This window comes from Benincasa hispida, chromosome 1 (genome assembly GCF_027475165.1).
Source record: "Benincasa hispida cultivar pf3 chromosome 1, pf3_genome.v1.1, whole genome shotgun sequence".
Taxonomy (NCBI): domain Eukaryota; kingdom Viridiplantae; phylum Streptophyta; class Magnoliopsida; order Cucurbitales; family Cucurbitaceae; genus Benincasa; species Benincasa hispida.
The window spans coordinates 30965411-31037499 of NC_143478.1; the positions used below are offsets into that span (position 1 = coordinate 30965411).

General features: G+C 35.9%; 4 protein-coding genes and 1 non-coding gene across 5 annotated transcripts; 2 read left to right on the top strand and 3 right to left on the bottom strand.

Annotated features, from left to right (window-relative positions):
- The first annotated feature begins 15115 nt into the window (after positions 1-15115).
- On the top strand, positions 15116-15923 carry LOC120087730 (dehydration-responsive element-binding protein 1A-like). Its single transcript, XM_039044617.2, has one exon. The coding sequence runs from the start codon at positions 15116-15118 to the stop codon at positions 15749-15751; it is 636 nt and encodes a 211-aa protein (XP_038900545.1). The 3' UTR covers positions 15752-15923.
- A 1150-nt stretch (positions 15924-17073) lies between these two features.
- On the bottom strand, positions 17074-20414 carry LOC120070361 (uncharacterized). The gene is made up of 5 exons (XM_039022300.2): positions 19914-20414; positions 18979-19240; positions 18694-18890; positions 18346-18533; positions 17074-17707 (listed from the first exon to the last, which is right to left on the bottom strand). The coding sequence occupies exons 1-5, from the start codon at positions 20027-20029 to the stop codon at positions 17421-17423; spliced, it is 1050 nt and encodes a 349-aa protein (XP_038878228.1). The 5' UTR covers positions 20030-20414; the 3' UTR covers positions 17074-17420.
- A 2071-nt stretch (positions 20415-22485) lies between these two features.
- On the bottom strand, positions 22486-23568 carry LOC120083567 (ATP-dependent Clp protease ATP-binding subunit). Its single transcript, XM_039039387.2, has 2 exons — positions 22969-23568; positions 22486-22852 (listed from the first exon to the last, which is right to left on the bottom strand). The coding sequence occupies exons 1-2, from the start codon at positions 23419-23421 to the stop codon at positions 22586-22588; spliced, it is 720 nt and encodes a 239-aa protein (XP_038895315.1). The 5' UTR covers positions 23422-23568; the 3' UTR covers positions 22486-22585.
- A 1018-nt stretch (positions 23569-24586) lies between these two features.
- On the bottom strand, positions 24587-27643 carry LOC120083558 (GroES-like zinc-binding alcohol dehydrogenase family protein). Its single transcript, XM_039039374.2, has 6 exons — positions 27214-27643; positions 26960-27027; positions 26425-26661; positions 25546-25836; positions 25115-25302; positions 24587-25039 (listed from the first exon to the last, which is right to left on the bottom strand). Exons 1-6 carry the CDS (start codon positions 27332-27334, stop codon positions 24847-24849), a joined length of 1098 nt encoding a protein of 365 aa, XP_038895302.1. The 5' UTR covers positions 27335-27643; the 3' UTR covers positions 24587-24846.
- Positions 27644-52929: 25286 nt separating this feature from the next.
- Positions 52930-53036, top strand: LOC120070457 (small nucleolar RNA R71). Its single transcript, XR_005479953.1, has one exon. It is a non-coding gene; the product is annotated as a small nucleolar RNA R71 (small nucleolar RNA).
- The last annotated feature ends 19053 nt before the right edge of the window (positions 53037-72089 follow it).

Genomic DNA, 72089 nt, shown 5'->3' on the forward strand with positions numbered 1-72089 from the left:
GGATTTGATCCTTATAGGATACACAGACTCTGACTTTCAGACTGATCGAGATTCTCAGAAATCCACATCAGATTTAGTGTTTACTCTGAATGGAGGAGCTATAGTTTTGTGGAGCATCAAACAAGAATACATCGCAAATTGCACTATGGAAGTCGAATACGTAGCTGCTTGTGAAGCTGCTAAAGAGATTATTTGACTTAAGAAGTTTCTTATTGATTTAGAAGTTATTCCAAATATGTCTTTGCCCATCACACTTTATTGTGATAAGAGTGGTGTTGTGGCAAATTCTAAGGAACCTAGGAGTCATCGAAGAGGCAAACACATTGAGTGAAAATATCACTTGATTCGGGAGATTGTGCATCAAGGTGACATGATTGTCATGAAGATTACTTTGGAGCACAACGTTGCTGAACCATTTACAAAGGATTTCACGGCAAAAGTGTTCGAGAGTCATCTAAAAAGTCTAGGTCTACAGGGTATGCAACATGTTGTCTAGGGCAAGTGGGAAATGTTACTTAGGTATAATGTATGGCCTAGTTTATTGTATTTTCTACTTTATTTGTATTATACATTTGGCTCCCTAAGCTTTAGGACAAGTGGGAGATTGTTAGGATCGGTGTCTTAAATCTCTCTTGTATTCTCGTAGTTTGTAAACTCTATATAAACAAATTATGATTATTAAAGAATTGTTATTTTATAGGCATTCACTCAATCCAATAAACAAAGATCCTAGGTTATTTTATGTAATTTAAACATGTATGTAGAGACATATAGGTGGATAATGTTTAAATGATAGCCTAAATGGTATGTAGTAGATGGATAAGGCTGGGTACCTTATCTAATACCTTATCCTGGTGAACTATGAATACGACCCGCTTTGTAGATGTTATAAGTATTGTAAATTGCTACAAATGATCTGATCCTAATCATTCATGTGGAGACATGTGAGTTAGGGTATCTTATACAAAGAGTTTGTATAAAACCGAAAAATGAAATGAATAGTCTCATTATATAACGCCCGTTAATAGTAGAGACTTACATTTCACCAGGATGACCATAGGTGACATGATCTGAATCCTGAGTGAGTTGTGAACTCCTGTCTATGAAGGCGTGTTGGAATTGATGTCCTAAATCTCTCTTCTATTCTTGTATTTGTAAACTTTGTGTAAACAAATTGTTATTATTAAAACAATATTATTTTATGAGCTTACACTCAATCCAATAAACAAAGATCCTAGGTTACTTTATGTAATTTAAACATATATGTAGAGAAATACAGGTGGATCATGTATAAATGATAAATTAAATGGTTTGCAGTAGATGGATAAGGCCAGGTACCTTATCCTGGTGGCACTACGGATACGACCTGCTTTATAGATGTTACAAGTATTGTAAAGTGCTACAAATTATATGATCTTGATCATTCATGTGGAGACATATGATCGGAGTATCCTATACAAAGAGTTTGTATAAAACCGAGACCACGAAATGAATAGTCTCATTATGTAATGTTGTTAATAGTAGAGACTTATATTTCACCAGGATGACCAGAGGTGACATGACCTGAATCCCGATTGAGTTGTGAACTCCTGCCTATGAAGGCGTGTTGGGATTGATGTCCTAAATCTCTTTTGTATTCTTGTAGTTTGTAAACTTTGTATAAACAAATTGTTATTATTAAAATAATTGTTATTTTATGAGCATACACTTAATCCAATAAACAAAGATCCTAGGTTATTTTATGTAGTTTCAACATGTATGTAGAGACATATAGGTGGATTATGTATAAATGATAATCTAAATGGTCTTTAGTTGATGACAGGAAATTAGATGTCAATTACTTAACAACTAAAATTCCGTGGACGCAATATGCGATGCATGTTCTTGAAATATGTGTTGATTGTCATGCGTCGATGGTCATGCGTTGGAATGACTATGCGTTAACAAATGTATGTGATGACCATGTGTTCTGTCACAAGTTTTCTTGCGCTCACGCCAAGTATAACGCGAATGCAAGTTTCTCGGGTGATCCAAGGTCGAACTTAGGAACTTGTAGCTAGATGAATGCGGTAATGTGCATGTGGCAGTTGAATAAAAGAATGGATGAGAGGTTTCTAAGCTAACACTACTCCTACTCCTAACTAACAGACAACGCAATGAGAATATGAAAGAGAGGTAGATACACGACAACTCATGACATGAAACAAATGAATGGGAAAATAGATAAAATGTGGAGATGATTTCATTGCAGCCCTTAAGAGTGATCGTAAGGGCAACCTCAGTCAATGCAAGCCATGCGATCATGCTACACACACTAAAAGCCTAAATCTAGGACGTATGCGGTGGGTATGCATAAGTGCCGAGATGACCGCATACAACCACCATATCCTCCTTCTTGGATGCATGCAATATCCTATCCATCGGGTGCATACGCTATGTGAAAGCAAACTGAGCTTATCTCTAAGTTCCCTATTCTTGCCTATGTGTTCCTTACTCTCTCGAGTCTTAGATTTTGATTTTAGACTACTCTCTCAAGTAAGCCTAAATGATGAATGATGCACTCATAGGACAAGGTAACCGCATAAACTTTGCTGACATAAGATTATTCCTATCTCTAATGAACAATAGCTTACATTGCTTAATGCGACCAACCACTTACCCTCTCGAGCAGTTAGTTGTTGCTGACTTTACTTATAGACAAGCGTTGCGTCCGCCTATAGACAGATGGTTCTACAGCTTCACACTAAGCAAATAAAGTTTTCTCACACACTCACGCAATGCACACCTCTTGGTGGTTTGCTACATGCTTCATATCTCTAATCCACATGACTAAGTATGCGATACTCAAGCAATCTCACTAAGTGATGCAATGAAAGTTAAAGATGCGAAGTAAAGAAGATGGAGATGGATTTGAAGGAAACAAAGAAATGCATTGAACACATCATGTATTAATTCCTTAATCACAAAATGTAATACAATACAATATAAGAAAAGAAGAGAAAATGATATGACCAGCTGGAAGCAATGACTTTCTTCCAGCGGATGTGCGTCAAGGCTGCCGATGGTGCCATGGATGGGCGAAGGAGTTGACTCTCTCGAGATCTAGCTCCGGTCGTCACTCGAAATGGATGAAGGAGGTGAAGAACTCTCAAGTTTCTTCTCACCCATTTCTCGGGATCGCAGGGATAAACTCTGGGTTGTAGGGGTAATCCTCGGACAAGTTGAAATTCTGCTTATCGGCTTCTTTATATAGAGCCTGTATCACCGACAACATTAATGAACTGCTTTGATTCTGACATTCGCGGCGCATTTAGTCCTTTCTGAATCTCTGCCGCTAACGGCGTGGTAGGTGAAATGTTAACATCAGCTTTTGATTTTCTCGAGAGATGCGTTGATGCGTTCATTCCACCAGTCTTGCGTTGATCCCTTTATCATGCGTTATCATGTAGCCGCAATCATGTAGTGACCACATTCACTTAATATCGCAACTCTACACGATGACCGCAATCGCTTGACGAGCGCAACTCCTATGCGATGGACGCATGCGGCTGATTATCGGAACACCCATGTGTTGATCGAACGCGTTCGAGTTTGTGATGGAGAGTTTCTCTGTATGCGGTCGTCTATGTGGTGGTCTGGCTTCCGTGGTTGCATTTACTTCCTGTGTTACCTATAAAAATAGAACATTGAACGCAAAATAATAGGTTAGCCGAGATTCTTAATGCTAAACAACGCAAGCTTATTTTCTCATGAATTCCAAACATAATTGCTACATATTCTGCTTATCAACCCTCATAATTCTAAATAAAAGACCTAAGATGACATGCATTTCTGCATGTCATCAGTAGTATATGGATAAGGCCAGGTACCTTATCCTGGTGACACTACAGATATGACCTGCTTTATAGATGTTACAAGTGTTGTAAAGTGTTACAAATGATCTGATCCTGATCATTCATGTGGAGACATATGAGCAGGGGTATTCTATACGAAGAGTTTATATAAGACCGGACCACGAAATGAATAGTCTCATTATATAATGTCATTAATAGTAGAGACTTACATTTCATTAGGATGACTAAAGGTGACATGACCTGAATCCTGAGTGAGTTATGAGCTCTTACCTATGAAGGCGATCTTTTTATTTACATGGGTGAGAGTGGCCAGATCACCGACTCAATATGCCTACCATTTGAGGATCCGTATGATTGGGGAGTTAGGAGCACAACTATATTGGGATTGGTGTCCTAATTCTCCCGAAGTCTCGTAGTTTATAAATTGTACGCGTTGTTATGAATAAAATAAGAGTTATTTTATTTTGCATTTAATTATATCCAATAAACAAAGCTCCATGGTTATTACGGACCCTTACAAACTAATTTGTAAATTAAAGTAGTAAATACTAAATGGCCGATCCTAATACATCCAACAATTATAAACATTCAACAATAACATTCATCGCATGAATAAATTGTACAAAATGCAAGTCCACCAATTCACTATAATTAAGATTATGGAAAAATAAGAAAAAATATGGGACCAAAACCTGGCTCTGATACTAATTAAAGGCACCTGTAAAAGTCCTGAGCGAAAACGTAAGGATCGATCCCAATTTTCATTTTTTACAGAAACCCAATTTTATAGAACAAAACAAAATTATGCATTATAGCGATTTAATTTACAGCATGCTTAATTCACGGAAGAATTAAGGGAGAAAAAGACATACCCTTTTAGCCAAAAAAAAATCTTCACGTATTCCCTCGATTCGGTTCACGAGCCCTTCGTTCTGGATCTCAATTTCCAAAAAAAAAATTCCAGCAAATATAAATGGCCATCACTAAAAGGTCAACCTCTGTATTCTCGTAGTAATGAGAATCCAGGAGTTGTGGGCTCTGTAATTTTGGAAGAGAGTGAAAGATTTGAGAGGATGAAGAAGAATCATTTTTCTTCTTTGTTCTTGGAGAATTTTTCCAGAGATGTCTCACTTACTCTCAAAGTGAAGATGAAGAAGATGATCAGTAAAAAATTGAACCCTCTCTCATGTTCTAGTTGAGAGGGAATTAAGGAAACGGAGTTGTAACTCCCTCCCTTTAATTAAATTCAAATTCAAATTAATTTAATTTAATTAATAATTTTATATATATATACACACACTATATATTATATCAAATATAACAGATAACCTATAATTTTTATATTGTATCAAATACAATATAACCTCTAGTTTTATTTTCTCACAACAATGCACGGTATTTAACATAAATCATATTTATATAAAATTTAATTATATGAAATTCATCCATATAATTAGTATTTGAATCATATTCAAATATTTAATTTCTCTCATAGTAACCTTTATGTTATAATGTATCGAATTTCATTATATTAATTATATCACATATAATTAATTTAATTAATTATATCACATATAATTAATTTCCTCAATTAATTTAAACAATTCAAATGAATAAAAAAATTAATTCTCAATAATCCTTGTCGAGCTACAGAGATGACCTTATGAACCTATAGTTTGAAGCTCCAATGGTACTAGGATAATTAATTAAACTCTTTAATTAAATTATGCAACATCCATTAATTACTGGTCATTCCACTAAAGACCGACAACTACACTCTTTGCACTACAAATATATTTCTGTGTACATTGGATATAATCAGTCAACAGCACAATGACCCTTCATAAATTGCTCGTAAGTACAGCTGGATCAAAATTACCGTTTTGCCCTTATAGTTACATCTAACTCCTTAAGTACCACTAATCCATCTAATGAATAATAAATTATAGTCCAACTATGATAAAATCCCTCTCAGGCCAAGAGAAGGTGTGACCACATTGTTTAAACCCCGGAATCAGCCCTTAAGAGAGCAATTTATCTATTTACCTCGACATTAAGGAATGAGTGAATTTTGTCTTGTGTAGTTATGTTCCCAGCTCCCCAATCAGACGAATCCTCAAAATGATTGGCATTTTGAGTCAGGGATCTGACCACTCTCGCCTATACAAATCAAATAACCGCCTTCATATGCAAAAGTTCACAACTCACTTAGGATTCAGGTCATGTCACCTATGGTCATTTTGTGGTCCGGTCTTATATAAACTCTTTATATAGGATACCCCTGCTCACACATTTCCACATGAACGATCAGAATCAAATCATTTGTAGAACTTTACAATACTTGTAACATTTACAAGCGGGTCGTATCCGTAGTGTCATCAGATGAGGTACCCAGCCTTATCCATCTACTATAAACCGTTTAGGTTATCATTTAAACATGATCCACTTGTATGTCTCTACATACATGTTTAAATTACATAAAATAACCTAGGATCTTAGTTTATTGGATTGAGCAAATGCTCATAAAATAACAAATATTTTATTAATAACAATTTGTTTGTATAATGTTTACAAACTACGATAATACAAGAGAGATTTAAGACACCAATCCCACTATCTTTTCCTTCAGAGAAAATTCCTCTCTTCCAAAAATCCTCTCCTCCTTCTACCAAAATATAGCAAAGCCCACACCTCCTACTAATTCTCAATCCCTAAGGAGAATATTGGAGGTTCATTTATGGTGGTGGCCAGTTGATTTTGTTATGTTTTGGATTTTAGTACGAGCCGAGTTCGTGATCGAATCGAGGAATTATGTGAAGACCTTTTGGCTTCAAGGGTAAGTGTTCTTTGCTGAGCATGCTGTAAAATTGGATAATGCATAATTTGTATGTTCTGTAATTTTAATTCTGTGAAATCTGTAAATTGGGATGATCCTGCTTCCACTGCAGACCTCATGGTTCCCTTAAGAAAGGTTAACCCCTTCTCCAAAAATTTTCCTTTATATCCTTAGTGCTGATTAATTAAATAACCCTTATTTAATTAATTGGCACAGTAATAAATAACCATATATTAAATTCTATTTAATATACATCTATTTAATTATCGTAAATATCATATATCTATACTAACTTCCAATCTCCATTATTTCTTAATCAATTAATTAACCATCAATTAATCAATTAAATAACTATATTAAATCATTTTTAATATGGAGTTAATTAACATATAAATATCAGATATTTATATGTATACATCTCTTTATGAATCCAATTCATTCAAATATATCTCTCTTACATAATTTGAATTATAGATCGATCATATCTATAATTAACCATTATATATTAATCTCATTAATATAAAATTTCCTAATTTGGTTTGAACAATTTAAATTATTTCTCATTACTATCCTTTAGTGAGCTAACAAAGGGACCTTATGGACCTACAGATTAGAAGCTCCAATGATATGAAATTAATTGATTAAATTTCTTTAATCTAATTAATCAATATTCATTAACTATCGATCATTTCACTAAAGACCAATAGCTGCACTCTTCGCACTGTAGATATATTTCTGTGTCCATGGATATAACCAATCAATAGAGTGATGACCTTTCATAAATGCTCATAATTACAGTTGGGTCAAAATATCATTTTACCCTTACAGTTACATCTAACTCCTTAAGTACCACTGATTCTTCTAATAATAAACAAACAGTTTATAGTCTAATTATAAGCTAATACTTCTTGGCCCAGTGAGAGATTGGGGCCTCATTGTTCAAGACCCGGAACCAGCTATTAAGGGAGCAATTTATCTACTTCCCCAAGGAATGGAAGGAGTGAATTTCATCTCATGTAACTGTGTTCCCAGTGCCCTAATCAGACAAATTCTCAAAATGGTAAGTTTATCGGGTCGACTATCTGGGCCACTTTCACCCATACAGATGAAAGGATTGTCTTCATAAATCGGAGTTCATAACTCACTTGAGATTAAGGTCAAGTCTTCTATGGTTATCCTAGTAAAATATTAGTTTCTTGAAGTTTCGATGTTATAAAGAGAAACTAATTATTTTGTGGTCTGGTCTATATATAAACTCCTTTGTACAAGATACCCCAACTCACATGTCTTTACACGAACAATATGGTTCATATTGTTTGTAACACTTACATCTCATGTAACAATTACAAAGTGGGTCGCATCCACAGTGTTACCAAGATAAGACACCTAACCTTTATCCATTTACTGCAAACCTTTTAGGTTATTACTTGAACATGAACCACTTGTATGTCAGCCATACACTGTTCAAGTGACATCATATAACCTTAGATCTTAGTTTATTAAATCGATTTAGTGTTATCTAAATGTCAAATAAAATACCTCTGATTTTATTAGATAAATAATTTGTGTTAACAAAACTACAAACCACGAGATACACTAGCTTTAGGACATCAATCTCAACAAGTACACCACTAGCAACTCACTTTAAGCTAAGTAAGAGAGCTTGCCCTACAACAGAGAAAGAGAAACATTCTTTACTCTTCTATTGTTGGTTCTTTGATGTATGCTATAGTGTGTACTAGACTTGATATTACACATGCAGTCAGTCTAATGAGTCATTTTATATCCAACCCAAGTAAGATTCATTAGGAAGTAGTGAAGTGGATCTTCAGATACTTGCGAGACACCTCCAAATTGAGTTTATGTATGGAGGTGGCAAACATATGATTAACGGCTATACTGATGCAGACATGGCAGGTGATCTTGATAACAGAAAGTCTACCTCAGGTTATGTGTGTACATTTTCAGGGGGAGCCATCTCATGGCAATCTAAGCTACAAAACTTCATAGTATTGTATACAACTGAGGCAAAATATATTGCAGTAGTGGAAGCAAGCAAGGAGATGCCATGGCTTAAAAGGTTTCTTTAAGAGTTGGGTTTGAAGCAAGGTGAGTATGTTATAGTTTGTGATAGTTAGTATGCTATGGATTTGAGCAAGAATCCAATGTATCATGCTCGTACTAAACACATTGACATTAGATATCATTGGCTACAAGATGTAATTGAAGAGAAGAGATCGAATCTGAAGAAAGTCCACACTGACAAGAATAGTGCATATATGTTAACTAAAGTAGTTCCTGGAAGCAAGATTGAGCTTTGTAGTAAGCTTGTCAGGGTAAGATTCAAGTGATCATGGATGTGAGTGAGTCTTCCTTGTATTAGGCTGGAAGGGGGAATTGTTGTGGTTGTTCAATCCACTTGTTACACAATCAAGACTTTATTCTAAACTTGTGTTTTGTGAGCCCAATTGGGGCTAATTTTTTTGGGTTGACCCATCTTGAAAGCTCTAGGATTTCTTTTATATGATATGAGGATGATCTAAGGGAAAAAAAAAGTGAAAAATCGGAGAGGAAGACAATAGTTCGGTCTTTTTAGTGACAACTTTCACAAAGTTGTCGATTGCCAAAGTTTGAATTGTTGGATCATGCTAAAATTTGGTCAACCTGTTCATGATACATAGAGTCTTGTTTTGAACGATTAGATCGTTGTTTGGATCTTTGGTTTTTCTGTAATCGCTGTAGAACATAACCTGTAAAACTTGGTGATTTTCATTATTTTTATGTCTCAAGTGGTGATCTTTTTATGTATGATAGTATTGGTGAGTAGTAAATCTTTATATGACTGGTTTGAGCTTTTTATCCTCAATTTTATCATAATAAGAGAAGTTAACAAAGGTGGACTCTTCACAAGTCCCGTGACTTTTACATTTCACATTGAAGAGATTTTTCACATATAATCCGTGTGTGCTCTTTGCTTTTAGTCTTCTAGAATTTTGTGGTTTATTGCTATCCATTGTTGGTTGATTGCTTGGTGATTATTTTGGTGATATATTTGTGGTGTTTTAGTGAACAATTATTTGGTTGAATGTTTTGAAGGAGATCCTAGTGAGTTGTTGTTATATTGTTTGGGTCTCATCACCATTTACATAAGTATAATACAGAAACCATGGCTCAAATTAAAAGGAGAGAGAGTTTAGTTGAAACCATTCTTGGTGTTTTTTTTGTTTCTTCTTTCTGTAGTTTTGTTTAAAATAAGAGCAAATTTCAGATGAGAACAGATTTTATGATACAAAAAAGAGAAAAAGAAGAAATATGGATAATGTTGGGGAAAAAGTAGCAAGGATAAAAAATTTAAAGATAGAATGACAGATTAACCCTCCAAAAATGTCATTATTTGAAATAGTCAACAAAAATATCATGAATCGAAAATATTTTTTAACAAAAGGTTCAACATTTATTTTTGAAAAAAATAATCATTTTGGTGAATTAGAAAAAAGACATAAATATGTAGGAAAGAGGCATACGAAACTGGATATGATTTTGGATGGAAAAACTATTAGGTTGAAATTCAATGGTGAGAAGTTTCATTTTCATATATTATACATAAAAAAAAAAAAAGAATATAAATAATTAAAAAAATAAAGGTAAAAGTCGCAATCAAATAAGACGGGTAAATAATTATAAAATGATGTGATATATAAAAAAGAAAAGAAAAGAAAAAGCCAAGTGGGAGGGTGTGGGTTAAGGAGTGGACCTGGTAATGTCACCTGCTTAATAGGCACGTGGTTGGTTGACGCGTTTCCGCGGGAAAACCACCGGTCGTACTAATCCCTAATTCTCTGTCACCCACTCTCAGTCACAGTCAGTAACCGTATCGGTGTCGGAAATTCAGTTTCCCATTCATTAACTGTCCATAAAAAAAAAACCGTGTCTTCTTTTGGAGTTTTCTGCCACGTCATCGAAAGTTTTTCTTTTGTCTGCGTTTGCCACGTCGCTTTGCATGCTGTCCCCTTCCCTGTCACTCACTTCCGAGCCCCCCCACGAACCTTCTCCTTCCTTCTCTCCCCTAATCCTTTTCTTTTTCTTTTTCTTTTTCTTTTTCTTTTTCTTTTTTCTCCTTTTAGTGTATTTCCGACACCTCTTTTTTTTTCTTTTCTTTTCTTTTTTCTATTCTTAGATATTTTATGGTACTTATTAACGGACAAATCCAAAACTTTATATCAAGGACACAAATTTATGTGAACTAAACAGAAAAAGTATGAGGTTTAGAATTTATTAGACACAATTTTAATAATTTAGAAACTAAGTTTGTAATTTTAATTTTTTTTAAGAAAATTTGTAATTTATCATTTAAATATATGTAATCTCAGAAGGAATAATAAATAATATCTCGATTAAGTAATATTAATTACAATTTTTTTTCTTTATATAATTACCCACAAACTGGATAATTTAACCACAATCTAAATATGTATATTACAAGTATATATATTGCTATCCAAGTTTTTAAACATGGAATTAACTTTATTCTTGGTAAATTTAACTTTCCTAAAATAATTTACTTAAATTGAAAATTATTGGTGGACATATACGTTTATACATGTGAGAAAATTCAAAATAAAATAATCTTTTAATTAGTTTCAAGTGTAGTAAAAATTAAAAAAATGTACAAATATGTGTGTTTGGAAATTAGAAAGTAAATGAGATTAAAAGAATAATATCTATTCGAAAATTTGGATGGGTTGGATTGACCTTACCTTTCTTGAATCCACCCTTATAATCAGGTTTGGTTGAGTTAAGAGATTTGATTTGATATTTTTCTTTATCCATTCAAAACTTTAGATAGGTTGGATTGGCTATAAGACCCAAACATGCTTTCCAACTCAACCATTAAAATTCGAATTGGGTTGGGTCACTATTATTATTATAAGCTTGAACTCTAAATGTGAGAGATCACAAATTAAAATATGGGATTAAAAAAAAAACAATCGGAGAAAGATGTGAGAAATCAATCACTGGAAAATCAAAGAAGGGAGATCATGTACTCAATGCCACTAGAAATCGGCACCAACGAAGGAAGATTGCTTACGGTTGATTTTTAAGAAAAATTTCTATACTTTTAGTGGTTCAGTTTTAATCCCTATACTTTTAATAAATCTTAAATTTACTTGCTTTTTCTTGATTTTTAAGAAATCTTTATGTTTTATTTTAGCATTTTTACTCTAAATTTTAAAACATTTTCACATATTGTATTTTCTTATATGAAAATTGTTATTTATTATTTAATAAATTTTGATTAAATAAAAAAAATTAAAGGACTAGATTTAAGATTCGTTAAAAGTATATAGACTAAAATCAAACAACTGAAATTATATAAACTAAAATTGAACAAACTTCAAAGTTCGGGGACTAAAATGATATTTTAATCTAAATAAAACTAACCCATTCGAACTCTTACCATTTGAGTTAGATAATCTAGATTGTTTAGATTGTCACTCCTTCGAACATCCTTGATCCTCTGTGAACACATAAAAGAATTGGCTAATTATAATGTACATGGTAGAAATTTGTTTTAAATGTTGAGAGTTGTTATATATGAATGATGTATAAAGACGTGCAAAAAATGTTGGAGAAAGGTATTATATGACGTTGAAAGGTGTCACAAGACAAGATGTATATGTGATGCTTTCTTGGAACTAGAGTTTTAATCTTGAACGAAATGGTTAGGAGAGATATTATGACCATAACCAAAAATTGTAGATGAAATGTGTTAGGATTCATTCACATGCAACCTTAGTACATACATCAATTGCATTAAGTTTTTGTGAGTGTTTGACTTGTCACTCTCTCGTCATGTTAGGTTGTGTGTTGGTTGTGCATGATTTGATTAATTACTACATTAATCTTATTAAGTTTTCAAGTTTGCTAGCTAATTTAAATAAGATAGGTCAATAATAGACCAACAACTATACATCAAATTGCTTAATGATTACAGTTGATATGACTAGATACACGACCATGATGATATATATATATGCTAGTTGTTAGTATAAATTGTATAAATTTTGATATACCACACACTACCAATCGACTAATGGATGATTTTGATTGATATTCGATGTGATTTCCCTTAAGCACTTCAAAAGAGGGTAATTTTGTGCATTTGACCATTTTTTTTGGAGCTTTCGTCTCTTTGCTAAAATATATTTGCTACGTTGACTTTTATGAAAGATTACTACTTGATAAGGTGGTGTTTGAGTTATTAGATTTAGAATTGTTTAGTCGGAAGAGTTAGAGTTAAATAATCTAAGTTTGAATTTATGAAATATGTGTTTGAAGTATTATTGTTTTAAAGTTAGAATTTTGATTTATAAGGTGTCTAAATTTATATCTATATATATTTTTCTTCTTCTATTATTTAAATTATGTCTATAGTTATATGCAGTAGTTGATTTGGAATTTTTCAACATTATTTGTTATACATTTTAATGTTCAATTTTATTCAAATTTGATTTAAAATCGAATATGAATATAAATTTTTTTTTAATTTGAATCGCTTGAATTTGAATTTGAATTTTATATTTTTTAAAATTTGAAATTGATCCATTTTATGTTTTAATTTAAGTTTGACAAATTTTGGATTATTATTTGTATGCAAATTTCTAATTTAGGATGTTTCAAAAAATTTCTAATTTAGGATAAGATTTTAAATTGGTAAGTTTGTCTAAAATAATTTTTTGTATTTAAATTAATCTTCTCTTTGCTTTTATTATTTTTATTATTTTTTTGGGTAGAGTTATTGGATATGTTGCAGGGAGGAAGAGAGAGGAAAATGAAGATGTTAGTTTTTTTTTTTCTTTTTTGGAGAAATACAAAAAGCGAAAAAAGAAATGGAACATCTATCTACGAGCAAAGTGGGGTGATTTGTCCACCAACAAAGAGAACTAACTTTTGTCATTGCACATTAGACAACGTATTTGCAACTATATGTTTATGTTCAAGTGATGTCACAAAAATATTGCACATTCCTTGAAGAACCTAACTATAAGAGGCAAAAATCTAGACTTTACAATGAATCTTAACCTAATACCCTTAAAGTTAGGAAAGAGAGGTTGAAGGATATGGCTTGACTCACGTTGCAAACAATAGCATTTAGACAAGGTAAATGATAGCTCAATCAAGTAGACGATAGATAGCAAATGATAGTGGCAAGCCAAATTTTCCTTTATAATTTCTTGTATTTGAAATATACATAGGTGAGGTATTTATACAATATGGAATCCCTAATTTGGGAATGAAAAAATAACTCAACAAATACAAATGGTTAGAGATTTGTTTGTAACCAACCTATTCCTTTGGTAAGTCATATTCCTTTGGTAGATAGACAAGACTTTATGTGTTGGCATCCTTAATATCCTTAACACTTAATCCACTACATGGACCTAATATCTTTAACCATCAACATTCAGTTACAAAAATATCTAAAAAAACAGTTAACAAAAAAAATGCCCATACATATATATCTCACTTTTTACTTTTTCATAACCTAACCTTTGGAAATTTTATGAAGAAAATAGACCATACATAAATCCCTACAAAATACATTACTTAAAATATTCAATTGTACGTTACGAATTAAAATATAGAAACTAAATGATAAGAATTCTATAGACTAAATTTTAATTATAAATTAAATTTACCATTTCACCCTTGAGTTAATAAATCAAAATTTTCACCCATTCCACGTATATATATATATATATATATATATTTATTTATTTATTTATTGAATGATCCCCCAGGCAATAAGTTAAAAGTTTCTAAATACATTAATAGAAAGTTTATATGGGTGACAATTGACATTAACTAGTTTATATGTATTTATATATATATTTCACCTATTTTTAGAAGTTAATGGAAGTGGAGATTGAGGGATGACGAATCTAAGAGTGATAATAATGAAGTTAAATAGTTTTGGGGTAATATTTAAAACCAAGGCCCAATGGTTGAAGAACAAGTAGAATGATACTAAAAGGAAAAAATAGAATCTTCCGTAGTGAAGAACAAGTCAAATTGACACATGTCAGTTCCTGAAGTTGACTCATTACCTTTCAATCTTCATTTTCCATATATATTTTTTAAAAACTCTCTTTTTAATATTTTATGAATTTAAGAAATGAAAAGGGACAAGAAAAAAATCCAAAACTGTTGATGGCGTGGGCAGCCAGCACAGGCTGGCTCCTTATCAGTTAACTCCGTGTTTCAGTGTTTAATTGCTTTCAATTCCAACTCTCAATCCAAATTCACCAAACACTATAAAAATCATGATCTCTCTTTCTTTATCCATCAAACCCATCTCTAATTCCTTCAATTTCACTCCTAATTCGGATAATTTCAATTTAAATCACTTAACCCACTTCCAAAAATGGATTCTTTTTCAACTTTTTATGAAGACTACTTTTCCAGTTCCGAGAGTAGTAATTGCCGCCGCCCCTTTTATTTGGATGAGGAGATTATGCTGGCGGAGAGTAATCCCAAGAAGAGGGCTGGCAGGAAGAAGTTTAAGGAGACAAGGCATCCGGTTTACAGAGGAGTCAGGAGGAGGAACTCCGGCAAGTGGGTCTGTGAAGTGAGAGAGCCCAATAAGAAGTCAAGGATTTGGCTTGGCACTTTTCCCACCGCGGAGATGGCGGCTCGGGCTCACGACGTCGCTGCCCTCGCGCTTAGAGGTCTCACTGCTTGTCTCAATTTCGCCGATTCTGCCTGGCGGCTTCCTGTGCCGGCGTCTGCTGACGCCAGAGATATCCAGAAGGCGGCAGCGGAGGCGGCGGAGGCATTCCGGCCGGTTGAGTCAGATAGGTCTTCGGTTGATGACTCAAGGACGGAAAATTGGATGACGGCGGAGACGACGCCGGAAAACGTGTTTTACATGGATGAGGAAGCAGTTTTTGGAATGCCGGGACTGTTGGAGGATATGGCTGCGGGGATGATGTTGCCTCCACCTCAGCATTTTCGTGATGACATGGATTTTTATTCTGACGTGTCATTATGGAGTTATTAACGATCATTATTAGTCTTTACATTTACATTCAATTTATGTACATGTACATAGAAATTATAACATAAAAAGAGTGTTTTTAAGGTATTGATTTTCACATAGTTAGTAGCTTAGAATGTGCGGTTGATTGTAGCAAAAGTGATACAGTGAAAACCGAGTATTTTCCCCCACTTAACTTCTGTTGTTATCTTCTTCTTTCTTTCTCTCTCTTTCGGTGTTATTGCTTTTCTTGAGGTCTTTTCTCTACGAAAGCGATATATGTTTTCAAAAGATGCAAATTATTCAAATTTAGAAAACTCATTCTCTTCCTTATTTAAGCAAGTTCTTTGCTTCCAATCACGAAGAACAAAGCAGAAAGAAGAAAGAAGAATATGAAGTAGTTGAAAAGACAAATGAAAAACTTTGACAGGAGGTGTGAAGAAACAGTGAAAGGAAGTGAAAAGACAAGTGTTGGAATGTGTGATTCATATCATTATTCAATATTATTAACCAATTTCATTTTTAAAGTATTAACTCTTTTTTTAAAAAACAAAAATTAATAGTTTAATAAATTCTTCTTGTTCTATCATGGGGTTAATTGGAATTGTAGTGTGACTCTTCGTTTCCTTCCATCCTAACCATTAGTTAAAATTTTATTCTTTCAAAGAAGTTATATTGTTTTTAAACTTCAAAGTTTCATACTTATTTTGAAGTTGATTGATGTTTTTTTGATTGGGTGTTTAAAACTTTGGAGTTAGATATTCTTGGCTGATTATTTCTCATCGTTGGACTTTGTTATTTATATTTATATTCAAATGTTATTCATCAAATTAAAACTTACGATACATTTTGATATACGGTATCTTAAAATTCCATTTCGATACATGTTCCGTTTCACGATTTAACCTCGACTAAAAATAAAATATAGCTTCAATTTAGAGCTATATGTCCCGATATATATCCAGTTTCTATATCTTCAATATCTGTATTGTTTACTTCAGGAAACTGGGTTTTTGTTCATTCAAACTTTTTATATAGTTTGCATATCTTTCAAAACAAGACATTTTTGTGTCCTTAGCCATAATTAGAGGACACTGGCGGATCTTCGAATCTTTAATATGCAACTCATTTTTGATGAATTAAAGATTGTTGTCCTGTAATCAAATGAAACCACTTATCATAAATGTAATAAAAGGGAAATGAAGATTCATTCATCTGAAGACGGAAGAAAGAAAATTGGATTTCAAAATGATATTGAAAAGCAAGAAGATTGTAGAAGGATATCCAGCCAAGTGTTGGAAACAAACATGAAGCAGCCACAAGTGAAATACTTGTAGCAAATTGGATTTGAGCAAGCAAACTGCATAAATCAGAACTTGGCTAACATAAACTGCTGATATCAGCAAAATATTTGCATGTTTACATTGTAAATAACTAACTACCCTGGTGTTGTGGGACCTTTTTTTATCTGTTGACCAACAAATATCTCAGGACCAAAAAGTCAAAAACAAATTGAGAAGAAAAGAAAACTTATTGGTCCTGATATTCAAATATCATTATACAAAGAACATTTCAGGGTAACATTTTGGTATTCACCAAGCAACACCAGAAAAACAAGGGAACCTACCAGAGTGTTGTTGAATTAAAAATGAAATGAAAGTGCTTCGAGAAATTCCTGATGATTTCGGATCTGCTACTTCACTTTCTTGAGAAGAGTAGAAGTTCTAAATTCAGCATCATCTCTCACAAAACTCCACCAAATATATGAAAGAGGAATTGAAGTTGCATGCCAGAGTGCATGAGCATCGACATATCCTCCGTAGGGAGGGAAATCAAATGCCTCTAAAAGGATCGCAACCGCCCCTCCCAAGACTAATATCCACAACTTACATTGCGACGGATGGCGAGAAAGAACTGCCCAAACTGCCCAAACAACAAGTTGAGTAATGCCCATCACCACGCAGACCTTAGCATTTAGTCCTGAAAGGTAGTCAATTTTCTCAAGTCATACTTCTGATATCAAGGAAATATTTTATTCTTCAATCCCAATGAGAGATGGAGTCCAGTAATTCATTAATCTATTTGAACATATGACCTAGAAGCCTGATCTATTGGACATCAGAAGTTCAGACCTTTAAATTTTCTCTTGCAAGGATTCAAAGGATATTGACGATAAAATAGCAGATAGAGAAGATATTGAGAGAGTTGATAACATACAAGGAAGGGAAGGGACAGAGAAGTAATTTGTCTAATTAAGAAAAAACAATATAAGTGAGAAAAATATGTAAAGTATAGAAATGGTGAACTTAAGCACCAGATGGGAACCACCAAATCTCACCATCATATTCCCTGATAAAATTGTTAAGAGAATTAACGGTAAAAGAAAGCACAGAACAGAAAAATTGTTTAGTCAGTTTCACTTAGCTGATTCACAGTTCTACTTCTACATATGTCCAGGAAATGTAATATTGAAAAGATGGAAAATCTGAGAACCATAAAAGATGCTTAGGGATATATCTACAGCTAATTGAAAAATGAATAGGAAAATTGCTTCCAACCGAAAGAGCTAAAATTACATTTACATTCAAGAAATAGGGTCTAAAGGATTGATAGATTACCATAATCAAGTTTATAGAAGTTCAGATACAAGATGTGTGTTGTCACGAACGAGATTATAGGAGCAGATACCATAACTTTAGCAGCCTCGTCTCTCACATTAAGGGCTCGCAGTATTGCTACAATTAGGGAAAATCCAATAAATGCCACAGCTGAAGAATAATCCAGCTTCTCAGTCAACTCCACATCTCTACAAGCAATTTAAATCCAAGCACCATAGCAACGCAGGTAGTAAGTTAGAAATGTGAAAAATTTCCTTGTATATAAGTAGAGCATACAGTATGGTAGATCATGTAGCCTGATAACCTCACTGTTTGCCATGTCGAAGATTAAATTATATAATGCCTTACCTACAATGAAATGCAGCATTCCAAAACCAAGAATTCATGGCTAAGATTCCATAGATATGCCACAATCCTGTATACTCATAGTAGGTCTTCTTATTGGGCTTCATTGGAAGCTTGTAGTAAAGAAGAATGAAAAATGATATCCAGCCATGAAATTGCACGGCAAGATTGAGGGTAGCAAGAGCAACTGCAACTGGTTCCTATCATATTAATGGAAAAGTTATAGATGAGCTGAAGAAGAGCAGGATGGGAAAGGACTTAGATATGAAACGAAGTGATTGGGCAAACCTGAATGCCATAAACTCGTCTAAATGGCCATTTGCCATGGTATTTGACGGGCTTATCACCAAGATTAGTTCTTTCTTCCTCCCTAGCAAGCATACAGTGGTACCTGCAATCGGTCTGGCAGTCCCACTGTTTCCAGCGTAAATACAAAGGTTCCTGCAGATACCATGGACCATCTACAGGCTTCCCATCAGATGAGAATTTGCAATGTTGGAAACATTTGTCACCAGCACACCCAGATTTCTCACACTGCACCACACAATCCCTGACATATAATAGCCAATGAAATCAATGAACTACCACATTTTCTCTCAAAACAAAGAACGAAAAATTAAATCACCTTGTTCCCACTCTATCCAAAGTCCAAACCAATGTTTAAGGTAAAGATTCAATGACTTAATAACTTAATACCAATCCACTGAAGCTGAAACTAGTGCCTAAATAAGCAATGTTCACAAATCACAAGCGCTTAATCATCGTGGAACTTCTAATAATAAGCTTGATGGATGCTCAAATAGTGAACTAAAACGATTGTTTTCACAATTCAAGGCAGTAGCAAAGAGCCCTCTTTGTATTTGGGAATTTCCCCCAACAAACAAATAGTAGAATGAACAGGTTAAAAATAAAATTTAAAAGAAAAAAACCAGAGAATTACAAAACATTGCATTCGTTGATTCACACACCAGCACAGTACAAACCCCCACATATTAAAAAGAAAATCAAAGTTTCCCATGATGGAGACCAACCCCATTCAATAACCACAAGCAAACAATAAATTAAACACAGACTCGGAAGGATAACGCATTAAATCAAAATCCCATTTACAAGACAAGTGTAGAAATAGCTAAAGAGGGGAAAATCAAAATGAGGTGTCCAATAAAAAGCCGAAGGAAAGCAACGGGGAAGAGTTTCAGAGGGTAGAGAGAAAAAGAAATTACTTGTAAATAGGATCAGAGTCACCGGGGCTGGCGTAAAGGGGATGGAGGAAGAAGAAGAAGAAGAAGAAGAAGAAGAAGAAGAAAGCAAGAAGAGGGCAATGAGGAAAGGCGGCCATGAGATATGGGTGGAAAGTCAAAGGGAGGTTCAGAGAGAATTGAAGGGAATTAAGGGGTGAGAGTGAAGAATCGAATAGAAAGGTTCCATGAATCAGAGAAAAGAGATTGTTCTGAAACAGAAACAGAAACAGAAACAGAAACAGAGGCGAGCAGTGGAGTGGAGGCGAAGAGGATGAAGAACAGAACAGAACAGAAGAGAAATAGAAAGAAAGGATTTTTTTTTTTTTTTTTTTAATATAATTTAATGGGAATTTTCAATTTGGTGTTTATGGAAATTGGTTGGGCAAACGGGAAAGAAGAAAGAGGAGATCGGAATCCTGGTGAGGTGATGATCTTTGGACTTTGTAGTGATTGACTTTTTGACACGTGGACGCATTGATGCTCTCCTCCATTCTTCTCAATACTCCCCATTTCTTTTGTCGTCTTCCTTTCTTTATTATTATTATCATTACTATTTTTTTCCCTTTTCATAATTATATCACACACTTTAATTTCAAGTACTTATTCGTTATTAACGTTCAATGTGGAATTTCATAAAGAAAATTAATGCAATTTACCTAATTACCTTTCTTTTTCTTGTTCTTTTCAATGTATGTCCTTTTAAACAGATTGTTTGTCATTTACTCTCTTTTTCTCCAGATTAATATTTTCTTTTCGAAAAAAAATGCATATTTACTTTAAAATAGTTCCAAAAAAGTTAATATGGAAACTTGTTTCTTGTATAAACACTACAAGACATGGTCAGTCTCATCTTTTATACTTATCCTCTATTTTTTAAATTATTTTTAAAAATGAAATTATGAAAATTATTTTATTCTCTTTTTAAGTTCAAATATTGCGATGTGATAGATCGAACCACCGCCTTTTGAGAAGATAATTAATATTTCTTCTATTTAATTATTTACTTAGATTGACATAACTAAAACTAATTTGTGAACGGTAATATTTAATGAATCAAGTTCAATAGCTAACCAAGTAAACATAATACAATTGACATGTATTTACTTCCCTTCAGGTTGAAGGTTTAAATTTCTATACTCTTCTTTATACTAACAAAATTAAACTTAAGTTAGATATCAATAGCTTTTTCTACGGACTTAAAGTTGAATCTTAATTCTCACATTCACAATAGGAGAATAAGAAATTTTAATGTATTTATCATTAATAAAAATGTTAAATATGACTCCGTACTAGTTTAAAAGGAGGTTTGATTCATTTATCATTTATTAATGTAAGAAAATTTTTTAACATATTTTATTTGCTTAGAATGTAACACTATAAATATGAGGGAATAGAATTCTTGACTTCAAACTTGTTAAAAATTTACAAATATTTTAATCCACTCAACCATATGGTGCAATGGTTTACGAAAATTTTTTTTCAACATCATGTTGAATGGTGCTCTAGGTAGTTGGTTTTAAATATCTAACAATTAATAATATTAATGAATTGATTTAAATCATCTAAAATACTGTATTTGCTCCAATGTTAATGTCACAAACTGAACAGGACTTACGCATCCGACCTTCACATGGAATTGACAGTAAACTTGTGTTTTTGAGTTTTTTTTAATTGTATTTTGGAGAATTAAACAATTTGTAAGGCACAAAAAGATCTATACACCAATGTGTTGTTTGTCACAAACGCCCTAATGCTTAAATTAATGAATCAATCTATGTAATAGATTTAGGGTTTCAAGGCGAAGAGTCAATTAACTTGTTTTTTCTCGTACCTGTAATGATGCTAGTGATTGACTTAAGTTGTCTTGTTAAGGTTTCAAAATTGCTTTAGGATATATCTTCATTTCTCCTAGCTAAGGGACATGCCCCATTTCATATTATGCTAGGGTCGATCACGTTCTTGATTGAGGTTGAGCACCATCCCTAAGCCCATTTTGATCTTGGGGTGATACTTTAGGCTGGAGAATGGGTAGAACATGCCCATTTACTATTTTGCTCAGCTAGGCCTCAACCTTGGTTGTGGTTAAACACGTTCATTTTAGCCTTGACCCAAGCTAACCCTCTCCCTTGCGCTAAAAACGGACCTTTGATGCTCTACTTTTTCATGAACTTTGTTATTTTCTAGATCTTGTTCTTTCTTTATTTTGTGTCCATTATATGTCTAGAGTCGCTCATAACAATCTCTATAAAACATTCAACACGGTTTAGTTTCGAAGCTTTGTATCAAAATAAAAAATAATTTCACTCATGATCGCATCAATTTTTTTAATTAATTAATCAAACCTAAGCACGTCTTGTGAGGACAGATACAATTGATAAAAGTGTAGAATATCGAAACAGATTCTAAATCTTATTAAATAATGAATGGAAAACCAACCACTAAAAGAAATATTAGCTATAGAAAAACTACAGAAAGATATTGTTTTCTTTTGCTCTCCACCAGACAAAAGGGTTATAAAAAAATGCAATGTCAAAATTCAAACACAAATCATGGATGACCAGAACAACTACCTATGCATTTAATTATTTGTTTTCAAATATGTGTCTGGTTTTATCCCAAACAATTACATCATTACATTCATAAATTTTCTCTCTCTAAGAGAATGTGATTATAGCATTGAGGTTTGCAATACATTCAGTGGGGAGAGAGAGGAAAGAATTGAGAAACAAATCATCAATGGGGTCAACAGTAGCCACCCCCACCAATCTGCACTTTCCTTTATCATCCAATCTTTCTCCTTGTCCACTTCTTATGCTTCCTTTTGATTCTTCAGAACTCAGCACTGTCTTTACTAGCAATGGAGGAGCTTTATACAAACTCCCAATTGAGAACATGAACTTTGCCTCGAATTCAAGCTCAACCTGCTTGCACATATAACAATCAAATCTTTGTCATTAATCTTTATAATTAAATAAACCAGTTTTTAAAGATTTTGTTGGGCTAGGACTGTTATCAAACACCTTATGGGCATGAGTACCTTGCCAGACTCTTGATTGATGTTCCCATGGAATAATTCAGGAAGAATATCAATCTTCAGAAACGGTGGCAATGGCAGACCCAGAAACTTGGTGGTTTGAGTTGTCAATGGTGGGATATAGAGAGTGTCAACATCGAAAGAAACTGAAACATGGTTGCTGCTGCTGTCACCACAGACCTTAGCAGATCCAGTTCCTGTTCCTCCTTCAGCATCGTATTGGAAATCAGGGTATCTGGAGATGCCAAGCTTGCAGGCTGTGAGAGATTTGAAATGAACGGTGGAAATATCAAATTTTGGGATCTTTGTGTCGGTGGGAATGGTGGATGTTTCTTGGTTTTGACTGTTGAGACAAAAAGTAGGACAAAAATTGATGCTTTTACCTCCAAGTTTGGGTATTTTTGAGGCAAATTTGAAGAGAATTGGGGTATTGGGGGAGTTTAGCTTACACCCCATATGGGGAACTCTCTATTGTTAGGTCGTGTTAAGAGAAAGAGAGAGAGTGATGATAAAGCAAGAATATCCAAAATATCCCTGAAATCAAAGCATAGTGTTTTTATGAGGCTGTCTTTAATTTGTGTGATTCTTAATGACTTATCCTTTATCCTTTTATCTCTAAAGCTTGGGCTTCCACACGCTTATTCTACTTCTTTTCAATCCCAACCAAACATAAAAAGGGAGAGAATAAAAAGTTTGTGGTTCATACTTTTTATGCCATCACTTTTTAATCATTAGTACTCAAAGGCTAACCTTGGTTCTTTTTTCCATTTTATTTTCTTTTTCCGCTTCTGTTTCCATAATGATAAGATTTCCATCTGTCAATCTCTTCAACGACTTCCATAATCTCTGATGAATTCCTCAAATAAAACCTTTTTTATTATTGGAAGAAGAAAGAGGCTTATGAATTTGTTTATGTACAAGTTATTGTGAACTGCTTTTCAAAGACCTCACAAAGAAATCCAACAGTTGACTATGTAAATTGAATGATACAATAATTGATGTCTTATCTATTGTTTTAGATCGAACATGTTATTGTTTCTTTTACCTCTCTTAGTATGATGACAACCCTAAAAGCACACCTACTATTTAGGGCCCAACTAGAAATTGCTGTACAGTACTATCATTTAGGATATTCTTCTTTGGGCAGAGGTTTTTTAAGACCAAGACTGCAGAAACAAACAACAAAAGCATCACCCATCCCCAACTACTCCCTTAATTATTCACTAAAAAGGAAAGAAACCAAGGAAGATAATACTATCTGAAAAAACATCCTTCCAAATCAAAGAATAGCTTTAAGAGGATGCCAAAACTAGTGACAAAAATGAAAAATATTAAACGCAACCCCACGTAAATAATGTCTTCAATTAGAAGATAGAATCTTGAAAAGTGAGACTAGTCCCCATTAAGGAGCTTAATAGGCAAGCAAAGACACCAATCCTTGGTCTCTTGATTCATATATTTTCTTAATATCTTATTTCTATAATCATCTATAAAATATTAATTAAAATTTTAACTAGAAACTAAAAATTATTCCAAAATATAGATAACAGTGTCATCATATATATGTACTTATTTTGAAACATGCATAAACATTTCATTGTTTGAAAGGGAAAAAAAGAGAGAACAGAAACATTTCTAAGTCATTGATAGGTACAAAGAGAAAAGTTCGGTAACTTAAGACAACCACTAATAAGACATGAATACAAACAAAGAGAAGCTAAACGTATAAGGTATAACTATGACCCAGATCTTAAAGAAATATAAGATTCACTTTATAAACAGATTTTATTTTATTTTTATTATTATTTTTTTCTCTAGAGGACAATTGTCTAAGACTTGCACGACACAGTATTTTGGGTCCGTCTCTCAAAGAATGATAGTTCACAAGTTGAACATGACCTTAATAGCATTACCACCACGCGCACTGGTTTCAAAAGCATCTTCCACCTCCTTTTGTGTGAAACCAAATCTGTGTGTTATAAGCGGCTTCACATTGATCTTACCACTTCTTATAAACTCCAAGCAGAGAGGCCACGTGTTTTTGTACCGAAACACGCCAACCACGTCGACTTCCCTGCCATATAAAGCTTATTATACTCTGTAAAATGGAAAAAGAACTTGTGTATGCAGAAAGCAGTTATCAAGTTACCTTGCTGCAGCTGCAATTAGTGGAACAGTCATCTTGTTGTGACCCATTCCAACGAGACAAACTTTACCACCAGCTCGGGTGGCACTTAAAGCTGTTGACATTGTCTTGTTAAAGCCAGCACAGTCGAAGCTCACATCTACCTCAGTTTTCATGGCTTTTTGTATCTGAGCAACATCTTCATCTACATCCTGCAACATTAGATGCATTAGTTATGTAGTAATCGACAGTAAAACTATGTACTTTGACAAGTCTGGAGCTTTGTAAGAGTCGAAAACACTGGTATTTCTTGAGTGTGAATTTGAGCTTTGCCCAAGTTTTACTAACCTCTCTAGACAGATCATAAAAATTGGACAGTTGAACGTAAATAAATGAAGGTGGTTGTGTTATGAAAGGATGGAAAGTTTTAATGGATTTCTTAAAGACAGGGAAACCTGAATGTCAATTGAAACTTTAACAACTTCATCTGCTCCAAGCTCCTTTGCAACAGATAATCGATAGTCATCCACATCGACAATGACAATCCGTGGGGCACCAAATGCACGTGCAGCCATCATAGTGACAAGCCCAATTGGTCCAGCTCCCATGACCAAAACATTTGTTTCTGGACCAATGTTAGCTCGTCGACAAGCATGAACACCAACACTTAAGGGCTCACACATGGCTCCTTCCTCTAAGCTGACATTTTCTGGCAATTTAAAACACAGGTCTGCTGGATGAACCACCTGTTGGAAAGAAAAGCATAAACTTGATATACACCACACATTTCTTATCATTCAGATTTCCAGAAATCCTATCATAGAAATTCAATCAGAATTAACCAACTCAATCAGAATGAAGTCAAAATGACAGTTCTTACAACATACTTTCGACAACATTACCGGGTAAAATTTCAAGTTCAAGGGCATCGGACAAGGGGTATCCACACCAAATGTATGCATCAATGAATGTAATAGTTCATTTAAAACTACCTCTTCTTCTGAAAGGCAAAGATATAAGAATATCTTGATGGGGCAGCAATAGTAAATTTGCCACATTAATTAAACCTTGCTTCTTCCCTTATCTATAAGAATCGCTAGAGTTTAAAAAGACTACAAATCAAGTCCTTGAAGTCATAACTTAAGCGATCCACTGCACTGATTTGTGCAAGAAGATGAAAAGACTAGCAGAGGATAGCAGTGAATACGACATAACCAAGAAAAACACATCGGAAACAGCACCAACGTATTCATAAGCAGAATAATTGTTTCCCTCTCGTAAAATTTTTCATTCTTAAATCACATGGAGTCTCAAGAAGCATAGAGGTCGGTTACCTCATTTGCAAGAGAACCGTGAACAGGGGGAGTGGCAAAGAACTTCATCTCTGGGCATAGATTGTAGCGGCCTTCTTTGCAGAGACTACATCTCCAGCAACTAATTCCAGGCTCCAGCGCAACCTGATCCCCCGGCACCAAATGCTTAACATCAGCCCCAACTTCTGCGATAATCCCAGCACATTCATGCCCAATGATCATTGGCTCTCTAACGACGAAATGTGCACATCTCAGTGTCTGAAAATATGCAGACAGAGCATAAGTCCAAAATGAAAGATAATATTGATTGATAGACCCTTCCTACCATCACTTTCTCCTCTCAGACTCAAATAAACACAGGTTTTATGAGTAAGTAAACTAAACCAAGTATATGAACTTTTCAGGATCTGCATCTCATATTCTTCTCTCGTCAATTTCCAGATCAGAATTAATAAAAAAAAGGGCATGGATTTAACATGGGAATGAACAAAACAGAAAAACCCACGATTCCAAAGTTTGAAAAAATAACGAAAACAGCTGAGGGAGGAAAAGCTACCTTGAGGTAGTGAACATCACTGCCGCAGATACCAACAGCCTTCATCTTAACTCTAACATCATGGGGTCCTAAATTCGACATCAAGAAAGCGTTCACTGATATTACTAAGATGGAAAAAGTTAAAGAAGATGAAGAAGAATCTAGATAAGAAAGCGGATGATTCATCAGGAACAAGCATACTGAGCAGGAGTGCAGTGACGGAAGTACATGAGAAATAATTAATACGGTGCACAGCAATAAGAATAGTTGCATACCAAGAGGAGGAAGGTGGAAAGGTTGAATCTTCAGGTTATTGACACCCAAAAGCCAAGCAGCCATATTCTCTTCAACTCCATCTTCCCCACTGCCGCCCTGAGACATTTCTACTTTTCCCATGATTTCTCTCTGTTTCTTTCTCTAGTCCCTGCGTGGACCGAAATTCGAAAGGGTCGTTTTATGGGCTTGAAAATTTGAGGCACAGGTGTGGCCGTAGGTGGTTGTGGATGAGATCCAACCCTCACTTGTTTACTATTATTAAAATAGATTTGAAAAGAAAAAAGAAAAACCAATCGTATCTCTGTCTCAATCTCAATCTCAATGAATTTCACTCTTCAGTATCTGTAATTCTAATCAATACCAACTTGATTTTGATTTTGATTTTGATTTAAGCAGATGCAGAGTGAAATAAAAAGGACATCAGAAGATAAAAAATTCAAAAGAAAGCGTTTATATATTTATGGTAATTTTCGTGTGTGTGGGGCCACCTCTCTGAGATATTTGGCCGATTTGAGAATTCTTATCCAAATCCGTTGCATCAACAATATTAAATTTAAACAATTTTTTTTTTGGGTGTTTTCAAATTTTCTAAATTTGATAAACTATTTATAAACCTAACAAAATACACCATTCATCAGACATGGACGGTAATCAAATCGTCTATCTCTAATAGATAAATACTTAAAAATATTTTTAATAGTTTTTTCGTTTTAAATAAAGAATAATAATTATTATTATTTGGCTGATATATAGGATGGATTGGATATTGATGATCCAGAACTGAGAGTCAAAAACCAAGAATAATAAGATAAAAGATCCCTTCCCTCTCTTCAAATTCATTGCGTGAATCAAATGGTTAAGGCTTCTAATTTCTGCAGTTCCACTATTCTCCTGGTGAGAGGCTTCGGTGCTGATATGATTTCTAAAAGAAAATCATATTTTGAATCTAAACGGTGCATATAATATGGAAAAATATCAAATTAAAAGATAATGTGAAAAAGAAGTACACACAATCAAAATAACTGAAGTATTGATGAACACTATGATGCTAACAAAGTGACCCACACATAGATAAGAGAGAGAAATAATACACAATATGTCAACTCAATTCGATATAACTTTACCTACATATGAGGGGCTTAGGACTCAATTGAAAAGAAGATAATAATATTCACAAGGTTTACATGAAAGCTTACTTATCCGATAGAACTAGTATCAAGTAAGATAGTAGTTTGAAATCCCCCTAAACTCAATATCACCTATCTCAAGATCTTCCAACTACTTAGGCACCCTCTGAGTCAAAAGCTTTTAGCTTGTTCAATCTTGTACGTTTAGGTTCCCCTAAACTCAATGCTTCTTTTCAAGAATCTCACCGTCTAAAAAAAAAAATTGGTTGTGTTTCTTTCTTTTTCTTTCTGCAACCGCTGTACACACCCGTTGTTAATTTGTCAATCAAAAACCTACTATACATCTATTTTTTAAAACTTCCTTTTATATCAACTTCTCGTTCTTAATTCGTCAATCAAAAACCTATTATTCATCTATATTTAAAACTTCCTTTTATATCAACTTCTAAAAGGAAGAGACAGACAAGGTAGCCAACATTAATACCAAAAAGGTTAGTAGACAAAACATTCCAAACATGAAATCAAACAGTCTAACCCGTCAACCAGAAAGGATCATGTGCCAATAACAAGCCCCTCTTTGGCAGAAACATTTTTTTTTATTGGCAATCATGTGCTGACAAGAGGAGCAAGAAGCCAAACAAAAAGAACTGCAAACCAACCAACAACACAACAATTTGCAAATCAACCAACAAAACAAACCAAACCTAAACCAAACAGCTGAGTCAACCAAAACAAACCAATATAACAGTATATCCACACACAAACCAAACCCCAGTACAACACCACTCCCCTTTGATTTCCATAAGACGAAAATTAAACGTGTGGAGATGAAGGAGGATGTGAAGTAGATGGAGCATCATCCAGAGGCAAAAGCAAACTCAGCAACTAAATTAGAGTATCCACAGACGCTCGATGATCAGTAAGAGAACGAATGATGCTACTCAAGGTTCATGATTAAGAGGCCAGCACTTATAAAATACAAGTTCCAAGATCTATGGGAATCAAGAGACCACCTTCAGAAGCACAAAGATCATCAAGCACATGTATGTCATCAGACTTGGGTAGACAAATGTTATGCATAGTATCAAGCACATGGGAGCCTTGAAACAGTTTGTAGCTTAAGTTGATACACTTGGCAGTAGGACCAGAAGCATCAGATGAAGTAAGAATGGTGGGGCACTGAGTAAGCATTATACCACACCAAAAACGTGGGAAACAAATAGGTAGTTTGATAGCGAAGGATTCAACATGATGCAACACTTGATTGTGGGTAAAAACACCGAAAGTAAATCAGGAACTTGTTCCAATCTGATAAAGTAGGCTGGCAAGAGAGAAGATACCCCAGAACCATGTATGGACTGACACCAATTATACAGATTTTATGAATAATATCATATTTGACACTCAATGTGGTAACAGAAAGTTGACTAGACGAAGGCCAAGAAATGTAGGTTCCTCCGGTTAACTCAAACACCAAGGTTTCAATCGAAGGGTGTGGAGCACCAAGAGTGGGACTATCATCACGATTAAGAAAATCATTGATAACTTCAGGAGATATAATAAAGCAGACACCTCTAACATGTACTTTTCTATAGTCAGAACTACTAGGATCATCAAACGAATTTAGAAGATTAATGAAGAACTCATGAATAAGCTGAGGATAAAGTGGCCCAAGTTGGTTAACCGTCTTTATTAAACTAGCTTGATTGATAAGTTCCATAATGTCCATACAGGGCTGAGTCTTGTTAGATATAGTTTGTTAATCAATTCTTCTTCCCACAACATACTTCCATTTTCAAACATTCTCTTCATAGTGGAAGGAAACACCATCGATGGGAATGAAGTAACATTTAGAGGAATCTTTCTCCGATCGGTTCTGGTAGTCACTCTTTTAGGGGCCATAGTAACATCCACATCTGAAGATGAGCGAGAGTGAACACTAGATACATGATCAGAAGGTTTCTCTGAAGAAGGAGGAAGTCTCGAGTGAGTTCTAGATGAGGGACCAGGATTCTATGACGACAAATGTTTATATCAAAAATAAAAGAAATTGGACTATTTTATTAAGTAAAGAATTTAAACAAAATTTCACCTCAAAATTCCATACCATTTAAGTCGAGGTACCCCTAAAATATAAATTTTAAATTAAGAAAAATTAACCAAAAATGAAAATTCCTAACACCTAAATTCTTTCAAAACAAGTTCATGACAAAAAAGGGGAAGCATTTTCTTGTCCCTTTGGTGCTATTACGAATTCCTCTTGTCAGTTATTCGAGTATCCTTGTGTCACACCCCCTCTCGACTATAGATAGCTATTATATATAAATCTTAATTAATTTTTAAGAACAGTTACAAGGTTCATATTATTACACAATATTAGCTTTAACAATCCATGACTTCCAAAGATAACCCAAGTCGAGTCTCGCTCTATGAGAGAGTAACAGTTCCAGACCATGGGTGGCTTTTCCCAGAATGTTCCGCTTTCGCTATCTGGGGGGAGGGGGAAATAAAACATTGAAAAACGTGAGCTAAATAGCCCAGTGAGTGGTAACTTTTAAATAAGACAAGTTTTTTGTTTTAAGGAAATATTTTTGGGAAACCAATTCTACATTCAAGCAATCATCACACATAAAAATGCAACCCTCCCAACCTGATAACTGGATATCCCTGGCATGATCATGTATTTCCCTGGATATTCTTGCGAATTCTCGATATGAATGATGTGGAAACAATCCCAGTACTCTTATTGAAGGAACTCTTATCAAAGAGGACCTATGAGCGGAAGCAAGATTGTTCCAAATTCATTGTGATAGAAATACCGCATTCACAAACATACAACAAGTTATGCATTTATTAACAAATTACGACATGCTTTTAATAATAAATAACAAAGGAACAAGTGACTTACCTTTGAAAAACTTTTCTTCTCTATATCTCTTGCTCTCTACAATACCAACAACTTCGTTGTTGTTATGATTGCCAAGTCTATATCGTCCACCAAATCTCGTTGTCGCTTACTATCGCATGGTCTTCTATACGAACAAGCAGCAAGGAGGACACAACCACTCAGTAACATCGGTATTCTTAGAGTGAGAATCCAGGAGGTGTGAACTCTGTTGGATTTGACAGAAGGGAGGAGGAAACTACAATCATATTCAATGACCAAGCAAGTAGGAGAGATTTTGTGTCTATCGTATAGATGGGTGCTTGATCGTTTAGAAATAGATGCACAATCATTTGGTAAACGGGGCTGATCGTTTAGACGATCGTTTAGGTAAAATTGTTGTCGCATGTGATTGCTTAGTAAAAGTTATATGATCGTTTAGGTCGACTGTGCGTGTACACAATTGCTTAGGAAAACTTGAGCTATCATGTAGGCTTTCGTTTGCTATACGATGGGCAGTGTACAATTCGTGAAGCGATTGTCCGATCTCACTTTGGAAAATGAAAACTATTTTTATTTTATCCTCAGTTACAAAAATTGAATACTACCCCCACTATCATGTACTGTTATGGAGAAAAAACCACCAACAATTATCTCATAATTGTTTAATTATAAATAAATATAATCATATTATATTTATAATCTATAGTTTTAATATCACATCATATGCAACATATAAACCATAGTCCTTTTCTCCTCCACTAGATATAAATCATATTTATAACATTTTCCTCCAATTAATGTATCTCATACATTATGTCAACTATATCATATATAATTGACCAGTTTAATCATATCATGTATAATCAAACTTCTTCTTGTCAATTTGAACACTTCAAACTGACCCAAAACCTGATTCTCAACTTGAATCCATTGAGCTACCAAGGGGACCTTATGGACCTATGACTCGAAGCTTCAACGGTACGTGAATAGCTGATTAAACTCTTTAGCCACGAGATCCACCATTCGTTAACTGTCAGGCACTCCACTAAAGACCAACAGCTGCACTCTTCTCACCACAGATATATTTATGTGTCCATCGGATATAACCAATCAACAGTACTATAACCTTTCACAGATGCTCGTAAGTACGGCTGGGCCAATTTACCATTTTGCACTTGTAGTTATATCTAACTCCTTAAGTACCACTAGTTCCTCTAATGAACAATACAACATAGTCCTACTATGTGTGGACACTTCTCGGGCCATGAGAAGGTGCATAGCGCCACATCGTTAAGCCCCAGAATCAGCCCTTAAGGGAGCAATCTATCTACTTACCCTTGCTTCGGGGAATGAGTGAATTCCATCTTGTGTAGCTGAGTTCCCAGCTCTCAAATCAGACGAATCCTCAAAGTGGTAGGTTTGAATCGGCAATCTGGCCACTCACACCTATGCAAATCAAATGACCACCCTCAAAGGCAGGAGTTCCTAACTCACTCAGGATTGAGGTCATGTTACTTATGGTCATAGTGAAGTGTCTCTGGTCACGAATGACGTTATATAATGAGACTATAATACTTTGTAGTTCGGTCTTATACAAACTCCTTTGTATAGGACACCTCCACTCGCATGTATCCACATAAATGATCAGGACCAGACCATTTGTAGCAAGTCACAACACTTGTAACTATTCTACAAAGTGGGCCACATCCATAGTGTCACCAGGATAAGGTTTCCCTCCTATATCCATATACTTCCGATCACTTTAGTTACCACTTAAGGCATGATCCACCTGTATGTCTTCACATATATGCTTAAGTTACAACGACAACCAAGGATCTTAGTTTATTGTTTTTGGTAAAGCAAATAAAACATCCCATATTTCATAGACAATAGTGAAAAAAAAATATCATATATTATTACGTCACAAACGTTTGTTCAATACAGCGTTTACAAACTACAGGACCCAATAAGAGTTTAGGGCATCATCCCCAACACTTGTAGCCCGCCAAATGTGCATATGTCGACAATATCCCGTTAGACGTACTATAGCACGTTAATAATTTTCCAAGGTGCAATCCCAGTTTCCAATGCAAATCACAACAAGCAAAATAACAAGAATCTCATCAACCAATTAAAATAAAAAAAATACATTTCCTGATCATGCCAATTTTTCGAACCTTACACATATATATAATAACATCAATATTTAATTCAAACATACGAAAATAATAAAAAGCCACTCATAGTCCTCTTTGTTATTTCCTCGGGAATTCTCCTAGAACAACTTCTGACTTGGATTCCTTGAATTCCATTTCTTTTCAAAGAAATCCTAAATTAGTCCAAAGCTCCTCCAATAATTCCATTTTAATCTTAAAAATAGGCTTAAAGTAAAATAATCAACTACCCCCTTCAAAATACCCAAAAATAAGCTTAACTTTCCAAAACACAGCTTATGGAGGTTATTTTGTAGGCTGACAGACGCTGTGGCCGCAGGGCTGGGCATTGCAGCGTGCGGATGGGCATTGCTAGGCTCAGGCCTCGCACATGTTAGGTGTGACACGACATTGGGTGATCGCGCGCACGAGGGGTGGGTGATGTGACATACGCAAGCATGCATTGAGGCATTCAGCCGCACGGTCGTGCATGCTAATGGGTGTCCGCACGCCTGGCGATGGGTATCTGTGCGCGCTTGGCGATGGGTTTCTGTGTGCGCCTGACATTGGGCCTCTGCGTGCTGTGCGACAGAAGTAGGGCGCGCACATATGCACTGGGCGTCAGGTCAATGGCGTTGGTGTCTACCCCATGCATTCGGCTGGCCTTCTGTCTTCCAATGCAGATTCCTCTTTCTTCACAACTCCAAATGTAATGGCAGCCTAGGGTCATCAACTACACTCTTTTCTAGACATTTTCACACTAATCTAACTTATTTTGCATGAGTGAATTGTGAGAACTTACTCTCTTAAGTTGTCCTATTTATAGGCATACAAACTTGCCCAAGTCTTGACACCTTAGCCTCTTTGCATGTCGGGTGCTTCTTCTTTGTGTTGCCAACGTTTCCCCTTGACACCTTTGCCCTGAAGTGTCCGCATCTCCCTTGGCCAACGCAAAAATTTCACTTTTCATGTCCTCTTGTGCATCTGCATCACCTTTGTCCAAGCCCAAATCACCATTAGTTAGCCACTTGTCCGAATTAGCTATTAATCTAATCTTGTTCTCCAAGTCACTCTTGTCAATGCATAACACACCCTATGGCCACATACCTCTCTTGATCGCATGACATTGTCCAACGCTTGTCTCCTCTTACACCCACATTAATCTCAAGACCATCGTATGCTCCCCCTTGGCCGCACACTTCTTCCCACGCATGGCTCTCCTTGGTGCATACTCTTTTCGGCCAACGCATCCCCTTTATGTGCTCATCATCCACACCTAAGTCATCACATGGTCTCTTCATCGCATGTTAATCCAATCCAACACCAAGTATCCTCGCCTAGGCCATCCTTGTTGCATGGGTCCATAAGGCTTTCCTATCCTCAAGATGGCTTTGCCATCACATGACTTCAATGTAAGGAACTTGCCTCAACCCACTCATATGTTCAATTAACCTTGAATCACTTGGTTGCTGCACATCCTATCATTTCTAGTTCTTGGCAAGGGCTCAACCACATAACCTCAAAGAATCCTTGGCGGTCGCATACCTCATGCGTCCACTAACCTCCACGCCTTCCTCTTCCACCTTTAACCGACAACTTAACTCCCCTATTGACAAGGTCAATGCCTAAACTCACATTGACAGTCATTGTTTTTTAAGTCCTCACCCAACGCATGGCATCAACACATGGTTCCCACACTTAGCCAAATTTTTGTCCTCTTTACTCCACTTACCTACGACTTATGTTTTAGCCCTTAAAGTCTTGTTTCAACACTTAAGACATTTTCCTCCTCTTTTATTACTCTTCAAATGTCCTTACTATCCAAGTTCTAACCTAATTTACTCAAGAGTGAAATTTTGAGGGTTTACACCTTGCCCATACTTGAAAAACATGAAACATAAAGGATGAGTATAAAATACTCAGTAAGTGACCCCATTACTGGGATCAGGCTACGCATTTACTTGTAGTGAATGCCTGGACTAGTGGGACATACTTACTATAACTGTTCCTGAAAGACTTACTAAAAGGATAACCTGTCTCGCCTTAATTCACATGTTTAGTGGCCTGATGGCACACTGTGGGAAAAGAAACATGAACATGAACCTGTCAACTCACGCATTCTAGTGGCCTGATCGCACACCGTCAAAACATGAAACTGGTGTTGGGGTTGATGCCCTAGATCTCGTAGGGTCCTGTAGCTTGTAAACACTTGTATGAACAAATTTTTTGTGATGTAATAATATGAGATATTTTATTCACAGTCTATGAAATATGAAATATTTTAGTTGCATTAAATACAAACCAATAAACTAAGATCCATGGTTATCGTTGTAACTTAAGCATGTATGTGGAGACAAACAAGTGGATCGTGCTTTAAGTGATAATCAAAATGGTATGTAGTATATGGATAAAAGAAGAAAACCTTATCCTGGTGACGCTACGAGTATGGCCCACTTTGTAGATGTTACAAGTGTTGTAAAGTGCTACAAATGGTCTAATCTTGACCATTCTTGTATTAGACATGCAAGCAGGGATGCTCTATACAAAGGAGTTTGTATAAGACCGAACCAAGAAATGTTTAGTCTTGTTATATAACGTCGTTCATGACAGAGACTTTCATTTCATTAGGATGACCATAGGTAACATGACCTTAATCCTGAGTGAGTTGGGAACTCCTACCTATGAGGGCAGTCCTTGGATTTGCACGGGTGCGAGTGGCCAGATCGCCGACTCAAACCTACCACTTTGGAGTTTCGTCTGATTAGGGAGCTAGAAACTAAGCTACACAAGATGGAATTCACTTCTTCCCAAAAGTAGGGGTAAGTAGATAAATTTCTCCCTTAAGGACTGATTTCGGAGCTTGAACGATGTGGCGCCACACCTTCTCTTGGCCTAAGAAGGGTTTACTCATAGTAAGACTATTATGTATTGTTCATTAGAGAAATTAGTGGTACTTAAGGAGTTAGATGTAACTATAGGGACAAAACGGTAAATTGGCCCGACTATACTTACGAGTGATTTGTGAAGGGTCATCGTATTGTTGATTGGTTATATCCAATGGATGCAAAAATATATCTGTAATGTGAAAAGTGTAACTGTCGGTCTTTAGTGGAATGCCCGACAATTAATGGATGGTGTGATTAAAGAGTTTAGTCAGTTATTCATGTACTGTCGGAGCTTCAAGCTACGAGTCCATAAGGTCCCCTTGATAACTCAATGGATTCATCTTAACAATCAGTTTTGGGTTAGTTTGAAGTGTTCAAATTAACAAAAGTGAATTTGATTATATATGATATAATTAAATTGATTCAATTATATGGGATAAAGTTGATTTCACGTATTAGATACATTAATTGGAGGAATTAATAAAGGAGAAAAAGTACTATGGTTTCTATATTGCATGAAATGTGATATTAAAGCTATAAGTTATAGTTATTATATTTATTTATAATAAAATCAATTATGAGATAATTGATTTCAGTTTTTTCTCTTAATAATCAACTTAGTGGGAAGTTATAATCAGTTATAGTAATTGATGGATAAAATGAAAATCGGTTTCATTTTTTTCATAATCAAACGATAATCGAACGTGCATTAACCAAAAGCTATACGATAGCTTGAGAGTGTAAACGATCGTGCATCGAGCTTTTCTATACGATAGTCGCTCACTTCTAAATGATCAAGTACCCAAGACTACACGATAGTCTCCTGTATTCTCTCACTTACTCGATTGTCTACAAATCATTCAATTCCTCCTTCCCTCTACCAAATCCATACAGAGCCCACAACTTCTGGATTCTCACACCGAGAATACCAAGGTAGTCTTGTGGTGGTGTCTGCTTGCTATTCGAGAGTTGAGAGTTGAGTGTTACTCGTTGCTGATCGAGGATATTGTAGCTATCGGTCTTTAGTGAAATGCCCGACAATTAATGGATGGTGGATCTCATGATTAAAGAGTTTAGTCAGTTATTCACGTATTGTCGGAGCTTCAAGCTACAGGTCTATAAGGTCCCCTTGGTAGCTCAATGGATTCATCTTGACAATCAATTTTTGGGCTAGTTTGAAGTGTTCAAATTAACAAGAGTGAATTTGATTGTATATGATATAATTAAATTGATTGAACTATATGGGATATAATTGATTTCATGTATTAGATACATTAATTGGAGGAATTAATAAAGGAGAAAAAGTACTATAGTTTATATATTGCTTGAGATGTGATATTAAAACTATAGGTTATAGTTATTATATTTATTTATAATTAAATCAATTATGAGATAATTGGTTTCAATTTCTTCTCTTAATATCCAACTTAGTGGGAAGTTATAATCAGTTATGGTAACTGATGTATAAAATGAAAATCGGTTTCATTTTTTCATAATCGAACGATAATCGAATGCACATTAATCAAAAGCTATACGATAGCTTGAGAGTGTAAACTATCGTGCATTGAGCTTTTCTATACGATAGTCGCTCACTTCTATCAAGTACCCAAGACTGCATGATAGTCTCCTGTATTGTCCCACTTACTTGATTGTCTACACGATCATTCAATTCCTCCTTCCCTCTACCAAATCCATACAGAGCCCACAACTCTTGGATTCTCACACCGAGAATACAAAGGTAGCCTTGTGGTGGTGTCTGCTTACTGTTCGAGAGTTGAAGGTCGAGTGTTGCTCGTTGTTGATCGAGGATATTGCTGAGGCGTTGCATTCGTGCTATTAGATCGAGAGAAACGAGAAGAAAAGTTCTTTAGGAAGCATGCTGTAATTTCAAGTTTATGCATAACTGTTGCTGTGTGATTGTAAATGTGTTTGTTCTTTCACAATAGGGTTTGGAACGATCTGCATTCGCTCACTGGTTCTCTTTGTCAAGAGTTCCTACAATTGGTATCAGAGCCAGGTTGTTCTAATATTCCAAATTCCATTGATGTATTGAATTACTTTTACAGTCTTGGTGGGTTTTATGTTTCTGCAATGCGTTTAAATGTTAGATGTAGTTATGGCTGTGAATTAATGAATGTTTCGGGATGATTGCCTCTGTTTGTTAAAGCTTTCTTTACTTTTCAAGTCAATTTGAAAAGGCCCCTGTGTTTTTCGACATAATGACTTCGCCATAGAGTCTATATTCAAAGTGTTTGAGTCTGTTAGAGTCATTCGTGGTGAAGCTTCTACGCATGGAGATGTCGTTCTCATCGAGGAAGAAGACCAAGGGTTGGTCACATCGTGTATCCCAGGCTAAACGACCGTTTAGATTTGGCTATGTGATCATGTAGAAAAGTTCTACTCGATCGTGTAGTATTTGTTAAACGATCGCATGGCTGATGCTATGCGATCGGGTAAAGAGTTTACTCAATCGTGTTGCGTTGGCTACTCGATCGTGTAGACGTTGAGGTAAACGATCATTGAGTATATATTACTCGATGCATGATAGACGCGTGCATTAAACGATTGAGTAGGCCAACATGCTTCATCGCACAGTCACTAGCTACTCGATCACTTCGTATACGATACCTGACACTTGCTCCAAGATCATTTAGACAATCATGCTTCATTGCATAGTTTTTGTCTACTTGATCGTTTAGGCATTCATTACACGATCGCCTGGCCTTCATGCTTCATCGCATAGTCATAGGCACTTGATCCATGCTACACGATCGTTTATACTTGTTTACTTGACGATCAGAAGGAGCTGTTATACGATCAATAGAACGAGGCTTCGCCCGAGTGGTTTAAGACTCGGTTTGCTTGTTTGAACCAGTTGGCTTGACGTACTTTGTAATAGATGGTTTTATTTTTGGTTTTTGAGGCTAATCATCTCGGTTCATTGACTTTTTATGAATGTACATATGATGTATGTTTATTTATATGTCATAAAGTATGTCATATAGTTTTAAAACCCACCATAGGTTATGCATTTGTCATGCATCGTCTTTATATTATAATAGTTATAATATAGTAGTTTGCATGATTAAATTACTTTAAAGCATGCTCAAGCATCATATAATACAAGAGTTATAATATATGCATGCATTAAGCATATCCATGCATCATCTTTATATTATAAGTGTTATAGTATATGGGTATATGAAAGCATGTATGCTTTGTTCATTACAAGTTATATAAGTGTTATATATAGTAATGAATGAACATTGCATGAAGCATGACACTTAGTTTAATTTATAAAAGTTATAAATACCTATTCTAGCTTAGCAATGTGGATGGTTTTAGTTGTTTCTTTTTATAAGTGTTATAATAGAAATTAGAACTAAAATCAATAAGAAAGACATGCATGCAAACTTAGGTTTAATCATGTTTTAAATGAGTTTTAAAATTTGATTGAGATAGACCTAAGACCACGATTCTAATAAGATTAGAAAAGTAAGTTTAATCATTTAATCGGTTTAATAAGATTAAATTGACTAATAAAAGATTAAATATGTACCAAATCTATCTATGAGGGACCTTTTGTCTAAGGCGAGTTCTAGCAAGGCTGGGGTTTTTAAGCTGACGGAAACGAAACACCCCTACCTGGGAACCTACTAGGAAAGATGAATTAGATAGATTTGCTACATGCATGCAAATTTGATGATAGTCTGTTAAAATATTTAATAAAAATTTATTCGAACTTGTTTAATTATCAAAAGCAAGAGTTGTTTTTTAGCAAATTAAACTCACACTTAGATAAAATCAGTAGCCAGATTGTCTAAGTTAATGAATCCCTAGGTAAAACATTCAGTGGGAGGTACTTGGGGTATATGATACTTCACTTAAACCTCTACACGTTTCTCCCTAAAAGTTCACACCGTGAGATCTATCCTCGGCCTCGTGGTACCCTGAAAGTGTCCTTCTAAAGAATGATGTTTGGGTAAGTCAATACCAAGGTGAATGGAGAGAATGTTCATAGTAAGTGAGAACGGGACGTGTGGCAACATATCCCACGGTCTCTCTCATTAGGTTGGATAATGTTTTTGTATATCGCCTCGAGGCACCCTAAGAGTGTCCCCCTAAAGGATGGTAGTATTTGCACAACTCTTTATCTGATGTCCTGAAAAGGATAAGATTGCTTTAGTATCTTGTCCTAATTTGCTTTTTCCCTACGGTGGGGTATTAGGGTAGGACTCTAGGGCCTAAATGAGGGGTTACACTTACGTGGAATTGTTAAGGTTGTTAACGAATTCTGGACCGAAAAATGATGATTGTTAAAGTCAATTACAAGAGTTGTTTCTATCTAATGGTTGAGAATATCTCATCCCAGTGAAGAAGCAATTGATTACCCCAACGGTGACTTTTGTCCTACCTCGCCGGGGCATCATCGCAAAATAGATGTCATTTCACTTAGGGTATATTAGAATTATTTTGCTAAAACCTAAAATTGGTGATAAAAGTGGTAATGCAAGTAGACTTATTAAGTTTGTTCTTGTTTTCATCAACTTTTAAATTATCACAACCGCTACTTTAGCTCTTTTAGCCGTCGATAAACTAACCGGCGACAACTACGCTAGTTGGAAGAACTCAATAAACACAATACTAAATCATCGATGACCTTCGATTCGTCTTATGGAGGAGTGTCCTCCTATTCCACCTCCTACTACTGCTTGAAATGTTTGAGACGCATATAAGTGATAACAGGCAGAAATGCACGTTATTATAGTGCTAAATTATTAAACAATGAAGGTTTGCATTGATAAAATATGTTAGATTGCATCCAAAAAGCATTAAATTCATAACATTGCGATGGCATGTGTTCATCGGATAGAAACGGTTAATTTTTGTATTTTTATGTAGAATATGCATTGACACAAGGCAGAAAGAGTGATCACAAGAAATCAATGGTCGAGTACAGCATTACCGTAAGGTTTTGCGGTGATTTATGCTCGCAAACATCTACTCAAGAAGGACTGCCACATAGAGCCGACGCAACTTGGTGGGCGCATCTGGGTGAAAAGCATAATTAATCATGATGGGACAGAAAGCTAATGACGGTCGAATCCAAATTAAGTTGACAAGCCGCTAACGATAACAAGTACACTAAGATTTTCGGTGACAAATATTCGGTGCATCAGTCAGAGAATTAAAACCATCCCATCTGTGCAATCATAAGAAAGAGGTCGTCGTTCACCCCGAAGCTCTATAAATACCGAAGGCATCCTTCAGAAAAGGGGTTCAGCAAGTTCAGAGAGTTAGAGAATTTTTCCTTAGATAGATTAGCTTTATTATTAGATTTTCCTTTATTTTAAGGCGGAAGCGAGAGAAGGAGATTGTGCAGATAGATCGGTCCGATGAACTCGGGAGAGTGCTGGAAGCTTCAAGATCAGAGAGAGGGCCAGCTCCTGCGGAAGCAGGGATATCTTTTGAATAGAATAGAGTTGACAATGTAAAGGTCTTGGGAAGCAAGGGATTGCTACCAGGCTATCTATCCTTCTCTTCCATTGTTATTTTGTACTCAAACTCATCTATAGAAATGGAATTTACTTCTTTATACCTGTTCTCTCTCTGTTTATCACGCATGAGTAGCTAAATCTGTTGAATGGGTTGAGAAGTACTTAACTAGCCTAACTAGGGATATTCACTCTATGCAATTATCTTGTATTATGTATGCTTGATTCGTCCATTAGAGATACTCGGGAGGGTAGTCTAAGGGTAGGATCTAGGCCTGGAAAAGTCAGGTTAGAATCTAGGCTTGGGAGAGTTAGATTAGAACGCATAATCAAGAGATAAGAGCTTAGGATAAGCACTTTCTGCTATTAACGCATCGTATGCATCCTAGAGATAGGATATGATTGTGTGCAGTCACCTTGTCTTTGTATGCATCTTGCATCATCGCATAGGAAAAGAGTAGAAACTTAGGAATAAGCTCTATGGACATTTTTGCATTCAACACATGCGTCCTGGACTTAGGAGCACCGCATTTGCATTGGAAAATGATTTTTTGTTGTATGAGTGTAGCATGATCGCATAGTCTGACGCATTCCAAGGTAACACTAGTTAAAGACCTTTTCAACCCGTTCCTCCACATACTTAGTGCATCTATCACATAATCAAACTTTTCTCAAATCTGCCGCATTTATTTATTTTATTACCGCAACCAACAACACCAACAACTATTTGAGTTACCGGTCACCGCAAAGTCTTCTTGAAAATTACCACCGCAAACTATTTTCCCAAGTCCCTGAGTTCGACCCTAAACTTACCAGGAAACTCAGTGGGGTTTATACTTGGATTCCACTGAGAAAGCTTGTTGCTCAACGCAATTCCATCACCGCATTTCATTCCACATTTTCACCTCATAAAATAACGCATCAATAAGCCATGGACACTGACAAACGAGAAGGATCGAGCGTACATCTTGGCCAGCCTAAACGACATCTTAGCCAAGAAGCATGAGTCCATGGTCACTGTATGTAAGATCATGGAGTCCTTGAAGGGAATGTTCGGACAACCGTCCGAGCAGCTCAAGCATGACGCTCTTAAATGCATCTTTAATCCAAAATAAAGGAGGGTATATCTGTTCGAGAACATGTTCTGAACATGATGGTCCACTTTAACGTGGCGGAGATGAACGGGTCTCACATCGATGAGGGCAGCCAGGTTAGCATTATTCTGGAGACGTTGCTAGAAAGCTTCCTGTACTTTGTAAGCAACTCTATTATGAATAGGGTTGATTACACCCTTACAACTCTCCTGAATGAGTTGCAGACGTTCCAATCGTTGCTGAAAAGCAAGAAGAAGATAGTTGGTGAGGTAAATGTTGCTTCATCATCTAAAAAGTTCCTCCGAGGTTCGACCTCAGGAACTAAATCTACACCTTTTTCTTCTGACACTAATAAATGGAAAAAGAAGATGGGTAGTAAGAGGAAGGGGAAGACGCCGGCTAACCCACAACCTGCCGCACAGTGGGATAGGTGACCAGTGCTAGTTGAAAAAGAAAAATGTTTCCATTGCAACCAGGATGAGCATTGGAAGCAGAACTACCCACGCTGGTTAAAGGAGAGGAAGAAGTCTAAGGCTAAGACCAAACAAGATAAATATGATTTACTAGTTTTTGGAGACTTGTTTAGTGAAGAATGATGATTCTGCCTAGATTATAGACTCTTGGGCCACTAATCATGTTTGTTCTTCTTTTCAGGGGATTAGATCCTAGCGGTAGCTTAAGGCTGGTGAGTCGACGATGTGAGTAGGCACCGGACACGTTGTCTCAGCTGTGGCAGTGGGAGCCTCCGGTTGACTTTACAGAATAGGTTTATCATTTTGAATGATGTATATGTTGTTCCCAAGTTAAATAGGAACTTAGTTTCTGTAAAGTCCTTGCTTGAATGTAAATACACTCTTAATTTTTCAGTTAATAAAGTATTTATTATGAAAGATGGTGTTGAGATATGTTCAGCTTTACTGGAAAATAATTTGTATGTGCTAAGACCGTTAGCAACAAATTCCCTCCATAACACAGAGATGTTTAAAACTACTGTAACTTAAACTAAACGACTTAAGGTATCTCGTAAAGAAAATGCCCAACTTTGGCACCTTCGATTAGGACACATCAATCTCAATAAGATTATGAGGTTGGTGAAGAATGGACTTCTAAGCGAGTTAGAGGAAAATTCTTTACCTGTGTACGAGTCATGCTTGAAGGCACGATGACTAAAAGACCTTTTACTGAAAAATGCTATCGAGCCAAAGAGCCTATAGAGTTAGTGATTTAGACCTTTGTGGTCCAATGAATGTGCGAGCTAGGGGAGGCTACGAGTATTTCATCACTTTTACTGATGATTATTCAGGTATGTTTATTTGAAGCAACATAAGTCAGAATCCTTTGAAATGTTCAAGGAGTTCAAGGCTGAAGTTGAAAACGCATTAGATTAATGGATTAAAACACTTCGATTTGATCAGGGTAGAGAGTTTTTGGATTCTAAGTTCCAGAACTATTTGATAGAACATTGAATTGTTTCCCAACTCTCAGTACCTGGTATACCTCAGCAGAATGGTGTATCGAAGAGGAGAAACAAAATCCTATTGGACATGGTTCGATCGATGATGAGTTACGCTTCCTTATCGAACTCATTTTGAGGTTTTGCAGTAGAGACTGTAACTTATATCCTCAACTGTGTTCCTTCTAAGAGTGTTGCCAGAACATCTTTGGAGTTGTGGAACGGGCGTAAAGCTAGTTTGCGTCACTTCCACATCTGGGGTTGCCTAGCACATGTGCTAGAGGTTAATCATAAGAAACTGGAATCACGTTCGAGATTGTGCCTATTTGTAGGCTACCCAAAAGGACATGAGGTAGTTACTTTTATGATCCTAAGGAAAACAAGGTGTTTGTGTCAACAAACGCTACCTTCCTTGAGGAAGATCATATAAGGAAGCACAGTCCAAGAAGTAAAATTGTGTTGTGTGAATTTCCAAAGAAACTATTGAAACTTCAACAAGGGTTGTTGAAGAGCCTGCTACATCAACAAGAGTTATTGATGGAAGTTCATCTAGTAGGTCAAATCCACCTCAAGATTTGAGGGAAGCTCAATGTAATGGGAGGGTTACACACCCACTTATTCGCTATACAGGTTTAACTAAAATCTTGGCTATGGTAGCCGATGATGAGGTTGAGGATCTGTTGTCTTACCATAAGGCAATGGAGGATGTTGACAGAGATGAATGGGTCAAAGCCATGGATCTCGAGATGGAGTCTATGTACTTCAACTCAGTATGGGATCTTGTAGATCAACCTGATGGGGTTACAACTATAGGTTATAAATGGATCTACAAGAGGAAACGAGGTGTTGATGGGAAGATACAAACCTTCAAGGCTAGACTTGTGGCAAAGAGTTATACCCAGGTGGAGGGAGTTGACTATGAGGAGACTTTCTCGCATGTTGTCATGCTTAAGTCTATCCGCATCCTTCTGTCCATTGCCTCATATTATGACTATGAAATATGACAAATGGATGTCAAGACTGCCTTTCTGAATGATAATCTTAAGGAGACCATTTATATGGTGCAACCCGAGGGATTCATAGCCCAAGGTCAGGAGAAAAAGGTTTGCAAATTGACTTGGTCCATTTATGGACTGAAACAGGCATTTTGATCTTGGAACATAAGGTGTGATACTACGATCAAATCTTATGGCTTTGACCAAAACATTGATGAGTCTCGTGTCTACAAGAAAATCATCAACAGTTCAGTAGTTTTTCTAGTGTTATATAGACGATATCCTATACATTGGGAATGACGTAGGTTTACTAACTTCAGTTAAGAACGACTAGCGACCTAATTCCAAATGAAAGATTTGGGAGAGGCTTAGTTTGTTCTTGGGATTCAGATCTTTTGGGATCGAAAGAACAAAGTGCTTGCACTGTCTCAAGCATTGTTGATGCGTTGGTTTATCATGCGATGATCATACAAGTTTTCCTAACAAAGCCCAAGTATAAGCCTTCTTAGGGTTCTGGCAAGTCCAGGGTCGAACACAAGGATTACTAAATAGATATGCGACGGACTCTCTGATTCTATTGCAGTGATGATAAAGAAGTAGATGGTGTTTTAGTTTAGACTTTCCAATGCGATGGAGTTAAACGTGGAGCGATGAAAGGGTAGTTTTGTAACAAGTATGCGATGAAGGGGTTAAGAAGAGATTTAGCTAACATTTCTCAAGATTTTGTACAAGTCATGCGATCATACTATACACAAATATTAAGTACTACATTTCTCAATACATAATGCCACATTTCCTATTTCTAGGACGCATGCGATGTGTATGGAATGTAGCAAATAGAACTTATTTCTAAGTCTTTACTCTTGCTTATGCGATCTAATCCGACTCTCTCAAGCCTAGATTCTATCTTTAGACTACTTTCTTAAGTACTCAATATGATGAATGACGCATACATAAGACAATATGATCGCATAAAATGCATAGCTTAAGTCATGCTAGCTAAGTACTTCTCAACCTATTCACAAATTTAGTTACTCATGCATGGTGTGGAGAGACTGAACATAAATTGAAATGAAGTTTCCATTTTTGCAAATAAAGTGTTGAGTACAAAACAATTTCTTTCCAAGGATTCCTTTCCCTCGGCTTCGCCTCGCTTCCTTGCTCTCCCTCTTTTTTTTTTTTCTTCCTTTTGTTGGGTAGCATTGGGTATTTATAGATTTCAAGGTGAAGCAGCTCTTCTTACTAATGATTGCAAAGATGGGCAGCATTAATTTCCATACTCTTTTGTGCCGTCTGAAAGTCACTAGAAGTTCAATGTATTTGCAACGGTATGGTCTTTAACGGCTGTCAACTGTATTTCAAAATTAACGGTTATCAACTTTACGTCCCATCACGATTTATTATGTTGTCGCCTTTATGTAAGGTCTTTATGCGATCTCTTTTGAGATACTTCTTGTGATCGCAAACTCAAGTGCACCATCGCATTGTATCCTTGGATCGCAATTTCATGTGCGCCATCGCATTGTACCTGCACAGAAATAGGCAAATTAACTGCTTTTATGCGATGAGCATTAGTGATCACAATTTCTTTTAGTTTAGCGCATTCAAACATAATATTGCCTATTTTACCATCGCTTTCTCCCATTGTTTTAATAATTTGATCTTTAATAACTTGTATTTCTACCAATTATCACACCCCCAAATTTAAAATAATGCTTGTCTTCAAGCATAAACTAGAGATTTCTTTAAAATTTCAATCGCCTTCACACTACCTAGGCTTCTCAAGGTGCCTTATTCAAATTGCTGAACCAATGCCTTCTTAATTTCTATCCTAATCTCTTTCTAAAATTTTTTTAATCTTTAGGAACCGCGAGCTCAATCTGCAAAAAAATCTTTACACATTTCCAAGACATTGCATGATTTATTTCAAACTTTATCAAACCGGGGTGTTCAAGTGATTTTGACCCTCGCATGATTTAGATATTGTTTTGTGATCTTGCACTGATCCGAGTGCCCAACCTTCATTTTGGCTTGCCCCCACGGGTGTCATGCGGACATCCAACTACGAGCAAGGTACTCTTTTTTAGTCAAAACTCATGCATATCTCTTTATTTGGCAGCGGAGTTGCGATCACTTGGTTTCTGCGTTGATCACGATTCCCACCTTCATTCTGGCTTGCATCTACAGGTGTCATGTGGACATCCAACTACGAGCAGGATCCGATCTCAATGTTATATAATTTTTTTTTAAAATCGAAATGAAGTTTCTAAAAATAACAAGGCTGAAAATAACATTACTACCCCCAAGTTTAACACGCATCAATGTCCTCATTGCTGAAAGACGTAATAATTCATGTGATGGACTCAAATTTCGTAAAAATAGTTTTGAAGGAAAGATGGTAGACCACTAAATTTTAGAAATGTTTCGTGAATTGATTATCCTGAAATTAATCTGATGCTAGTGCATGCGGTAAGAAAAGAAGCATAAATTTCATCATTGAAGTCATAATGGGCAAGGGGTGAATGTGGCGGCCAAATAAAACAATAAAAAATTCAGAATTGAGTCAAACGAAAGAGGATGCGATAGTAGAATTCAGCAACATTAAATTAAAAATGAGAAGTACAAAAATTGAAATAAGATGAGGCAAAGAAGGACACAACCCTCAAATTTAATTTTTTGCCTGCATGATTTTGATCGCATCCCTTCCTGTGATGGGCTGATTCTTTGATTGCAATGGGCTGATTGAACCGATCGCGTGTTTTGAGCTCATTGCATTGCTTCATCGCAATCGTTTACTACGATCAGTGTAATGAATATCAAGAAGATTAAAAGTATGAAAGAAAGAGTTGGCAATCATAAAGAGTAGTAACCATGCAAAGATTAAGATAGATTCTTGAAAGAAAAACAAGAAAGATACTAAAAAGGGATATACTTCGTCCCTAGTGAATGTGCGTCGCTTATCATCGCAGGGACTGAGTGTTTCTTCTTTATTCTGGCTTACCCAAGTCAGTGGAGTTTTCTCGCATTGGAAATCTCCTCCATGATACATCTTTACTCTTTGTCCATTCACCTTAAATGCATTGGTTCCATCTTCGTTGGTCAATTATACCACTCCATGCGGGAATACTTCCTTAATTATGAAAGGCCTGGACCAACCAACTTCAATTTTCCAGGAAAGAGACGCAACCTAGAATTGAACAGTAATACCCTCTGACCAGCTTTGAGATTTTTCTCAAACAGACGCTTATCATGCCATCGTTTGGTATGTTCTTTGTAAATTTTGGAATTCTCATATGTCTGTAATCTCCATTCGTCCAGCTCTAGTAGCTAAAGTTTTATCTCCTCTCCTGCAGCCTTAATATCAAAGTTAAGTTTTTTAACTACCCACATCGCCTTATACTCCAGTTCCAATGGTAGATGACAAGTCTTTCCAAACACCAACGCATAAGGTGACATGCCTATGGATGTCTTATAAGTAGTCTGATATGCCCACAAGGCATCTTCCAGTTTCATGGCCCAATCCTTCCGCGATGGGTTCACCACCTTCTCTAAGATTGACTTGATTTCCCTGTTAGAAACCTCTGCTTGTTCGTTTGTTTGGGGGTGATATGCGGTGGCGATCTTATGGTGGACATTATATTTGATCAACAGTTTGCTAACAATGCGATTCACAAAGTGGGTCCCTTCATCACTTATTATGGCATGTGGAGTGCCAAAACAAGTGAAGATATTCCTTTGTAAGGACTTAGAGACTGTTGTCGCATCATTTGCAACGCATGAAACAACTTCAATCCATTTGGAAACATAGTCAACGACTAATATAACGTATTTATGACCATTTGATGATGGAAATGATCCTATGAAATCTACACCCTAGACGTCGAATAGCTCCATCTCCAATATGATGTTCATTGGCATTGCATTTTTTCTGAAATGCTTTCAGTGCGTTGGCACTTATCCCATTTCATGGAATATTCTCGTACGTCCTTAAATAGAGTGGGCCAGTAATACCCACATTGCAAAACTTTTGCCGCTATGCCCTATCCACCGAAATGCCCTCCATAGGGTGATTCATGACATTGAAACAGTATGCGCTGGAAAGCAATCTCTGGAACACAGAGTCTCAATATCTGGTCTGGTCCCCTTTTGTAGAGATTTGGCTTATCTCGGTAGTAAAATTTGCATTCAAGAATGATAGGATGTGTAATTTTCAGAAAATTTTTTGCAAACTAAGAAGTGGACAATATCTGCATACCAGGGTAGTTCTTCAATCTTAAGCAACTGCTCATCAGGAAATGAGGCGTTCATCTTCGATTGGATGCGATACACTTCAGGATTTTCTAACCACGATAAATGGTCAGCGACCTAGTTCTCTGTTCCTTTTCGGTCGATTATTTCCATATTAAATTCTTGGAGTAAGAGAACCCATCAGATTAGTCTAGACTTCGCATCTTTTTTTGTCATTAAATATCTTATCGCCGAGTGGTCTGTGTAGACTATAACTTTTGATCCTAACAAGTAAGTTTTCAATTTTTCAATCGCAAAAATTATCGCTAAAAGTTCCTTCCCGGTGGTGGTGTAATTCATCTGCATGGAGTTTAATGTTCTGCTAGCATATGCGATGGGGTGTAACATTGTCTTTAATTTTTGTGCCAAGACTGCCCCCATCGCATATCCGCTGGCATCGCACATCAGCTCGAATGGCTTTGTCCAATCGGGTGCGATCAGAATTGGTGTTGTAGTCAAAGCGTCCTTTAGTGTTTTGAATGCTATGAGGCCATGTGGATCAAAGTCAAAAGGTCTATCAACTTCCAACAACGCATTCAACGGTCGAGCTATTTTGGAGAAGTCCTTCACAAATCTTTTGTAAAACCCCATGTGTCCTAAGAAACTCCTCAAAGCTTTCACATTTGCTGGAGGTGGAAGTTTTTCTATAGCTTCAATTTTTTCTTTATCCACCTCTAGCTCATTCTTTGAAACCTTGTGCCCAAGCACAATTCCTTCTTTAACCATGAAATGACACTTTTCCCATTTCAGCACCAGATTAGTTTCTTCACATCTTTTTAGTATTCTTTCCAAGTTTTTCAGATAGATTTCATATGTTTGCCATAGACTGAAAAATCGTCCATAAATATTTCAACTGAGTCTTCAAAGTACTCGGAGAAGATTGCCATCATACACCTTTGAAACGTACTAGGTGCATTACATAGTCCAAAAGGCATGCGATGAAAGGCGAACGTTCCATATGGACATGTGAACGTGGTCTTTTCTTGATCCTCTGGTGCAATCATAATTTGGTTATAGCCTACGTACCCATCAAGGAAGAAGAAATAGTCATTCCCTGCTATTCGGTCGAGTATTTGATCAATAAAAGGTAAGGGGAAATGATCTTTCTTTGTCGCCGCGTTGAGTTTTCTGTAGTCCATACAAATTCGCCAACCTATGAAAATCCTCATGGGGATCAACTTGTTGTTTGTATTAGAAACTACTGTCATCCCACCCTTTTTGGGAACACATTGCATGAGGTTGACCCACGTGCTATCTGCGATAGGGTATATAATACCGGCATCTAACCATTTGATGATTTCTTTTTTAACAAACTCTTTCATCACAGGGTTTAGTCTGCGTTGAGGTTCTATCGAGCCTTTCTGGTTTTCTTCAAGCCGAATTTGATGCATGCAATACGTCGGGCTAATACCTCTGATGTCTGCGAGCGCCCATCCGATTGCTTTAATATATTTCTTTAGAACACCGAGCAGTGCAGTTTCTTTTTCTTCAGGTAATGCAGAGGATATGATGACTGATAAGGTTTCATTCTGGCCAAGGAAAACGTACTTCAAGTGGGTTGGTAGAGTTTTTAGTTCCAGTGTAGGTGGTTGCTCTAGGGAAGGCTTCTGTTCTTTTCTTTCTTCATCCAAATTCAGAATTTCTTCATTATTCACTTTCTCTGTTATTGCATGGCAGGTCTTTATGGATGCTGTCACATCCTTTCTTTCTTCATTTTCTTCCTTGGACTCCCAATCTTCAACGCAAGTGTGTTCATCATCGGAATCTGATAAGCCTTCCTCATCTGGGAACTTCATTGCCTTGATAATATTAAACCTAAGCTTCTTTCCATTGATGCTCATTATGATTTCTCCCTTGTGCACATCTATTTGAGCATGACCAATAGACAAGAGTGGTCGTCCCAATATGATTGAAACATCTTTATCTGCCTCATAATCTAGGATAATGAAGTTTGTAGGTAGAATGAATTTGTCTATTGTTACCAAGACATCCTTCAATTTTTCTTCAGGGTGCACCAAGGACCTATCTGCGATTTGGAGAGTCACCGTTGTGGGTGTTAGCTATCCTACATTCAATTGTTTGACGATTGAAAGGGGAATTAAGTTTATGCTTGCCCCAAGATTGCATAATGCTTTATCAATGTAGATCCCTTCTATTGAACAGGGTATTGTGAAACTGTCTGGGTCGCGTATCTTTGGTCTGATTATAGTATTTGATTCTTATGTCAATGCCACCATGGCGAATTTTCCCATGCTTCTCTTCTTCGAGACAATGTCCTTCAAAAACTTGGCATACACCGGCATATGCTCTATCGCTTCTATAAATGGAATATTAATGTGTAATTATTTCAATATTTCCAGGAAGCGATGATACTGACCTTCATCATTTTGTTTTTTTCTTTTGCAGTCTTTGAGGAAATGGAGGTAGTTGTACTTTCAATGTTTTATGGTCTGGGGGCTTAGAGATGATCGCATCTTCAGGTTCCATAGTCTTGGACTCCTTTGACTTAGTTTGTGACAGAGGTTTCTTTGATTCAATCGCAGGTTGCTCCTTTGACTCGGTCTTGCTAGGCTTCTTCCTGATTTTTACCGCCGCCTTTCCACTTCTTAGGGTGACTGCTTGGCAGTGTTCTTTCCCTGTATTCCCCGGATTGCATGGAAGCTCAGTTGAGCTAGGCAATGTCCCTTAGGGTCTATTTTTTAGCTCTCTCGCAATTTTTCCTATTTGAATTTCCAAATTGTGGATGGATTTAGCTTGGTTTTGAAGGATTGTTTCATTCTTTTCAATGTATTGCTTCAACAAGTTTTCCAGGGATGATGATGATGGTGTTTAAGAGCTGCTAGCTTGCTGTTGCTGTTGTCCATTAGTTCTATGGAAAAACCTTAGCAGTCCCTCTCTCTGGGCCATAGACTGACTACATAAGTTTTTGAAAAAGGATTGTTTTTAACGAAGTAGATTGATTGAGGATTTCGTGGACATTCCTCAACAAAATGCGATTCTTCACATGCAGTACAACTGGTGCTTGTTTGCTCTATCGCATTAACTTGTCCACTTCGAGTTCCTGAAATGTTTATTGTTATGCCTTGCAACAAATTTATCATCACATTCATCTGATTTTGCAATGATTCGATGGCACCATTACTTGCATTACCTTCTCTGGATTTTGTTCTTTGATCGCTTTCTTGCCAATCTTCGTGGTTTTTCGATATGCGAACAAGAATGTTCTTTGCTTCATCATATGTTTTGTTCAGCAGACCTTCTACTGCTGTCGCATTGGCAGCTGCCTACGATGCAGAATTGAGTTCATGATAGAAAATCTCCATTTGGAGACAATCCGACAATCCATTGTGTGGGCAGTCGCATACTAGTCAATTGAATCTCGCCCATGCGTCACTGAGTGATTCATCTTCTTCTTGTTCAAAATTGGTGATCAACTTCCTCATTCTGGCATTCTCTGTGGGAGGGAAATACTTCTTCATAAACTTTTCCACAACTTGCTCCTATGAAGTTATCTCTCCTGGTTCGAGAGAGTAAGCCCATTTTTTTGCTTTATTGCATAATGAAAATGGAAATAATGTGAGTCGAACCTCTTCTGGGGAAATATTAGGGAACACAAAAGTGTTACAAATTTCAATGAAGCTTCATAGATGGGCGTGCGGATCTTTACCACGCCGTCCTCCGAACTGTCCTACTATTTGTATCGTTTGTAAAGTTACTGGCTTCATCTCGAACCTTGATCCATCCAATGCTGGTCTCATGATTCCTGGGGAGAAATCATAAAAGTTTAGTGAGCATAGTCCCGGATGGGTCTATTGCGATCATTTTCCAGTAGGATAGGATTTACCATTATGTTGTTTTCATTTGCTACTCGTTCCTCAGGTTGTTCAGCCATTCTGTGAACTCTTCCTTGACGTTTACATCTGTTTCTTTATCTTTTGCTAAAGGTTCTTTTAATCTCTGGGTCGTATTTGAGCTCAGGAGTATGTCATTCGCTCATGCGACGCTTGCTTCTTCCTTTTATAGATGGAATGACAATGCAACAAAGGTTGAAAGCTACAAAGATCAAAGAGGTTTGATGTTAGCGCAATCCATACCATAATCCCCCGCAACGACGCCAAAAATTTGATGCATTGGTTTATCATGCAATGATATGTGGATGCCATGATCATACAAGTTTTCCTAACAAAGCCCAAGTATAAGCCTTCTTAGGGTCCTAGTAAGTCCAGGGTCGAATACAGGGATTACTAAATAGATATGTGACGGACTCTCTGATTCTATTACGGTAGTGATAAAAAAGTAGATGGTGTTTTAATTTAGACTTTCCAATGCATGGAGTTAAACGTGGAGCGATGAAAGGGTAGTGTTGTAACAAGTATGCGATGAAGGGGTTGAGAAAATATTTAGCTAACATTTCTCAAGATTTTGTACAAGTCATGCAATCATGCTATACACAAATATTAAGTACTACATTTCTCAATGCATAATGCAACATTTCCTATTTCTATGACGCATGCGATGTGTATGGAATGTAGCAGATAGAACTTATTTCTAAGTCTCTACTCTTGCTTATGCGATCTAATCTGACTTTCTTAAGCCTAGATTCTATCTTTAGACTACTCTCTCAAGTACTCCAAATGATGAATGACACATACATAAGACATTATGATCGCATAAAATGCATAGCTTAAGTCATGCTAGCTAAGTACTTCTCAACCCATTCACAAATTTAGTTACTCATGCATGGTGTGGAGAGACTGAACATAAATCGAAGTGAAGTTTCCATTTTTGCAAATAAAGTGTTGAGTACAAAACAACAAATGGAGTGAGAAATATTAAGCTAGGTAAGCAATGTCTTGCTTTCCGTGACCTTTTACACTGCTCTTTATCACTTCAACTCTGTTCCGATTTGTGGACTCTTGCTCTCGCAAGAGTTTGACGTCTCTCCTTCGTATTATTTTCCATTAGTCTCTCGACCTCTCCGAAAATCGATTTCTTTCCAAGGATTCCTTTCCCTCGGCTTCGCCTCGCCTCCATGCTCTCCCTCATTTTTTTTTCTTTTTCTTTTGTTTGGTAGCATTGGGTGTTTATAGATTTCAAGGTGAAGCAACTCTTCTTACTAATGATTGCAAAGATGGGCAGCATTAATTTCCATACTCTATTGCGCCGTCTGAAAGTCACCGAAAGTTCAAAGTATTTGCAACAGTATGGTCTTTAACGATTGTCAACTGTATTTCGAAATTGACCGTTATTAGCTTTACGTCCCATCACGAATTATGTCGTCGCCTTTATGTAAGGTCTTTATGCGATCGCTTTTGAGGTACTTCTTGCGATCGCAAACTCAAGTGCGCCATCGCATTGTATCCTTGGATCGCAATTTCATATGCGCCCTCACATTGTACCTACACAGAAATAGGTAAATTAACTGCTTTTATGCGATGGGCATTAGCGATCACAATTTCTTTTAGTTTGGCGCATTCAAATAGAATATTGCCTATTTTACCATCGCTTTCTCCATTGTTTTAATAATTTGAGCTTTAATAACTTGTATTTCTACCAGTAATCAATTGTGCATTGACAAGAGGTTGCTCAAGTACTCGATGCAGAACTCCAAAAGGGGCTTTTTGCCTTTTCGTCATGGAGTTACATTGTCAAAGGAGCAATGTCCTAAGACACCTCAAGAGGTTGGGAAAATGAGACAGGTCCTCTATGCATCTACCGTTGGCAGTTTGATGTACGCGTTGTTATGTACTAGACCTAACATCTGCTACGTTGTGGGGATAGTCAGCAGATATCAGTCTAATCCATAACAGGGTCACTGGACAACCGTCAAGAACATCCTCAAGTATCTTTAGAGAACAGGGGACTACATACTTGTATATGGATATAAAAATTTGATCCTTACAGGATACACAGACTTTAATTTTAAGACTGATAGGGATGTATTCCAGAGGGTCAGTAGGAACTTAAGAAACGAGATGTATTCACAAGAGTAAAACGGTGATCTTGACCCAACTGTGATTACGAACAACCTGTGAAGGATCAACTTACTGATCATGGTTATATCAAGTGGACATAATATACTACAGTGACGGGATGGATTAGCATTCGAGTAACATGATAAGTTAATTTGAAACATTCAAATTAGAATTAAACGAAATAAGAGAATTTATATTTAAATATGGTTTAAATGTATGAAGGTGGATTTGTGTAAAATTAATTTAATATTTGATATTAAATTAATTAGAATTAATTGAATTATTTAAATGATTAATTAAATAATTATATATTAATTTTATTTATAAAATTAATTTATGAAATTAATTTTAAAAACTAATAATATTTTCAATTTTAAAATCAAATTGATTTTATTAGATCATTTGATTGAAAAATAAGAAAATTTACATAAAATGGAAAAATGGGTTTTTTCATTATCATCTTCTACTAGCTCATACAAAACCCATTTTCACTTTTGCTTCAATAACTCCAAGCATGAGTTTCATCTCATGCAGTCATCTTCTTTGCATGTTAACCTGCAATAAACAAAAGAAGATTGGAGTGGAATTGAGGCATGCATTCAAAAAGTTTTTTCAGAAAAATTCGAGCTGAAGAATTGTTCTTCAAAGTGGGTTATAGTAGTGAGCTACTCTCCTAGTTTCCTTTCGTTCAAGCTATTCTTGAGTCTCACAACTCATTCTAAAGCTCCAAGAGGATAGTGGGAAAGATCTTAAGGTAGTTCACAGTAGGTTTCAAAGAAGACAACAGCTGAGAATCAAGATCTTGAAGAGTTCTACAAAGGTATGACTTCAAACCCTCTTATATTAGATGATTATGCTTTAGTTTCTGCCAAAATTAATGAATTAGAGTACTTATTGATCCTTGTTACTTCTGCTGCATGCTGATATGCTCTTAAAATTGGTATTAGAGCATCATATAAGCATTCAATTCGGTTTAATTTTTGTGTGGTGGGTGTTTTTCATGAGTTATATGAAACTGGTGCACTGATATGGTTTTTTGAGTTTTGGCATTTTATTAGAGTTGGAGTGAAGAAGCCATTAAAGTTAGAGTGCTTATTATCTGTAATTTATTTGGAGCCATTAGATGTTGAAATTAAGATGTAATTGAAGAAACAAGTGAAGAAGGTCAAGTTGCAGATTCCATTTTTTTCAGCTTCTGCTCAAATATTGTCGTCGAGGTTTAAATGCAGGTTTAAATGTTAGACGATCGTCTAGCTACGAGCGCTAAACGATGTGAAGAAAAGCTAGACGATTGTGTAGCTACGGGCGTTGATCGTTGTAGTGTTGTGCACTAGACGATCGTATACCTACGGGAGCTAAATGATGTGTAGAGGCGCTATGCGATAGTGCTACACGATCGTGTAGATTTGCGTGGTAGCTAAACAATGTGTTGAGGTGCTATGAAATAGCACTACACGATTGTGTAGCTTTATGCACACACTAAACGATCAAGAAGAGACGCTATGTGATGGTGCTAAGCGAGAATATCAAGGTAACCTCGTGGTGGTGTCTGCTTAATGTTCGAGAGTTGAGGGTCGAGTATTACTCATTGTTGTTCGAGGATATTGCTGAGGTCTTGCGTTCGTGCAGTTGAACTTTTGTGCTGTTAGATTGAGGGAAACGAGAAGAAAAGTTCTTTAAAGGTATGCTCACTCAATCTTTAGTATTGAGAAGAAAAGTTCTTTAAGGGTATGTTCACTCGATCTTTAGTATTTTCCTTTGGAAGCATGCTGTAATTTCAGGTTTATGCATAACTGTTATGTGATTGTAAATGTGTTTGTTCTTTCACAATAGGGTTTTGAACGATCTGCTTCCGCTTATTGGTTCTCTTTGTCAAGAGTTTCTACAACTGGACACGTTGGTCCTTGAAATAAAACATGCATCGAAACGAGACGATGAATCGCCCCGACTGGTCTAATCATGCATCACATACATAAATAAATTTCAAGAGTAATCCCACAGCACAAATCATAACATATTATATAGATTCAATCATGCTTATAATTCTCTTAACTTCTATGCAACAAATAGTGTATCACATATCCCAAATGATGCTTCTAGAATCCATTAGATAACTTGATATATCTAAACTTAGGGTGCTTGGCATGAAGACACCGGGAATAATACCACTCACCTTAAGGCTTAAACTCGAATAACATCCCCTACCCAAATCTTACCAAAAACATCCTTAACCGTGTTGGACAGCCTGCAAAAAAAAGAAACGCCTTAAAATCTCAACTCCCACCTCCAAGAATGCGCCAAAATGCTTCAATTTGATGGGTTGCAATCTTAAACACCTTGAAATTTCAATCTAACCTCCAAAACATTGTGGGTAACATCAAAATTCAGGCCAAAACTGGATAGACATTCAAAACTAACCAAGATCTCAAGAGAAAATCATGAGATTTTGAAGTAAAGAGGATTTACTCAACAAATTCAACAATCTAGTGAGCAAAGGAGCTGACGGCGCACAGGCCGACGGCGGCTAGACGGCACGGACAATGCATGACCGGTGCGGAATGGACCCCATGATCGACACTGCTGGAACCCACGAACAACGCGACTGGAACTCACAACCGATGCAACTGGAACGGCGAGGACAAGCGATGTTCGACGGCGAGGTGAGCGGCGTTCGACGGTGAAGGTGAGCGGCATTCGATGGAGGGTGAGCGGCTGGCTTTGAATCCGATCGGGAGAAGGCTTGCTCGTGCGTCAAAAAGAAGAAGGATAATTTTTTATTTATTCTCTTTTTTTTTATCTCTTCTTTCACACCTAATGAGGTGATTTAATATATATATATATATATATATATATATATATTTCCACTTACCTAATTCCCCACATATGTATATATATATATATAAATAAATATAACCCTTTTTCCTCCTTCATACATTTTAATTCGGATATTCCTCTCCTTTTTCTTCTTAAACAACAAATTAATCAAACAAGCAAACCAAACTAAGATATCAATTCAATCCAAAATAATTTTATTATCCCCAAAATCAGAAAAAGATAATTAATAAAATTCTTAATAAATTAAATTCAAGTAACCAATGAGGCTTTACAATTATCTCAATTTGATTCCAAGTTTCTAAAATTAAAAGAAATTGAATTTCAATACTTCGAGATAATTATCTTAAATTTTCTGGAAACTCAGGATGTCACAAGTCCTCTGAAGTGGGAGAATGGGGAGGACTCGAACAACTCCATTTGGAGACAGAGGAAGTAGGACCCTTCATTCGAACGCCAAAAGCCTTAACCCCTGAAGTCGAACCATCATACTTGACATTGTGAGAACGCTTAGTCAACTTACAAGGGTTTACCATAGACGTGTGAGTATTATGAGCATGACTCCTTGTATCCACCATGATGAAGGTACTAAGAAATTGAAAACCCAACACAAAATAACTATACTTGGGGTTCAAACGAGAAAACCAATCGAAACGAAGACGACAATCGAGAAAGACAAGTTTAAGTCTCTGTGAGGACTCAACATGGTTTATATAGAGATGAGCAGACGTTTTAAAACCCACAATAAATGGGACATCAATCAAAGGTTATGAAATCCAACTATCGGCCCACATATCCAAATACGTCACAATTGACATTAATGGCTATAATGGCAATTTGCACAATCCAAGAGCCGCCCTCAAAAATTCAAATGTAACGACATCCAATAGTTTGGTGAAAATGTCTGCAATCTTCTTATTTGTTCTAATATGCTCAAAAGAAATGATTTTGTTTTCAACAAATTTGTGGATAAATTGATGTCTAATGTTGATATGCTTTGTTCGACTATGTTGCACTGGGTTTTTTAAAATGTTTATGGCGCTCATGTTGTCGCAATACAAGGTCATAACATCTTGGAAAACATTATACTTAGCAAGCAAACTAATTGAGCAACTACTACTCATTGCAACATATTCTGCTTCGGTAGTAGATAGAGATACACAATTCTTCTTCTTACTAAACAATGAGATAAGATTATTCCAAAAATAAAAAAACATCCATATGATTACTTTTTCTATCTTCAGTACACTCAGCCCGATCAACATCAAAATACCCCACTAGAATAGAATTTGTATCAAAAGTGTACAAAAGATCATAGTCAGGCGTACCATGCACATATTTTAGGATACTCTTCACTCAGGTCAAATGACTGGTTTTTAGGTTGGATAGATATTGAGCACAAACACCAACGACAAAAGTAATGTCAGGACGACTAGCTCTTAGATACAACAAGCTCCCTATCTACTTCTATAAAGGCTCTCATCAACACATTGAGCTTTAGAGTCTTAAGTGACTTTGGCATGAGTGGCAACTGGAGTACGTTTGGGTTGAACCTTATCAAGCCCAAATTTTCTCACCATATTTCTAGCATACTTCTTATGAGATAGGAAAATCCTCTCTTCCATTTGTTTGATCTGTAAGCCAAGGAAGTATGTCAATTCTCCCACCACACTCATTTCGAACTCACCTTTCATTTGATCAACAACGACGTCTACCATACTTGGAGGCATTCCCCCAAAAATGATGTCATCCATATAGATTTGGGCAATAACGAAATTCTAAGCAACCCTTTTTATAAATAAGGTCTTGTCTATTCCTCCACAAGTATACCCATTCTTGATTAAGAAGACTGCTAGTCTATCATACTAGGCTCATGGTGCTTGCTTTAGACCATAAAGTGCTTTTTTAAGCCTGTACACATGTCGAGGACATGTTGGATCAACAAATCATTTGGGTTGTTCAAAAAATACTTCTTCATTTAATACCCATTCAAGAATGCACTCTTGACATCCATTTGGAACAATTTGAATTTGAGCAAACACGAGATTCCCAAAAAGAGACGAATAGCTTCCAATCATGCAACTGGAACAAAAGTCTTATCGAAATCAACTCTGTAAACCCCAAACCCTGCTTTTCTTACTTAAGTATGTAACTAATAAGTTAAGTAAGATTAAGTATGAGTTAATATTATATTATAGGGAAAAGCTTGAGGAATGATGAAGTAAGAAAATATTCTAAGTGTTGAAGAATATGGCTCTCGGGTACAATGCATTGAGACTCTTGGTAAAGGAAAATTGGCGAAGTATGGAAGCCAAATGTTGTTATGCGTTGAGGACCTAGTTGTATTAATGAGGAGTGCGACATCCTAGTGACATGAAACTTTTTGGATGCACAATGAGCATGGGGCAAAGAGTAGACGGGTGAGTGTTGGCCGTAAGGGATGCCATGCGATGAAGGAAAGGCAATACACCAATCAAAGGCCTTGTGGGGTTAGAAGGGCATGGAATGCGCGCGACATGGCAAGGACATTTAGATAAAGGGTTGTGATGTGCGTTGGCTAGGAAGGCAGCGTGCATTAATCGGACGAGTTGCACGAGCAAGCAAGACAATGCGAGTGGCCTAAGCAATGACATAAAGAACACCAATGTATGTGCTGAATAGTAGGTGATGCGGGCAGCAGAAGAAGCTCTTGAATGCAAGGCTGAAGCGGTGCAATGTTAGGAAAAGGCTACGGGCAACGAAGGTCAAGCGTTAATGCTAGGCCAAGCAATGGGTGTATGATGTGTTGAGGTTATGCATTGGCCAAGCTTAGTTGAGGTTAATTGAGCGTTGATGAGCGCACAACGTCGGGTGAAGTTGCCTAAGGCATTGAAGCTAGGCATGTGTGCACTAGCCAGATAAGTTGAGCGGGTAGTAAGGGCCATGCAATAGTCACTAACCCAAGTGATGTGTTCAAGTGGCGCCAAGGCGTGCGCTAACTAGAAGGCTGTGCGGTGAAGTGCCATCATGTGTTGGTAGGTGCTGAAGAGAAGGAGCCTTACGTTGATGTTAAGGGAAGGTACTCAACCTAATCACCAATTAAGATGGCCAGCTGTCATGGGTGAGTTGGCAGCTTAAGAATTCATTAAGGGCATGCAGTGTTTAGAATAAAAGGGAAGCTTCAGTTCAAAGGCTTGGTTTAAGTATTATACTTGTGCTATCGAAGTGATTCCAAAGCCATTTGAAAGGAAGTGAGTGTAGTTGAAGCACCAGGGCTGCCAGAAGAGATCCTAGAAATTCAAGTCGAAATCTGAAGGTATTTGCAAGGAGGATAGGCTCTTAGATGAATCTGGACTAGTGATGAAGATTTGAGGTTTACAGACAAACCAGCATAAATTCTAAGCTCTAAGTTTAAGGTAAGCTACAATTTTAAACAAGTTTGTAGAAGAAAATTTTCTAATATAAGGTCTGGAAAATAAGTTATTTGAGCTCAAAATTGAAACTAATTTTGGTTGAATAAGCAGGCAGTTGCAACTGTTGAGTAAGTAAGTAGCTCCACCCAAGTAGATTGTAGGGGCACGCAAAGGCCAAGTTGGGTGCAAGGGGTGCGTCAGGCTATGAGAGTATGCTAACGTGCGTTAGGCTATGCAGGCGTGCATTGAAGAAATGGGCACAAGGAGGCATTGGCTGTGCGTTGATGTGCGACTGGTTGGGCGTATAAAGAAGCGCAAGGAGGCGCTGGTTGTGCATTGATGTGCAGCTGGTTAGGTACATGAGTTGTTTTGTTGGCCGCATAGCTAAGGTTTAGTTACTCAAGATTTTCTTAAGTTTTGAACGCATAAAAAGGTATGCATTGAAAATGAAATTAATGTTTTATGTTGAATGTTAAACTATTTTAGTGAGTTAGTCTCACAAGAAAGGTAAGGGCACTAGCTAAACATGTTATTTATATCCAAGGGTTATTGTCAATAGGAAAAGCCTATCAATCCTAGGAGGAATGCCCAAGGCTGAGAATGACAGAACTAAATGATTTTCCCCATGATTTAGTAAACTCATGTTTTATTCAAAGTTTAGTTTCATGCTAGCTTATTCTTAAAGAATGCTTCCAAGCAAACTAGTTTCAGGTAGATATCAACACATACTAGTTTTAAGAAGTTTATGAAAGCACGTTTCAGTATTTATGCTTTTAAAAGTTTATGAGCATGCGTTAAGAATCATGTTAAGCTTATGATTTATGATACTATGCTTCCCAGTATATATGTTTTATGAATTAGTTTTATAATGATCATGTTAAACCCGATACTGAAGGACACAAGAAGGTATCCGGCTATAGTACCTAAGGAATGATGGTACTTAATTATTAGCATGTGCACGTAGGTAAAGTTGACGTTGGTGGTATTGAGATTACTCTACACCAACTAAGATTTGACGTTGGGGGATCGAGCAAAAGGGTTCTCTCTCAACTAAGGATTTTGTGATGCTATGTTTCTAGCTATGTTACATTTTAAATATGTTAAATATAAGTTTGCTTGGAAGTTTTCAGTTTAAAGCATGATGTTTATGTTTTATTAGTCACTCACTGGGTTAGTAGCTCACTCGTTTTTAATGCTTTCCTCCTCCCCAGGAAGTGGTCGTCTCCCCAGAGGTTAATTGCATTGCTATTCTGCCACTTAAAGACTCAGTTGGAAGAGGAGGTTTAAGTGTTTGTTCTATAAATATTTGTACACATATGTCGTGCATACTAGGGACTAGGGATACATTGAACTCTGTTCTTGTATGTATGTTGTTTTAAGTTATGTATGGAACCCTGGTTATGTTGTAGCTATTTTAAGTTTGCCTAGCATCTTGAATGTTTCAAATGTTTATTATTTTTGTTCAGGGTTTCCTAAGCAGGTTAAGAATGTTAGTTAGGCAGTAAGTGCCACAAAAAGGGTTGGTAACTACTGTCGTCACATTCACTTCTGGATTTAGAGAGTAATCTGGGAAGGGGTATGACACCCTTTATTTGAGTATAGCCTTGAGCAACCAACCTGGCTTTTTTTTTTTTTTTTTTTTTTTTTTTTTTTTTTTTCTTTTCTAGTCACTACTCAATTTTCATCAAATTTATTCTTGAACACCCACTTAGTGTTAACTAACTTTACATTCTCTGGGTGTGGAACAAGAGTCCACACTTGGTTTCTAGCAAACTGTTCTAGTTCTTCCTGCATAGCATTGATCCAGAACCCATCTTTCAAGGCTTCATTCACATTCTTAGGTTCCATTCGTGATATAAAACACACGTCCCATATCATTTTCAAGTAGTCAGCTCCGTCCTTCTTTCGAGCAGTAATCCATGAATTCATGTTCCCTGTTATGCTACTAAAAGGATGAGCCTTCTATATTTTAATGGAGGGAGCAGGTTTATCACTGTTGTCTGACTCATCAACCTCTATAGTTGTAGGTGATTGAATGTCACTAACAATGTCATGAGCATCAGTAGAGTTATTAAGACCAAACGGTTCCGAGTTTTCACCTTTAACTTCAGTATCTGGAAATATCTGGCCTTCTTCATCATCATTACTTTCTAAAGTAAATTGTTAAGTCATTTACCACAACGTTTATAGAATCCATCACGGTTTGTGTTTGCTTATTAAAAACCCTATAGGATCTACTGCTTGATGAATGCCTAAGGAAATGTTGGGGTTGATGCTCTAAATCTTGTGGGTACAAACAGTTTATTTATTTAATAAAATCTGAGGTATTTTATTTGACATTTAGTATCATCAACCCACAAAACCAATAAACAAACATCCAATGACGGAACCAAGAATTCTATATAGGTGGCACTATATGTACAAGTCTAACCAAAAAAAAAAAAAATCTATAAATGAATGTAAAAAAAAGTGTTAATGACTTCATAAATTAACCAATTTAATACATTACAATTATCATCTACAAGTTTTCATGTTTTGAAATCGATCCATGATAATTTCATAATCTGACATATCAAATAAATCTTTTTCAAAATAGGTTATAATACAATCATTCATCCATTGACCTCCTATTCAATTATGCAATCAAGTCATCAGAACTCATCCTACATAGCATTCTCTCAACAATAGTTGTCGAAATAGGTAAAATCAACATCAAGATGAGTAATTTGTAAACTAATGAATAGACCTTGTCTATATTCGTCATGATCATTTTTACTGCAAGATCATATATGCGTTTTAGCACACAAACTTAATATTTGAACACATATCAACAATATAATTTTGAAGTTGATCCTCAAGCATAGGGAGTTCAATAGCTGGAAAGCTTTTTGGGTAAAATTGGGCAAGTTAACTAAGTTTTTTTTTTTTTTTTTTTTTAATCAAAAGAAACAAATGAATTACTCAGATTTAGATGCCACATAGAGAAGTAATTCAGTATTTGTTTCAGTAAAATGATTATTCAGCTCTTGAAGTTGCATATCAATGATGACATAGAAAACTTCAACACGATAATGATATAAATTTGTATCTGGTTGAGAATTTTGCTTTTGTCGTCCTCAAATTAGAAATAGGTCATCCATTTTAAGGACTTTAATATCATGACTATGACAGAAATCAGAAATCATACTCAACAATGAATCTCAATTACATTCTCTTGTTTTTTGCAGTATTTCTTTAAATTTTTTTGACTAAATTCATTACATTCACAATATCTTAAACCAAGATCTGCAGGTAGTTTTTCTAGATTTATTTCTGTATAAGATTGATCAGAATCCAAAACATTTTTCTTCTTTGAAGATGATGCCTCTATAATCTCTATTGTTGTTTTTCTTTTATAATATCTCTCCATATTAGTTTTGAATTAGCTCTACAAAAGTATTATAATAAGAATACTACATTATATTATATAGATTTAAAAGCATCAAAACTTAATGTCTAAGAATATTTAAAACTTACTTGTCGAGCTCGTATATCCAAACGAGTGACAACAAATAATCCCCTAGATTGAACTTTGAAACTAATTCTAAAAATCTATACGAGTAATATGAATGTAAAAATAACATGGAAACAAACAAAAATATATATAGAATAATGTGAATAAAAAAATTATGTAAAAAAATGAATGAAACCTTTTAAATATAATATTTTTTAGAGTCGAGATTGAAAAGTGAATTTCGGAAAGAAGAAAAAAGTTTATAAATTGCCTAATTATGTTGCGGATAAAAAAAGTATTGTTTAGCTATTTATTTATTTTAAAAAAGACACGTTATATTTTAAAGGGCACATTGTTTGACCAACTTTACTTTTCTTTTATTAGGATTTGCATGAGTTGGGCTTTAAAAGCCCATTAGAGATGAAAAAATCTAGGTAAAGAGTAATTTAAAATTCAAAATAAAATGTTGACAAGTTATAGCCTTTAAACTCTTGTGCTTCACTAAACAAACAATACTCCACACCAACAAGCTAGCACTAATATTATTACTTAACATGAACTATATATATATATATATATATTAGTACATAACTTTATAATTTATATTAAACACACAAAAGATGGATAAATTGAGGGGGAGGCACGTGCTCTCCCTAGCCCCTACGCCTTGAGTTGTGTTTAAGTGATAACTTAAATAATCTGTGGTAGATGGGTAAGGCTGGGTACCTTATCTTGGTGACACCACGAATACGACCCGCTTTGTAGATGCTACAGTTGTTCTAAAGTTCTACAATTGATTTGCTTCTGATCATTTATGTGGAGATATGTAAGCATGGGTGTTCTATGCAAAATGATTTGTATAAGACCAAACCACAAAATGAATAGTCTCATTATATAACACCATTAATAATAAAGACTTACACTTCACTAGGATGACCATAGGTGACATGACCTGAATCTTGAGTAAGTTGTGAAGAGTCTATAAAGGCGGTCCTTTGATCTGCATGGGTGAGAGTTGCCAGTTTTTCGACTCAATAAGTCTACCATTTTGAGGATTCGTCTGATTAAAGAGCTGGGAATACAACTTCATAAGAAGGAATTCAATGCTTCCCTAATGTCGAGGTAAGTAGATAAATTGTTCCCTTAAAGGCCGATTCTGGGGTTTGAACAATGTGGTACCACACTCTCTCTTGGCCCGAGAGGGGTTTAGTCATAGTTGAACTGTGACTTATTGTTCATTAGAGAGATTGGTGGTACTTAAGGAGTTAGATGTAACTACAGGGACAAAACTGTAATTTTGGCCTAGTTGTACTTACGAGTAATTTGTGAAGGGTCATTACACTGTTGATTGATTATATCCAATGTACATAGAAATATATTTGTAATGCGAGGAGTGCAACTGTCGATCTTTAGTGGAGTGACTGGTAGTTAATGGAAGTTGGGTAATTTAATTAAAATAGTTTAATTAATTATTTAAGTACCATTAAAGTTTCAATTTACAGGTCCATACGGTCCACTCGGTAGCTCAACTGGGATAATTGAGAATCAAATTAATTTTGGATTAATTTGAATTGTTCAAATTAATTGAAGGAATTAATTATATATGATATAATTAATTTAAATTAATTATATGTGATATAACTAGTATAATGTATTTGATACATTATAATATAAAGTTTATTTTGAGAGGAGATAGATATTTAATATGATTCAAATATTAATTATATGGATTAGATTCATATAATTAAACTTTTAATATAAATTTAATTTATATTAAGTACCGTAAATTATTGAGAGAATTTTAAACTGTAGGTTATATTATATTTGATATAACATAAACTATAGGTTATATGTTATACTAGATATAATATATAGTATAATATGTATATTATATATTATATATTAAATAAATTAAAATTAATTTTCATTTATATTTTTTTAATTTTGAATTTAAATTGAAATGACGGAGTTATTTTAATAATCTCCCTCCCATATTTTCTCTCTTTAAATATATGTGGGTTGATGGTTGCTGGAGATTCTTTGCCAAAATATGGGAAGTGATATAATTTCTGTGATCAATCAATCTTGACCTCAAGAATCATTTGAAAAAGATTTCTCTCAATTTTCTCTTTCTCTCTCTACTCTCAAAATAACTTCACAAAGTCCCAGACATTCTTGTGATTCTCAACCCCTAAAGAGAATACATATGTCTCACTTTTGGTAGTATTCCAATTTGGAATCGAGTTGTTGATCATGTTCGTGATCCTAAGGAGAGATCAAGAGTGTTCGTGATAAGATTGAGAAGGAATACGTGAAGAATCTTGTCTTCAAGAGGTTGGATTTTCGAAACCCTACTATTCCTTTCATTGTATTATTTTAAAAAAAGAATGTTTTAGAATTAAATTTCTTTTAGAATACATATTTTATATTTTTTGTATTCTACATTATATGGAAAACTAAAATTGGGACCGATCCTGCTTCTGCTTCGGACTTCACAGTTCTATAATTGGTATTAGAGCGACGTTCTTATTCCCAATTTTGTTAGTTTCAAGAATTAATTTAAAATTTTTATGGTGGGATTACATTTGCTGTAATGAAATTCATATTGATGGATGAGGTTTTGCAATTATTGAATATTTTCGGGGTTAGACTGTATAGATTTATTGCATTTTTCTTACATATTGGTTTGTAACGGTCCGTTGTTTTGGGCATAAATTTGCAAAAGAGTCTTCATTTGACTAAGTCTGTGTCGTTTATGTTTTTTCCAGCGAAATTCTAGAGAAAACAAGGCAAAAAAAAAAATGAAGGAAAATAGACGCTCCGAGATGGAAAGAGGTGTGTGTTACATGTAGTTCGTGTGCGATTCGTGGGGTTCGAGTAGTTCGCAGGTCCGATTCAGCTGTAATTCGTGGGACTGGGCTAGTTTAGTCTGTTTTGAATTTTTTTTTTTTGTAATAAATAGTTATTTAATTAATTAAATTATATTAATTTAATTAATTGTTTAGGAGTTCAATCTCGGTCTAATTAATTGTTTTTTAAATTATGCATTGGATATATGATTTATTTATTTTATATATGTCATAATGTATGTCATATAGTAAAATCCCACCATAGGTTATGCATTATTTATCATGCATCATAAACATTATAATTGTTATAATATAGTTACATGATTAATATTATAGCATGCTCATGCATCATATGTTTGCATGAAATAACATTGTCATGCATCTTTATATTGTAAGAATTATAATATCTAGTTGGATGTGTGTATGAATGTTTTTTTTTCATTACTTTAGTATATAATGGTTTTGTTTATTAAAGTAATGAAAATTAAAATTGTAATTGCATGAAGTATATCATTACTTTAGGTAATTTCATAATTGTTATAATTTTTCTAAGTATGATTTCATATGCAATGTTTGATTTTAATTTATTTCATTTTTTTTTTATAATTGTTATAATTAAATGAAATTAAAAATTAAAATTAATAATAAAGATTTACATGCTAACTTAGGTTAAAATTGTTTTTTTAAATAGTTTAAAGTATGATTCACATAGACATAAGTTTACAATGTTTCTAATAAGATTAGAAATAAGTTTAATCTTTTTAATCAATTTAATAAGATTAAATTGGTTTTAATAAAAGATTAAAGTTGTAGGAAATGTATCTATAAGGGACCTTTGTCTAAGGCTAGTTCTGTCTAGGTTGGGGTATTTAAGCTGATGGAAATGGGATACCCCTATCTGAAAACCGACCTGAAAGTTGAATTAGATAAATTTGCTACAAGCATGAAATTGTTGATTAAAGTTTATTAAAATGTTTGATGAACAATAATAAAAGTTGTCTAACTATCCAAAGTAAATGTTACTATTGAAAAAAATTTTAAACATCACTTAGTAAGCCGTATTTTTTCTAAGTTAAATTAACCCTAGGTAAAACACTCAGTGGGAGGAAAATGGGGTATATGATACTTCATTGTTCCTATCACGTTTCTCCTTCGTAGTTCACGCTGTGAGACCTATACTCAGCCTTGAGGCACCTTTGCTTGTGTCCCTTTGGTGGTGGTGTTTGTATAGGTCAATAACAAGATGAATGGAGGGAGTGTTTATAGTAAGTGAAAGCTGGACGTGTGTCAACAAATCCCACAGACTCTCTCATTAGTTCGTAGTAAATTTTCATGCTTGGCCTTAAGGCATCTTTGCTTGTATCCCCTTACAGATGACATTTGCATGACTCTTTACTCAAACTCTAGAAATGGATAGGGTTGTTTTAGTTTTTATCCCAATCAGTTTTTTCCTACGATTGACTCATTGAGGTGGAACTCTAGAATCTAAAATGAGGGGTTGCACTTACAAGAAAATGTTAAGCTAGTTAATAATTTTTTGACCAAACAATGGTGACTGATAATTATAGGAACAAAGAGTTGTTCTATTGTAATTCTTGGTTGAGATGTTCTTATTTCAGTGAAAGGGTACCTGATCACCCTATGGTGAACTTTACCCTGCCTTACTAAAACATCGTTGGAAAATAGATGTCACATAGGGTGCATTAATTTATTTTGCTAAAAGTGATTGATTTTTCCAAAATGGGTAATGCATGGATGTGCATGGATTACTAATATAAATATATTATATATTTTAGGAAACTTTATATGCTTGCTGGCAACAAGCTTATCGGCGATAGTCACAACCTGGAAAAACACAATTAATACAATTCTGATCATCGATAACTTGAGATTTGTCCTTGTGAGGAGTGTCTTCAAGTCCTCGCTTCAAATGTCGCTCGAAACGTTTGAGAGACATGAACGTTGGGTATTGGAAAATGAAAAGGCCCAAGCGTACATCTTGGCAAGCCTCTCCAAGGTCTTGGCAAGAAGCATGGGCCCATGCTCACTGCCCGTGAGATAAAGGAGTCCTTGCGGGGAATGTTTGGACAACCATTCACTCAATTCAGGCATGATGCTCTCAAATACATTTTCAATGCCCACATGCTAGAGAGGACCTCTATTCAAGAACACATTTTGAACATGATGGTCCACTTTAATGTGGCAGAGATGAATGGGTCTATCATTGATGAGGCCAGTCAAGTTAGCTTCATCCTAGAAACTTTACCTGAAAGTTTCCTACAGTTTCGTAGTAATGTTGTTATGAACAGGATTGACTACAGCCTGACCACTTTGTTCAACGAGCTACAGACTTTTCAATCCTTGATAAAAGTCAAGGAACGGAAGGGTGAGGTGTAAACCCTGAACCCTATTTTCCTTACTTAAGTATGTTAATTAGTATGTTGAGAAAGATTGGGTGTAAGTTAACATTATGCTTGTAGGGAAGAAGCTTGAAAGTGATTGAAGAAGGAGGAAAATGTTCTAATTGTTGAGATTGTAGCTCTCACGGGTTGAAATTGGTGTTAACACTTAGGTGTAAATTTTGGCTAAGTATGAAAGCTAAGTGTGTTGGCCTCACGCGTTGAAGGTGTTGCCAAGAGTGTGTAGCATTCAAAAGTGTCTTGAGGTTAGGATGAGTGCCACACGGGCGTGGAGGTGAGGAGAAGGGTGTTAAAGTGTGGTTAAGGGTGAAGCCATGCGTCGAAGCATGGGCAATGCATTAACCAAGCCCATGATGAGGTTAGATGGGCAAGTGCGCATGCACGACATGGTAAGGTTGCCTGAGAAATAGGGCTGTAGGTGTGCGTTGGTTAGGCGAGGAGGTGCGTGAGGTAAGGTCATGCGATGATCTTGAGACCGTGCGATGAGCGTAAGTGGCGCTAAGGCGTGCGTTGGCCGAGTAGGTGTATACGTCCAAGTGCTATCGTGTGATGATGAGAGTGTGAAGAACCATGTGTTGGTGATTAAGGAAAGCTTTTAGCTTAACACCGCTTGTAGTGGGCTAGCTGTCAAGATTATAGGAGTTAAACCCACTTAGTGGGATAAGTGGCAGCCTAAGCTTACTTAATGGCCATGTAGTTTCAAGTATGAAAGGGAAGACTCACTTCATAAATTTGGTTTGGGCAATTCTCTCGTGCTACAGGAGTGATTCCAGAGCAATTTGAATAGTTGATGAGTGTAATTGTGGTCCCTAGGCTGTTGAACTTCATACAAAAAATAGTCGTATGCATTCAATTAGCCGATAGATCTTACATTCAGCCTCTAGGAGTAATTGAGGATATTTTGCTTCAAGTAAAATACTTAATTTTTCCGTTGACTTCTACATTTTGAAAATAGATGAGATTTCTACTCTTGTATCTTCTACAATTTTGTTAGAAAGACCATTTATGAAAACTGCAAAAACAAAAATTGATGTTGACAAAGGATGCTTTTCTGTGGAATTTGATGGAGAAGTTGTCTCATTCAATATGTATGATGCTATGAAGTTTCCTGAAGAATATCTGTCTCTTTGTTTGATTGAAACTCATGATTTTGTGGATGAGATTGTTTTGCATGATAATGATGATTCTAGTTAGTTGATTGCCCCATGTATTGATTTGGATTCACATGATCTATCTCTTTCTTCTGTTGATGTTAGCAACAATGATAAACCTTCTTCTGACACTGGCCTTGGTAATTCCCAGGTACAAGGGATTGAGATAAAAGCTCTCTTTAATCATCTAAAATACCTGTACCTAGGTAAAGGAAACATCTTTCCTGTGATAATCTTTAGAGAACTGACACCCACTTAAAAGGGCTCTCTAATGGAGACTTTGTAAACGTATAAGAAAGCCATTATGTGGACCCTTGATGACATTAAAGCAACAAGCCCTTCTCTCTGCATGCATAGAGTCACCTTAGAGGTCAAAGCCAATGCCAT

Excerpts from the sequence above, each read along its gene's own strand:
- LOC120087730 (XM_039044617.2), top strand. The coding sequence starts at position 15,116 with ATGGATTCTTTTTCAACTTTTTATGAAGACTACTTTTCCAGTTCCGAG.
- LOC120070361 (XM_039022300.2), bottom strand. The coding sequence starts at position 20,029 with ATGGCCGCCTTTCCTCATTGCCCTCTTCTTGCTTTCTTCTTCTTCTTC. Across the intron at positions 19,241-19,913 it reads GACTCTGATCCTATTTACAA|GGATTGTGTGGTGCAGTGTG; the intron begins GTAATTTCTTTT and ends ATTATATGTCAG. Across the intron at positions 17,708-18,345 it reads CTTCTATAAACTTGATTATG|GACTAAATGCTAAGGTCTGC; the intron begins GTAATCTATCAA and ends ACTACCTTTCAG.
- LOC120083567 (XM_039039387.2), bottom strand. The coding sequence starts at position 23,421 with ATGGGGTGTAAGCTAAACTCCCCCAATACCCCAATTCTCTTCAAATTT. Across the intron at positions 22,853-22,968 it reads TCAATCAAGAGTCTGGCAAG|GTTGAGCTTGAATTCGAGGC; the intron begins GTACTCATGCCC and ends ATGTGCAAGCAG.
- LOC120083558 (XM_039039374.2), bottom strand. The coding sequence starts at position 27,334 with ATGGGAAAAGTAGAAATGTCTCAGGGCGGCAGTGGGGAAGATGGAGTT. Across the intron at positions 26,662-26,959 it reads GTGATGTTCACTACCTCAAG|ACACTGAGATGTGCACATTT; the intron begins GTAGCTTTTCCT and ends GCATATTTTCAG. Across the intron at positions 25,837-26,424 it reads ACGGTTCTCTTGCAAATGAG|GTGGTTCATCCAGCAGACCT; the intron begins GTAACCGACCTC and ends TCTTTCCAACAG.